This window comes from Haemorhous mexicanus, chromosome 21 (assembly GCF_027477595.1).
Source record: "Haemorhous mexicanus isolate bHaeMex1 chromosome 21, bHaeMex1.pri, whole genome shotgun sequence".
NCBI classification, from domain to species: domain Eukaryota; kingdom Metazoa; phylum Chordata; class Aves; order Passeriformes; family Fringillidae; genus Haemorhous; species Haemorhous mexicanus.
Genome location: NC_082361.1, coordinates 7192825 through 7264913, shown reverse-complemented (window position 1 = coordinate 7264913; position 72089 = coordinate 7192825).

Genomic DNA, 72089 nt, shown 5'->3' with positions numbered 1-72089 from the left:
CAAAGTTGTGTTCTTCCTGAGTCTGTTAAACTGAGACCCACCCTTGTGGTTGGAGTCAAATAAAGGACTGAAAGCAAATAGTTGTCAAATATATTTTTATGAGAATTCTGTGCTCTCTCATTAAATCATTTATTAATGACTCCTGGAGAAAAAAATTTAAAAAGAAAGAAAAATATCACCAGATGAGTTATTTAACAGAACCCCACAAATTCAGCATGTAACACGTTCATCAGAATCTATTCAAGCAGCTTCAATGCTTGGATAAACCACTGTTTTTTAATCTAATTTCCCAGGCAGGAAGACTGCCAAAAAAGTGCAAATGATGCTGTAAGAATGAAGGGAAGCTTTTTGTGGCCAAATACCTCAATGATGTTTACACAAACACTCAGAATCTCACTCCCTAAAAGTCACATTTCAGTGTGTCATTTGGACACAGGATTTATTTTTTAAATGCCTATTTTAGAGTGGGGGGGGGGGAGTTAAGGGTGTATTTGTCCACAGGACTGAACATATCACTGTGGATTCATTACAGACGGGTGGATTGGAGGCAGCAGCTCCTCTGTGCTCAGCTATTGAAAGTGAAATGGGATAATTGCCACAGTTACAACGAGACTGATCAAGCTGAGAGAAACAAGTTTCAAATTGTACCAATCAGCCCTAATCCGAAGGAGTTATTAACAGAGCTCTACCCTGGTGAGCCCGCATCTGCTAACTTGAGATAATGATTTGTATCACCCTTTATGAAAGTTCCAATTTATTCTAATTCAATAAGGGAAAGGCAGCCAGCACCGATGGAGCTGAGGACAGGGATTCAGCGGGAGCCCCTCGGCCACTCTGCTCCTCCCAGGCAGGGCCAGCAGCTCCTGGTGCCATCCACTGGGGGACAAAAGGAGAAAAATAAAAATCCAGCTTGGAGTATTTTTTTTTAAATATGTGACATAGACCTGCAAGGTGCTTACAAAGATCAGAGTGAAGGTTTAGCTTTCAAACCCCTTGAATAAGAAAAGCAGTGAGGATGTGGTACAGGAAGGACAAGGAGAAATGGCTTCAGGTTGAAAGGGGATACATTTAAAATAAAAATAAAATAAAATAAAAAATAACAATAAAAATAAAAAAATTAAAATAAAAATAAAAATTAAAAATAAAAATAAAAATAAAAATACAGCTTGGAATATTTTTTTAATTTTGAATATGTGACATAGACCTGCAAGATGCTTAAAAAGATCAGAGTGATGGTTTAGCCTTCAAACCCCTTGAACAAGACAAGCAGTGAGAATGTGGTACAGGAAGGACAAGGGGAAATGGCTTCAGGCTGAAAGGGGATACATTTAAAATAAAAATATAAAATAAAAATAAAAATCCAGCTTGGAGTATTTTTTTTTTAATATGTGACATATTAAAAGGACAAGAGGAAATGGCTTCAGGCTGAAAGGGGATACATTTAGATTGAATATGAGGCAGAAATTCTTCTCTGTAAGGTGGTGAGGTGCTGGCCAGAGAAGCTGTGGCTGTCTCATCCCTGGAAGTGTCCACAGCCAGGCTGGATGGAGCTTTCAGCAGCCTGGGATAGTGGAAGGTGTCCCTGTCCTATGGCAGGGGTGGGATGAGATGGTTTTTGAGGTCCCTTCCAGCCCAAACCACCCTATGATTCTGTGAAGGGCAAACAATGCCCCTTTCAGGACAAAAGAAACAATCCAGAAAGCTGGGACCAGGGAGATTTCCCCAGGTGCTCAGACACAAAAACCTGCTGCTCCCATAGCCGTGGGCTCATCTGGCATCAACACCACATTTTTGTGGACACGAGGCTGGTTTGGCCATAGTGGAGATGGCCATTGGGGCAGGAGGCTGGAGTAGCTCAAGGACACAAGCCAGGCACCCATGAGAAGTCATTCCCTTGAAATAATAAATAGGATTTCCTGGGTTTTTAATGATGGTGACACCATAGCTCCACCTCTCCCAAAATACAACTCAATCATCCATGGTTTCCTGGAGAAATCCTTATCACAGCCCAATCCAGAGCTGCCAGGAGGCTGCTCCAGCTCATACAAGACAAATGTCCTCACTGCCTCCCCTCTGTCCCTTCCAGGTGCACACACACACACACAGAATGATTCCCTCAGGGATTTAAAGGGGTTTGACATTAGGACACAGCCATTCCCACTCTCTGCTGGGCCCTGCACTAAGAGAACAAAAGCATCAGGATTTCTGCATATTGTTCTTCTCCTGAGGGAAAGCTTTATGTTATTTGCTGTGTTTGCACAGTTCCAGTACCTGAGATGTTTGCTTGGCTTTCTTTTATTCAAACACATTTGTTCCAGTTGTGTTTCTGACCTATTTTACTCTTACTCTGTGAACACTCACTGAGTGATAGTTTTTGCCTTTGTTTCAAGTAAATGCCAAGAAAGTACAAGTACCACAAGCACTTCAGTGACTGCTCTTGCAAAGTTTCATGGTCTAAAGGGCTTTTCTCCTCCTTCTGAACTTTTAATTATGCCTTAATATTTGACAGACTTCTAATTGTAAAATGTTTGGTTATCTGCTCAGAGCAGGAACGCCACCTGAGAATTGAGATGGTCAGTGGTGCTTTTTTGGGAGTGACAGAGCTGGACACAGAGATGATCAAAGGCAGGCTGGAACAGGAGATTTATTTGCTGACCTAGGAGTTACTATGCAGCCTTACTCTCCTAAACTGCTCGAAGAACAACGTTTCAATGGGAGAAATTGCTGATACCCATTTGTAGGCCAACCCCAAAGAGTTACTGCTCCCTTCTCCTTCAGAAAATACATTATTAGTCATAATTTCGTATATAAGCTCCAGATTTTCCAGGTTTTACTGCTTTATACTAAATATATATATGTATTTTATGGCTACAGCATCTGCCTTGCACCTCCCTGAGGTTACTGCCTTGACACCAGGGGAGTTCATTAGCTGCTGAGCGGGGAATGTGCTGCCTTTCAGAAGCAATGCAAGTTTTCAGTGTGTCTTCTGAGCAACCTGTTAAAATATTGACAGAAGACTATTTTAACTTGAAGTTAAAACCAAAAACCATCAGTCTTCCTTTTCTTTCCTTTTTTTCCTTTTCTCCTTGTTGAGGACTTTAAACAATACCTGAGTGAGTCCTCAGCTGCCACTGTGGCTTACCCTGTTTGTGTCAGGCTGTGTGGGAGCATGACATGCTACCCCAGAGCTGGCACCTCTTAAATTCACACATAGAGTCAGTCCTAAATTTCCAGCTGAGCCTGGTTTTCTGCTAACTTCCACATTGTGTAGCCTGAAAAAATAGGGTAGCAAAGTTTCAACAAAAGGAAAAAAAATTGAATGTAGCAATGGAGAGGGAAAAGAGTCACTGTCAAGCATTAATGACACGTTCCTTGCAGTGTGAATGAGACAAGGATTGGATTGGGTCAGGGGGAGGAGGGAGGCATGAACAGCTCTGAGTGTGGCTGAGTCTTCAGAGGCACAGGCTGAAAAGGAAAAATAAGTGAAGAAAATTGGCATTTCTTCACAAAGAATATAAGAAAGTTATTTGTTTTAAGACCAGTTTCTACTAAGGACAAAAATAGTATCCTGAAGGGTCTCCTGAGATAGGGATCTCAATCCCTGGGCTAGCCCAGAGCAGCACTGATTGCTCCACACTCAGGTGGGGCTGATGTATGGCCAGACCCCTACCTTGGCATTTCTCATCCGCTGCACAGACTTGGGTCATGCAAAGCAGTGAGTGTGGAGCTGGATTCTCCTCCTTTTGTCACAGCGGTTCATTGCTAATTCAAGGTCATTGGTTCTTCAATAAGGAGATCCATTTCTGCCAGCCATTTCCAGAGCCCAGCAGAATCCTTCCTTCCTCCAGGTTCTCCATGAAGTGAGAATGATATTAGGACCTTGTGCTGCACAGTCTCAGAGTTGAAATTTCCTATGAAAATGTGTAAACCACGTTCCTCTTTCTCAGGGCACCCTGAGTTTTGTCCTAATCACAATTAATCAGTGCATGGAAAACTGAAGAACACCCACAATATTTTAAGTATTCATCTGCTGGGGAAAGATGGAAGATTTCTTACCAGCTACTAGGAGGAAATGTCCAGCTCACTTAATTGCCAGCAATCCTTTAAAAGCACAGCTTGCATTTGCTCTGCTATAACCACCTGGCTGGCTGAGAGGATTCTGAGGTCAACAATATCACCACAAGTCTCATTTAATCTCCCTAAGACTTACTGCAGCCTGGAACTAGTCCAGAGGAACCCACCAGGGCAGAAATCCATTTCAGCCCTGTGATTAACCCACTGAGCCAAATATTCCCTGCTCCTCTAGAGGATGAAGGCCCACAGCAGTGACCCCAAAGCCACCAATTCTGTCCATGGTGCATCTGATTTTCCTCTGTGCAGATGGTTTTTATGAATTCACTGACACAGGGATGAAGGCACCCAGAGCCCTGAGGGTGATTTATGGAGCTCACGTGAGGCCTCTCTGAGTCAAAGCAGATGGGTGTTTGCTGGAAGCAGCTGCTCCTGTGCAGCTATGGGGATTTTTGAAGGAACTTTGGATGAGTTAGAGACAGGACCTCTATGTTTTTAGATGATGTAATTTATGGTTCTTATCTTCTACATAGGCAGGAAGGGTGAGTTCAGCTCACATCTTTACCCCATGGTTCAAAAGGTCACAAGACCCCTAGTTACAAAACTTTTAAGGTTTCATTGACCAATAAATCACTGGCAACAAGGATATTTATGGTTTTGACCCAATCCTTAAATATTTTGTCTTATGAACTCATGCTACAGTGTAAGTTTCTTGGCCAATCCTGTTATGGCACACAAACCCACAGTGCTGCATTCTAAACTCCTTGTCTGCCTCTGTGACTACTTTTATTTTTTCTATATCTTAAACTCTAAAACTCTAAACCTACCTCCACTTAACTTAATGTGTCTCTGCTTTAAACTACAAATCCACATTCTCACATCTAGCACCTAAGTTTGGAAGTCTTTTCCATGGTCTCAGATCAAATCCTGTGTTTAATTCTAAGCTTTGGCTTACAGGCCCAGAGTTGTGAGAATTCCCTGCGTTTTGGATTCCAACCAGCCAGGCTCTGCAGGGGGATGGAGGGGGCTGAGCTGGTGGCATCAGGCTCCAAGGGACTGTCCCCCCACCACGCCCTGCTCCAGGTGAGGCTGTGTGTGCTCCCTTCCCCATGTCACTGGTGTCACACATTCAATCTGTGGCAATAAGGGAGATATGAAACCAGGAACTATTAAATATTTATCAAGATCATCAGCTCGACCTTTAGTTTTACTGCTGTCTGCACACCTGAGAGGAGTTGTGGGGGCTGGCTGCAAAGAGGGGCTGTGGAAGCAGCTGTGCCATGGCCCAGCTCTTGCTTTTACCTCCTCATCTTCCTCCTCTTCCTCTCATCTTCCCTCCTTCCTCTGGCTGTGCCGGGAATGAGCCCAAGGCTCTGATGACAAAAGCCTGGAGTGGCTGCTGTGGTTGGCAGCAGCAAAGCTGAGGGAGATTTCATCTTTACTGTCCAATTTAGCCAAAGCACATCACAAGCCATCCAACAGGGCACCACTTCCCAAGCTCCTTCTGTCTTAAGGAGACAGCACAAGAGCTGAGCAAGACTGAGGAAAGATCCAGCCCCATCCTGCTGTGTATTCCCCTCCTTTTCTCCTGTTACCCTCACTGTAGTAAGGATCTCCTGTGTAAGCACCCTCCTTCTCCCATCCTCACCCCACAGAAACTTCCAAAATGGGGATGGACTTCTTCACCTCCAGATTGAGGATGAAAATGGAGAGGAGATGGTCAGGAGGAGGAAAAAAGAGATTTCAAATGACCCTCGGTTTCTGTTTGACCGTCACAGCTAATTGAATTGCCTTCAGTCAGTGCCAGGGTTTGATGGCTGCCGTAAGAACAGGGCTGGCAGAGTAACAGGGGATGACAGCTGCTTTCTGCAGCTGGTTCCAAACCAAGGAGCAGGTCAATGAGCATGGATGAACTGGGGCTTGAAAGCAAAGAAGTGCATGCGCACTCTCCTCCCAGCACAGGCTGACACATGGGAGGAATTGCCATTTCTCTCTTTTTTCCCAATTCAGCACAAAATATCTGGACAAATGTCACTGCGTTGTGGAAGCTGTTGATTTTTTGAGCATTTTTTTTGCCCCTTTTTCCTGTCTATAATTTTCCTAAGCCTATTTTTCTGCCCAGTGACTAGGATGGAATCAGTAATCGAAAAGCAGCACTGCTGAAATCAATTGAAAAAGTCATTAAGCAGCTGTGGTGTAAAAAAACCTCCCCTGCCCTGAACTTTGGAGCTGGTCCCATTCAACCAGTTCTCCTCCTCAGCCTGGTCCAGATGCCCAGCTGGGACAGCATGTCCTGCAGATCCACCAGCTGCAGCCAGGAGCAGGGGAAGCAGTGGCCTGGTAAATTTAGATTTCTTGAATCTGCCACCAGGCTGGCACATTGATAAACATACCTGGTTTTAGCAAAGGTTTGGAACCTGTTAGTTGCTCCGTGGTGCTGAACCACGAATCATGCTGTGACTCAACCTGAGCCACCTCCCTGTGATGAGGTGTTGCTATAAAACACAAAATAACACGACGTGGACATGCTGCTGTTCTCAAGGTAAAGAGGGAAGTTTAATTTCTGACTCCAACATTTACAGATTTCCAAAAGTGACAGTGGATTGGAGGATGACAGTGCCACCTCTCCAATGACACTGGACAAACCAACAGCCCATCAAATTTCTCCTCCTCCATAAAAGAATGCAAAACAATCAGTTATTTACAGAAAGTGTGTGAAAAGGTTCATTACAAGAATGTAAACATCAGAAGGCTTTGAAAAACTTTAAAAAACAGGGTGACAATGCTGGTGGTGAGCAGCCCTGGGGACATCAAGGTCCCTCCATCCCTCTTCATCCCGGGGGCCACTTGGTGGTTCCCAGCACAAATCCCACCTGGATTGATGGCTGGCCCAGCTGCTGTGTCAATACAAACAGAAGCTGGGGCCACCAGGCTGTCCCCAACAGCCAGACCTCCCTTCAGAGGCCACCAAGCTGTGGGTGATTCAGTGCCCCAGGGCAGAGGTGCCCTGGGTGTGCTCAGGTGAGGGAAAAGGAGAGCAGAGCACTGTGCATGTGCTCTGTATGTCGAGAACTCCTCACTCAAGCACCTCAAAATGAGCCTGTGCTGTGAGCTCAGGGAGGGAGTGAAGGAAATAAAGTACCCTTAGTGGTTGGATTTCTGAATAGGAATAATAAAAAGAAAAATCTTGTCCAGCTCTGAATGCTGAAAAAGTTGGGCTATTTTTTTAATCTGGCCACAGATATTTTGATATGTTATGTGAGGACTATAAAACATCTCACTATGACAGGCTGTTCCTCTCTAAGCTGATGCTCAAATACTTTATGGAAAACAAAGGCATAAAACACAGGGAACTGATATCTAAAGAAAGAGAATGACCTAACTTGTCAGTGAAAGTTATCATGGCTTTTTTCAACAATGAGCATTTTTTTCTAGCTTTCATTAAAAATGGAACAAGAGCAAACCCACTCTTAAAGGAGACAGCTCCCTTTTTGGACTTTTTTCTTTTTTTAAAATGGGGTATACCACACATTATTTCTGATGGAGCCAATCTAATTCTCAAATGGAAAAAATTAGCATGACAAGAAGTGACTTCTCTATAAATAGAGCAATTATCAGGAGAAAAATAAGGTCAAAATGTATTTACTACTAATTCAAAATCTTAGTGAGCCACTGAACCAGCGATTTGCTATAACATGGAAATGTCCTGGGGGGATGAGTTGAGAAGCACAGCTCTACATGCAGCTGCCTGCAACTTTATGAAGTCAAAGTATTTGAAAATGCTGTTTTTCAAGGCTGTGGGCACAGGGCCAGCTGTCTTTCTGGCATGTAAATCATATCTATCACTTTAAACTTTACAACCCAATGGTACCCCTTTCATCAGGGTAATTAATTAATGAGAGGACAGAGACTGGGCAACAGAAGATACTGATATAAACTGAAGGATGTCTCAGCCTCCTGTTTAAGCACTCATTACTTTTATTGTCACATGGAGAGTAACAAGCTGGCTGGATTTTTGGACAGCACTAACACATCTCTCACTAACAAATTTCCACCTGGTCCAATGGGGTAAAAGGACAAATCCAAGGAACCACATTTCACTCATACTCATCATAACCTACTCTTTCTATGGGTTCAAGAACTGTGGTTACTCACTCTGTTGGGTTTTGTAAATAATGGAGATTGATCCCAACATAGGGCAGATTTCTATCATGACAGGCACTGGGAAGGGTTAAGCTATACCTGGGTTTGTGTCCATGCAAGCACTAGTGAAAAGTTAAGGAGATGAGCAAGAATAGTCTATAGTCAGCCAGACACTCGCTCTGCTTCCCTCTGAGAGTGAAAAGAGGTTTTACACCCGACACGGAGTTTTTGGAGGTGCCCTGAAATTTTCTAGAGCATATTTAGCAACAAATGGTATCTGGGAAAGGTTTAAGATGGTGGGAATAGTATGTTCCTTCTCCTGAATAAAAGGATGAATTGTCCTTTTTATCCCCACTGGCAACAGCGGGTTCCTTGTGGTGAGAGAAAACCAACCCTGAGCATCTCGTGGGGCTCAGCAAAGGCACTCCCCTGTCCAAAGGGAGTGTATCCACGGCTTCTGGGAATCCCTGGGACCAGAGGGTCCCCAAACCTCCAGGTGTGAGCAGGGCCTCTCGTTGTGCTCAGCATGAGGAGGCTGCAGTTCCACCACAGTGTTCACGTGGGGGAAGGCACTTTTTCCTCTCTCTGTCCTCCCTGTCACCGTGCCAGGTCACAGACTGTGCATAGCCCCAGTAATTAAGCCAGATAAATAAAATCACATTGCTCATAATTACTGTGGACAATTTTGTATAATTAGATGTTAAGTGTGGTATCCACTCTCCTTTATGGCCCTAGATAAGTACCTGCACCTTGACTTAGAAGAAGCCTGGTAGGAAATATAACTGCTTAGTTACTCTCTGTGTAATTAACTACCATTAAAGCCACTAATTAGATCATAAGTTTTAAATAAGATGCCCTAATAATCTTTGGTACACAGTGAACTGATTTGCCAGGGCAATGCCTTCCAAAAGTAAAAAAGAAAAACAAATCTTTTGGCAGCTCTCAGGGTTATTTTTCTCTATATCTGAATCTGCAGGTTCCAGGTGCAGAAGGTAAATTTGGTTGAGAAGCAGAGCTGGTGGTTCTTATTGCACTGGAAAACCCAGATTTGGGGAAGAAAGGCAAAGCAGCGAGTGGAAGACCCAAAACACCCAGCAGGTGATCTGCAAATAGATGCAAGTGTGTGCACATGCAGGGGACATCCTTTTTTCCAGGAAGGAATTAATTTTGTAGTGATGATCATGTTCTTCATCTGTCTGTTATGTTTTTCTTGGTGACACTGCACTATAGAGGAAATTTGGAGGGGGACAGTGAAGTAAAATGTCTCTTCATTCTGGTGTGTTTTAGGCACTCTCTGAATTGCTTAGCCAGCAAACTTTCTGATCTGCCTGCTCTAGGAACAGAGACCAGTGTGCACAGCAAAGAGAGTATAATCCAGCAAACACCTGCATCTGAACCATGATTATATAAAAGTTTTGCCTAGTTGAAGAACAAATATTCCATATGGCTTAGCAGTCAAAGCTCTCTGACTTTGCATTTCATGAGTTTCTGCTGTTTGAGCAAAGGTGAGGTAAAGCCAAGGTAATTCGTGGGGTGAGGACCTGCACAGAGATTTCCTGGTGTAAATTCCAGCTATACAGACCCACTAAATATTCTCCCTAAGCTTTTCATCCATTCTAATTGGGAGAGAAATGTATGCCAGCCTGGCACTCCACTGTTAGCTCAAGGTTTAAATTCAATCCCATCTTGAATTTTGAAGAATGACAACTGAGAAAGCTAAAGCAGCAGGCTGAGAAGGCGAGGGAGGGCAGAACAGAGAAGCAGGAATGAAGGAAAGGCTCAGAAATAGCAAGCACATCAAGCCTGCAGCCTGTTTGCTGTTTCCCAGGGTCAGGTGAAGCTGGAAAATCCTCAGAGTGGGACTGAGTAAGGGCTCTGAAAAATTAAAACCCAGGGCACAGTAGAGTTAAGAGAAACTGAGATACAGAGCCAACTCTAAATCGTTTCTGTGCTTGTAGGACCAACCCTCTGCCTGGCCAGAGGTGAGAAGAAGAGTGTAGCCTCTGTCCCGCGGCCGCGGGGCTGTGCGGGTGCCCGGCTGGGTGCCCCCGGCCCGGCCGAGGATGGCCACACGCAGAGCCACTCCCGGATTCCCTGCGGAACCCTGGCAGTGGTTACCGTCTGCGGCGTGGGTGGCGCAGGCGGGATCTTCGGCTATGAGGTACCAAAGCAAAGGAAGGAGGAGGGACGCCTGTATAAGTACCAAGAATCTTTTAATCTCCCCCGGTGGCTTCACGGACAGGCGACAAAGACAGGGTTCCGGGGGATGCTCATAAAGGGAGTGGGTGTGATAGGAGGAGACACAAAGCTTATCAATAGCAAGGACCCAGGGAGGAGCGTGGGTTACAGCTAAGCCACTGAGGATCACACAGGGGAGGGGAAAAACCCCAGGGGCAAATCATACATCAAATTAAGGAATGACTGACACAGAGAATTCTGGAGGTAAGGGGGGTGGTTACCGTGACAGGCAGGGGAGGGGGGGCAGCTCCAATAGGGAGAAACCATTGTGAGGGAAGTACATGGGGGGAACCGAGGACCGAACCATTATTGAGTTACAAAAGGAATAACTGATTCTAAAAGCACACAATGCCACAGAGGAGCTGTGTTTGACACCAGCAGTTTCCCCACGGCAGACACAGAGAGCTGCTCAGCCTCTGTCCCTGCCACTCACAAGTTGGGCTTTTCCAAAATCCTTCAACGAGCCAAAATGTTGCAGACCTCGGAGTGCTGACCCTTTCCCCAGGCCGGTGCCCTCTCCTACCCCCCAGTGAGGGCCCAAGGAGAGGCGCTCCTCTGCTCTCAGAAAATCATGGAAATCACTTTCCCCTCCCGTCACATCCAAGCAGAGCTGAAGTCCATTTTTCACAGGGCTACAGGAGATTTCACTCCTGCCACAACCCAAAGTTTCTCTGAATAAGGGAAATATGAGGAAAATTTTTTGATCCCTTTGCAAATATAACAGTGTCAATGCATGAACCTTCAGGTTTTGAAAGAGGCAAACATTTGAATGTAAATCTATCTTTCTTTTCCTTCCAGGTTTGCCAATGGTGCTGGGCTTGCTTGGACCTAATCTGTTCATACTGAATTAAAAGAAGTAATTCAGCTTTCAGAAAGGTCTGAAGATCCATTTCTGAGAATCCTGAGTGTCTGAGCCATGGTTGTATTTAATGTTTCTTTCCTCTGCACACCTTTGGCTCCCAGGAACACTTTGGAAGGTCAAAGGAAATTTTAAGGAGTCCCTTGCCTCTGTTGCTGCACCCAGAAATAAAAATATGTATAGAAATACCGAGATAGTCCCTAAATAGCAATACTTGGTCCCATGCCTCCAAGGACCCGACAGATTTTGGCGTTTCCTCTGGAGTGGGGAAGCTTGTCCCCTTGATTAGCTGTCTACAGATGTCTGAGATGGTGCTGTTCTTTTATTCTTAAGGCAGCTCCATCAAAGTCAAATAAAAATGAATTTTGCCTACTCCAGAGTGGAACAATCTTCCTCACCACTCCTAATTTTGCTTAGAAATCTTTGAGTGTTGGAAAAAAAAGAAAAAAAGGACCCAAGCTCATCTGGCTGCTCTGTTTTTCTTCTCTCTTGCCCTGCTCCTTTTCTCTCTCAGCCTTCCTCCTACAATTTTATCCTGCCAACATCTCTCCTTCACCTGCTGCCTGAGCACAGGGAGGGCAGAACCAAGCAGAGGTACACATAGGTAGCAAAAAAAAAAAAAAAGAAAAATCACTTTTGGTACAACCCAAAGTCTCACAAGTTATTTGCTACACCTTTAATTCCCTAAATTAATCAAGAGAAAAAATAATCTTGTGTTTTTATCCTCTGGCACTGCCCAGCCAATCAAGCCCAGCAGCTTCATGTCTCATAGAAAGCTAAAATAATGCAAGGCATGAAGTTGTCTTTGTGAATAACCAACAGGTGCCTGTGCCAAGCACAAAGAGCAGCAGCAGCAACTCCAACCTCTCCTGCAGGACCCTGAATTGCTTCTAGGAAAGCTTTTGACACCCTCTCTCCAGGCTGTTGCCTCCTAGACTTTCAATATAGGATTAAATTTGAAATGTGCAATAAGTTGGCTTTAAAAAAAAACCATTCTCTACAATTAACAGCAATCAGTTGGGCCTTTTCTGAATTGCTGCAGCTCCTCTTAATTTGGGTATAGGCTTTAGGACCTTTTGAATATACACTTTTCCAATATTCCCCATGTGCTAATAATAGGCTTCACATTATTAGCAGAGTGTATGGATGGGATGTTCAGTGAAAGGAGCTTTTACAGGGACAGACGTCAGGAAGAAGCCTCAGAAATAATATTAACTTTTGGAAAACTACCTAATAAAGCATTTACTTAAAATAGATAAGGCAGAGTTTTCTGGAAACTTGACTTGTAACACAGAGGCTGAACCTCTGTCTCTCTTTTGAATAAAGCTTGATATTTAACAAAAATGTGCCACTTTGCAGAATTCCTGTAGGAAACCTCCTTTTTAAATTTGGTAATGAATGAGATGAAAATCAGAATTAAGAAAGTTGAGGTGTTGTGGGTTTTTGTTTGGTGGGGTTTTTTGTGGGATTTTTTTTCCTTTGGATTGAGGGTTTTTTTGGTCTGCTTTTGAGGGCTTTTTTTGGGGCAGTGTTGTTTTCGTTTGTTTAGTGGGGGTTTTTGGGGTTTTTTTTAGGTATTTGGCTTTTATTTTGAGGTTTTGGCTGGGATTGTTTTGTTTTATTTTGGGGGGAGGTTGAAGGTTTTTCAGTTTTGTCTGGGTTATTTTTGTTTCGTGGATGTTTTGTTTGCTTTTTTTTTTATTTTAGGTATTTGTTTTGTTTGCTTGTTTTCTGGAAACCACACAGAACAAAACTGTATTGGAAGCAGATTCATCCCTGGCCCCAGAGCAGTTCTCCCTCTACATGTCATCCTCAGCAGCCCAGACCATCACTTTTTTCACCCCTTCCCTTCCTGCCCATCTCACATCAGAGCTGGTTGCACATTTTGGGAATTAAAATGATCCCTTTGAAATTGCCTTAAAAGACTCCACAGAGCTCAAATATGTGGCAGCAGCTCTCTGCCCACAGAGAGAAACAACTTTCCCAGGCATTGTCCTGGGGAGAAGTCTGTGAGAAGATGGGAGAAGAGAGATTAGTTTATCAAAGGGTGGTTTCTTAATTAGCCAATGATGATGGTGTTTGGATTGAACAACTAATTAGGTCCAGGTGTATCATAACTGTCTATAAAAGCAACAGGTTTCTTAATAATACTAGATATAATAATGAAGAAATCAATCACCTTCTGTAAATAATAAAATCACTAAGAATTATTGATTAATAATTAATATTAATTATTATTAATAATAATTATTTATCTGGGGACCCAGAGGGATGACACAAATAGGTGTGGGACCAAGCTCCATTGCCTCCTGCTGTCACCAAGGCAATCACTCAGCAGGAATGAAGGGAGGTGATCCCTGCACCTCTGGTTTATAACTCTTGCAGGAACAGGCAGAGCAATTACACACAGCTCATCCCACTGAAAGGCTGGGCACTGAACCCTCTGCAGAGCACTGGAGTCTGAATATCCTCCAACAATTCCTCCTCTGCTATTAAATGTCCACTCTGCCCATCCCCGAGCAAGAGAAAGATGGGGATTGCACTGGCAAGATAACGGTGTGGAGTTGTCAGAACCCAGGACATCCCTCTGGCTGCCTTGCAGGGCTCCAGCCCCTGCCCAGGGGGCTCAGAGACCTTGGCACAGAGCCCAAGACCCCTGTGCCTTTGATTTAGCCCTTGGAAAAAACAATTACCAACCTTCATATGAAGACTTACAAACCACGAAAGTTTAAGTAGAATGAGTGAATTTATCATGGGGTGAAAAATAGATTTTTTGGGAGTTTTAGCATGGGGCTTCAGGAGGCAAGATGAAGGAATTTGGGCATGTCCAGCCTTTCTCCTTCTTCTTCTCGGCCTCCATCTTCTGCTGTGATGTTGGCATTTTTAGATTGGTTTAGAGTAGAAGCTCACTGTCTGACACAGGTGATAGGTATTGGGAAGTTATGGTAAATATTGCACTCGTAGTTTTTGGTATAAAAAGATAACACTGCCCTGGGGCAGGCAGAGTGCCTCTGTCTGACCTGCTGAGCGGACTTCGGCAGGCCAGAGAAAGAATTTTATAGATAAGAAACAATAAACAACCTTGAGAACGAGAACTGAAGAGCTCTGACACCTTCTTCGATCTCCAGGCTGGGAAAAGAGACTTCCTAACACATCTGGGGGTCACTGTGAGCAGCAGAGATCCGAGATGGATCTCCCGGGCAGGATCAGGATGGGGATCGCCCGGGCAGGATCAGGATGGGGATTGCACGGGCAGGATCAGGATGGGGATTGTAGGGGCAGGATCAGGATGGGGATTGCAGGGGTAGGATCAGGATGGGGATTGCAGGGGCAGGATCAGGATGGGGATCACCCGGGCGGGATCAGGATGGGTATTGCAGGGGCAGGATCAGGATGGGGATCGCCCGGGCAGGATCAGGATGGGGATTGTAGGGGCAGGATCAGGATGGGGATTGCAGGGGTAGGATCAGGATGGGGATTGCAGGGGCAGGATCAGGATGGGGATCACCCGGGCAGGATCAGGATGGGGATCGCCCGGGCAGGATCAGGATGGGTATTGCAGGGGTAGGATCAGGATGGGGATCGCACGGGCAGGATCAGGATGGGGATTGCAGGGGTAGGATCAGGATGGGGATCGCACGGGCAGGATCAGGATGGGGATTGCAGGGGTAGGATCAGGATGGGGATCGCCCGGGCAGGATCAGGATGGGGATCGCCCGGGAGGGATCAGGATGGGGATTGCAGGGGTAGGATCAGGATGGGGATCGCACGGGCAGGATCAGGATGGGGATTGCAGGGGTAGGATCAGGATGGGGATCGCCCGGGCAGGATCAGGATGGGGATCGCCCGGGAGGGATCAGGATGGGGATTGCAGGGGTAGGATCAGGATGGGGATCGCCCGGGCGGGATCAGGATGGGGATTGCAGGGGCAGGATCAGGATGGGGATCGCCCGGGCAGGATCAGGATGGGGATTGCAGGGGCAGGATCAGGATGGGGATCGCCCGGGCAGGATCAGGATGGGGATCGCAGGGGTAGGATCAGGATGGGGATCGCAGGGGTAGGATCAGGATGGGGATTGCACGGGCGGGATCAGGATGGGGATCGTAGGGGCAGGATCAGGATGGGGATCGCCCGGGCAGGATCAGGATGGGGATCGCCCGGGCGGGATCAGGATGGGGATCGCCCGGGCAGGATCAGGATGGGGATTGCAGGGGCAGGATCAGGATGGGGATCGCAGGGGTAGGATCAGGATGGGGATCGCAGGGGTAGGATCAGGATGGGGATTGCACGGGCGGGATCAGGATGGGGATCGCACGGGAGGGATCAGGATGGGGATTGCCCGGGCGGGATCAGGATGGGGATCGTAGGGGCAGGATCAGGATGGGGATTGCACGGGCGGGATCAGGATGGGGATTGCAGGGGTAGGATCAGGATGGGGATCGCACGGGCAGGATCAGGATGGGGATCGCCCGGGCAGGATCAGGATGGGGATCGCACGGGCAGGATCAGGATGGGGATCGCCCGGGCAGGATCAGGATGGGGATCGCCCGGGCAGGATCAGGATGGGGATCGCACGGGCGGGATCAGGATGGGGATTGCAGGGGTAGGCTCAGGATGGGGATTGCACGGGCAGGATCAGGATGGGGATCGCCCGGGCGGGATCAGGATGGGGATCGCACGGGCAGGATCAGGATGGGGATTGCAGGGGCAGGATCAGGATGGGGATTGCAGGGGTAGGATCAGGATGGGGATCGCCCGGGCAGGATCAGGATGGGGATCGCAGGGGCAGCCCGCCCTTCTGCTAGCCGGGCTGTCAGCTCCACAGCGCTCCTGCTCGCTGGAGCAGCCCCAGTAATTACAGAGGAAGGGTAATTGAAATAAGGGGAAAGTAACACTTGAAAAGGAAGCAAATGATTCAGAACATGCAGAGCCATCCACCCACATCAGCAGGGTCGGGAGGTCTTCCAAGCTTGGAAGCAGAAATGCTTTTGTCTGAAGGAAAGAAAAAGAAACTCTAATAGGATGCATTTATAATCTGGAACTTTTTTTTTCCTTAAAGCAACCCCTCTCACTTTGTAAAATGAGAAGCAAGGGATGTATCTGAGAGAGAAAAAGCCTCAACCAGCAGTTACAGGCAACACTGGACAACAAGGAAGGGACCAGGAGAGGTGTCTGGTGCAGAGCCACTCCAAAGGGTCTGTTTCTGCCCAGTCCTGCTGCCTTTTAAACAGACACTTAATCCTACTCTTTCTCCCTCCAACCAAAAAAAAAAAAACTCAAGAAAATATCTTTCCTTCTGCCTCCACTATAACAAGCGAGAGCTTCCTCTGAAACCTATTCCTTCAGGATTTTCAGTCCAGGTGTTGCAGCTCCTCTGCCCCAGGTCTGCAGAATAAGCAGGAGCCTCAGAAGCTGTAAATTGACATTGCTCCACTGATCTCAACAGAGCCAAACCCATTTGCACTTGCAGATGATCTGGATCACTGTTTTATAGACCCATTTTCCCCTCTGCTGCTTTATAATCACACCCATGCCAGAAGTGTTGTAGACTCCTTGTCTCTCTTGCAAAGATTTCAGAGTACCAAGACCCCTCCATTCATGTGACACTAAAAATAGGGAGAGAAACTGGAAAGGTCCCGGTTAACCAGATGAATTTGGCCAAGCTGGAGGGCAGCAAAGACCTCCCAGGCCACAGCATGGCATGTGCTTCAAAAAACACAGGAATATTCTCAAATTTATCTGAAATAATTTGAACACTATGTTTACATTTGCTGGACCTTCTGTTATCAGCTACAGATTGAACCAGAAGAATCAGCTATCAGTCTGATTTGCTGCATTTTGGCATTTTGAACCCAGTTTTCCCATTCATCCCATCAGAGAACAATAAGTAAGAGTTCAAAAACCTCTGAAATCAAAAACTCTTATGAGACAAATCCAGAACACATAAACTGGGAATTAAAAATCTGCTTTTCCATGATTTTGGCCTGCTTAGTTCAGCCATTTCCTCTTGAACATGGGTTTCCCAGCCAGCTGGGATGGATGAGATCAGTGTCCATGCTTACCTGGACAGGATTACCTCCCTCTTCAAGGGACTCCATATTTGGGACAATTTCCTGCCACAGAGAAATGCAGAACTTGGGAGAAAATTTCCTTCTAAGGTAACACTTGTAAAAAAGCACTGATGTAAGTTTGGGTCAACCAGCTCATTTAGTGCCTTCTGAAGTATTTTATGTACACCAGAAAACTTCTGGCTTTCTGATCACGCCTTTTTCATAGTCTGATAGTTTTTGTTTTTAGAAAGAACAGATATTCTGGTAACATTTTTTTCTTTTTCTCACTTCAGCAATTTTAAATACATCTTGTCACAGGCCAAATATTTTTCCCATCATTCCACTTTAATAATTTGACAGATCTGTGGGGAATGTTGCCCTCAAGTTAGATTATTTGTCCCAGGAGTTAGAAATAAAACTAGAAAGTACCTTCAAATTGTTGATTTTTTCTGCCCAATTTTTTTCCCAGCTGGCACTACTTCTGCTCATCAGCCCTTTAAATCCAGGAGGGATGGGCAGCAGTGCCTTTAGAGAAGCAGGGAGTAGCAGGTTTTTTTCACCTGGTCTTTTTATGTTAGTGGTTTTTAGCATTTATTTTCTTTAGGGTTCTATTTTCTATAAGCAATGAATTTTAAGACTTTCTTGAAGTTCTTTCTGTATCTTTTAAGGAGCGTTAGATTGCCTATTATTCAGTTTATTTCTCTAATATGAAACTTTTTTTTTTTTCTATCAGGTTTTACCCTGGAACTAGGAGGTGTTTTATGTAGGCTTTGTTTTGTTGAGACCTGAAAAGTGCAGGATTTGCTGGAAGAGGGTGCTAGGGAGCAGGGAGCTGGGATAAGCAAGCCATAGTTGCTCATATTTGTTTCCCTTAGGGGATGTATTAAGATGAGCAGTGAGGTTTATTAGTGCCTGAACAGGTCACTGCTATTAATGACTGCAGACCAAGGACTTCTAGTCCCCATTCTGAGCCCATCACTAGCAAGGCTGGTTCTTTCCTGATATTTAGGATACTTTTACCAGCTGTTCCAAATTCTGAGGGTCATTGATTTTGGGACTACAAGCCCTTCCCAGAGAGCAGCTCCTCCTCCTCAGGGGGGATCCCTTACTCTGCTTCCTGAAGGGAGGGAGGTGAAGGGTCCCAGGGATGTGCCTTAGGGCTGGGGTTTATTTCCCTTCTGGGGTTCTTCAAGGGAGGTCAGGGCAGTTCTGAGATGGGTGGCACCAAGAGCTGATGTCTAAGAAAACTCTCTCCAAGCTGCAAATGAAGAGAGGAGGCGGCTGTGGCACAATTCTGCCAAATTATATTGATAATATGTAGTAATTATGTAGCACTTCACACGAGCAGAGCACTTTACAAACATTAACTAATTTACAGCATTTACAGAAAACAGATGTGCTTTTTCTGGGAAAACAGAGGGAAACGCTGGCTGTGCTGGCAGAGGGGAGCAGTGGCCAGGCTGAAGGCTCTGCTTTGTGAAGGAGCTGGGTGCTGCTGCAGGGCTCATGGAGCACCTTTGCATCTGCCTGGACCTCCTGCTGGACCAGGAAAGGGAAAATATCTTCCTTTTCTGTAGTTACTGAGAATGAAGGGTGGTTTCATTCTGCTAGGTGATCTTTTAATGAGCAAGAAGAACACGGGCTGCAGTTGAAGGCTAGGAAACTGCTCTGCTGTGGTGACCCTCAGCCTGTGATAACCACGGAGCAAGGCAGCTGAAGGAGCACACCCTGTCCCTGGGGAGCTACAGACAGGTAGGATTGCTTTGCTGAGCCTAAGGCTGTATTCTGATCTTTGAGTCTTGATTTTTGTCCTCATTCTTGGTTTTGTTGAACACCCTGTGTGTACCTGCCCAGCCTTCTGTGCTTGGAACACCAGCAGCTCCTCTGACATGGTGCCTTTTATTAAACCACTATTAATGCAGCTATAAACGACACGATGCCAGGTGTCCAGAGAGGCACAATAAGGATGTGACTTTGTCCCTTCACCTTTTGTAGCCTGTTTGGTCACCAAGGTGAGAGGCATCTATAGGGAATCATCTTAGAAGGTGCTGGAAGGAAAACCCTGCCAGCCATGGGTATGTGTGCACAAATAGCAGAAGTTCCTGTGATAATTTCCTTTTCATTTTCTTGTGATCAGCCACTGTTTGCTTTGCCTCCTACTTTCTTTGCAGGGTAATTAAAAGAAAGATGTTTACATGGATAAGTGTTTTGCAATCAATGCCATCCATATTAACCTTATAAATTAGCCTTTTATGTGGTACTGTATCAAAGGGCTCTTGAAGTCTGGTTGAATTATGCTTTATTTCCTTGCCCAGTCCCTTGTCATTGTCACCTCCTCAAAGAAATTAATCAAGTTTGTTAGGCATGACCTCCCGTTAGTAAATCCAGGACAACTCTCTAAAGTCTGTACTTGCCAAGGTGCTCTGATGTCCCTGAGCAGGGAATGTGGACTTGTGCACAAATACAGAGATTTTAAAGCTGTGTTTAAGGGGTGAAGAGGGGTAAAGCTCGTGGGACTGGAGGGCAGGATCTGGCTACAGGATGAGGGGTGTCTTGAGGCAGGAGGGCAATCCTTGTAGCACCATGGGTGTGAGTAAAAGAGCATCAAAGATGGTCACAAAAAGCTGTGGGATTCTCCAGCAGTGCTGCAGCCTGGTGTTGAACTGGGAGAGCAGAGGGAAAATGGGAACTGTGATGCTCCAGGGCTGGGTTGTGCCATGGAATACAGGAGGGAGGTGGCAGAGCCAGGGGATTTGGTGGTGCTGTGGTGGAAAAGCTGAGCCCTGGAGCTGAGATGAGGGAGCTGGAGGGGATGGGCAGTGCAGCAGGGCAGGCTGGAAGGCTCCAGGGTGGCATAGAGCTGGGATAAGGGTTGGGAGTGCTGTGTTCTGGCAGTGCTGGAAGGCTCCAGGGTGGCATAGAGCTGGGATAAGGGTTGGGAGTGGTGGGTTCTGGCAGTGCTGGAAGGCTCCAGGGTGGCATAGAGCTGGGATAAGGGTTGGGAGTGGTGGGTTCTGGCAGTGCTGGAAGGCTCCAGGGTGGCACAGAGCTGGGATAAGGGTTTGGAGTGGTGGGTTCTGGCAATGCTGGAAGGCTCCAGGGTGGCATAGAGCTGGGATAAGGGTTGGGAGTGGTGGGTTCTGGCAGTGCTGGAAGGCTCCAGAGTGGCATAGAGCTGGGATAAGGGTTGGGAGTGGTGGGTTCTGGCAGTGCTGGAAGGCTCCAGGGTGGCATAGAGCTGGGATGAGGGTTGGGAGTGCTGGGTTCTGGCAGTGCTGGAAGGCTCCAGGGTGGCATAGAGCTGGGATGAGGGTTGGGAGTGCTGGGTTCTGGCAGTGCTGGAAGGCTCCAGGGTGGCATAGAGCTGGGATGAGGGTTGGGAGTGCTGGGTTCTGGCAGTGCTGGAAGGCTCCAGGGTGGCATAGAGCTGGGATAAGGGTTGGGAGTGCTGGGTTCTGGCAGTGCTGGAAGGCTCCAGGGTGGCATAGAGCTGGGATAAGGGTTGGGAGGTTGGGAGTGCTGTGTTCTGGCAGTGCTGCAGTGCAGAGGAGCTGTGCAGAGCCGGGGGAGGGAGTGCAGGGAGGGAGCCTCGTGGAATGATGCGGTGCAGAGCAAGGAAGAGGGAGAGCTGTGGTGCAGATCCTAGAGCTCAGGTAGGATTTGGGGAAAGAGCAAGGACTGCATGGATGCTGAAAGGCTGGAGCACAACAGATCTGGGCATTCTCTTGCTACTACCTAGCACAGCAGGAGGGAAAGAATGTTTTTTAGGGAGACACAAAAATAATTTATTTCATAAACTAGTCTTTATGTTTTATTTTTAAAAATAATTGGGGTTTTTCCAAGCCTTTTTTCCTTTCCTGCGAGGGTGAAATTTGATGTGACATGTGACTCTTGTGTCATCAAATGACTCCAGGATCTGGGGATTTAGGAGAAAGATGAATGATGGGATCTGCAGATGTGATCTTAGGAAGCACAGCCACAGTGACAGCAGGAGCAGGGCCGTGTTCCTTTGATACTTGAATGACTGCTTCCTTTAATTTCAGTTTTCACTTTCATTTTGTGTTTTGCTCAAGAAACTTCTCTTTTTTTTGCTTAAAACTGCTTTCACCCACTCTTGCATAGGATTCTTCCATCTCAGTGTGGTGTGATAATGGCTTTACTGGACAAGGAAATGTTCAGTGTTGCTACAGAAATACAGGAGATCCTTATCAAGCAGATTCTTTTCCAACTACATATCTATATATTTTGCTTCTTGTGTATTCTATTGGTGTTGATGCTTGGGTGGAATTTCAGCAGAACTTGAAGTCAGCCTACTTGAAGTCGGGAGAACATGATTATTCTTTTTTACTTGATTTCTGCTTCCTTTCAAATAGCTACAGCGACTTTCTGCTTTAAAGACTATGGGGTTACAAACTCCAGTTTAGGAGAAAGGCTCTACTTGAGGGACAGGAACAGATTTTGAAGCACAAGTGTGTTGCTTCCTCCTATAGCACTTGTCACAAATTAAGACATTCACTGAACAAAAAATGCTGAGCCTTGGAAGTTACTCAGATTTTAAACTTAGAAGAGAGATGTGTTTAAAAATACCACAGGAGATCTGTGTGAGTCGTGTGGTGGGCAGGAGCTCTGCTGAGGGTGCAGAAAGACAAGAACTGCTGATGGGGCTGGGACTGTGGGCATCAGTTCCAGGGTGACACCTAAACACTGAAAGGACTGTTGCCTTTTCCACATGCCCAAATTGATTTCAATCCATCCCAGATATCTTATCTTGCACTGAAATTCTCCTCTAAATTTTTCCTGGATGCGCCTAGACTCCCTCACTATGTTTCTGGATAGGAAATGGCATTTCTCCTAATTAATTCCAATGTTTTAAAGTTCTAGTTGCTGCTGGCTGAGACAGTTTCACAAGGAACCAGCACAGGAAATCAGCACTATTCTAACACCACCCTTAGAAGCAAACCCAGTGTTGACTGAGAGCAGGTCTGCACAACCAGCTGGGAAAAGTGCTGCTGTCTGCTGTCACCTCCCAGAAATTACAGCTGGAGCTGTTATTACTCTCTGGCACAACATCCCAGCTTGTCAGGGGGACCCCTCCCCTGGAGCCCCGGGGCTGTTCTGCAGGGAATGATCCTGGACTCTTCCAACAGCTTGGAGTGTGAATTGCTGCCATCTCACTCAACCCCTCCTGAAAGGGGAGGAGGAAATGCTCTGCTCTTGAGCTGAAGAAAAAGCAGGGAGGTTGATCCCTCAGTTGATTATTCCCCAGTTTAAACATTACCCAGGTCTTTGCTCTATTCTGCTGCCTGCTTTCCCTCTTCTGTCCTCACCAGGATTAGCAGATAAGAAAATGGCGTGCTCAGTGAAAACTGAGAGGTTTTGTTGGTAGATCTTTTCATCTATCAAAGTCCAGGCTGCAGCCTTTTTTAAATTGACTCTGCTACTTTTCTTCTTTCATAAATTACTCTAAAAAAATAGAGACAAAAGCCTGCTAACTGTGTTAGTTCCCAGAAAAATCCCTCTTCTGTTTAATATACAACTCTAGAAAGACATTTAAAAGTGAGATGCAGCCATGTGTGAATGCCTGCATATATAGAGCCATGTCACACCAAAGAATTTCAGCTGCTCACATGCTGACTTTGCTGCAGATTCCAGGGTTTTTTGGTTTCTTCCCCCAAAGATGTTGTTTCACTTTGTGCAGGTTTTTGTGGCCAGCCCTTCAGAGACAAAGCTCTTCACTCACCCTCACTGACTGCATCATCCAGGGGGATGTTGGTACCCAAATCTAATACCTCTTCCCAGTTATTTAGGCTTGTTTGGGCACAGGAGGTTTGCAGACATGTTGTTGCCACATCCTCAGCCTTGTGGTTTGGGAACGTTGCTCTAATGACCAAAATTCTGATTTTCTTTTTATATTTATCTACTGCCATTTCCTAGGAGCTTTTCCTAGGTCTTGGGAGCTCTGCAGAAGAAGGGGTGTTTCTGCTTGTTCTACCCACATGCACACATCTTCAAAGCCCTGTTGCAATGGAAATTTCATTGAGCACTCATGGTCATGGCACTGGAAGTGTGTGATTGTGGCTGTGCTTCAGGTCCTATTCCAAGTGTGGTGGCAGGAATTCAGCTGGTAGCTCATAGGGAAAGCCCAGAGGCAGCCTCTAGTCAGAGCAAGAGCAGTCTGGAGGTTCATTGATAAAAAACCTTACACCTTCTGAATGTTTAGGAAGCACTCTGACCTCCACAATATCACCCAAACTGGTAATGCCATGCCACGGAATTGTGTTTTCTTGCTATTTCCTCTCTGCCTTTCCCCACTATTAAGTCACTGCTGCTGTCAAACATCCACAGGGAGATGGGAGCACTAAATAACTCATCTCTCTGCTGGAACAGGTGGTGATTCACAAGTTCTTTAAAACTTGAAGTTACTATTTCTGTTTTGCCTTTCTCTGTCAGAGGATTTTTTACACCTGGCATGTTCCTATTAAGAATCTTCATTCACTGTCATGAGGCACCATGTCAAGTGGCACCACCTCTTAATCTTTTGCTTTAACACATTAAGTGTCTTTAACTGCTCTGAAAAGAGATCTTTAAGTGAGTACTTTGACCTCACTGTGCCTCCATTTCTGCTGGGCTCTAATGTGGTGCAGAATGTCAGTGGCAAAGCACCAGGAGCCCATGATGTGAGGCTGAGAACCCCAATGAGTGGAACAGGAAAAAACAAAAAGGCCAAGCCAAAGTATTTTAAATTCTTGATTTCTAATGTCTCGTGGAGTATATAGGAAACGATAATGAGAGGGAAGGAGAAAAAGAATTTCTGGTGCAAAAAACACGCTAAAGTATTTGCAGTAACTGGCAGGACTGGTCCCAGGATATGGTTTGGTTGACACTCAGCTGTTCCTGAGAGCAGTGCCTTCAGCTGAGATGTATTAACTTAGAAATTTCTGAAAAACAGAGGAAAGGGAGCAGAGCCTGAACCAAAACTTTCCAGCTGGAGCAGTTGTTTCTAATGGTCACCAGCTTTGTCCCAGCACTTCAACCCCCCCTCCCAAGCAGCAGTGAGAGGACTTTGCCAAGTTTGCTGTTGTTTTGTCACCTGGGGGAGGCACAGCCCTACTCAGCTCCCCCATTGCAGTAGAAAGGAGCAATGTTTGGGCTCACTCTTGACTTTGTTCTGATTTGGGACTACAGAGTATAAGGAATAAAATAGGCAAAAGGACATCAAATATCCAAGATGTCCAAAGGAGTGTGGAGTGCTCATTACAAAGCAAGAGATGAGAAGAAAAAATTCATTCATCTTTTGTCTTTAAGGAAAAATGAGAGAGTTGAGTGTGTGTTCCCTCAAATTTGCTTCGATGAAACCTCACTGTTTGAGGGAGCAAGACAGGTTTAACCTGCAGCAGACACACAAGGACAGACTGGCATTTGACCTGACTGAAAAGTTGGTGCCTGACTCTGAACTCTTGTAGAATTTCCTGGTGAATTCTCCATAAACAGGCTGAGATTTCCCTCTTCCCAAAGTATTTTTATCCTTCAGAGCTGCTCTGTGCCCTGGAGGCAGCAGCCCAGGCTCCTGGCTGCCAACCTTCCCTCTGTGCCCACGTCACAAGATTGGTCCCCTTCGTCACACAGTGCTACCTCACTCCTGCCCCACAACCACGGGGGAGTAATGCCTGCATGCCATGGATCTTGTCACAAATCCTGATTGTATTTTATGTTCCAGTGCATTCAGTTTGCAAGGGCAAGCCCCCCTTCTCTTGGCACTTTGCACCAGGCAGCCTTCCCTTACAGAAGTGGATTTTCCAACAGGAATGAACACTTGAAAAACCAAAGTTGTTCTCTGTTACCTGCAGTGCAAGATTTTTTTTATTTTTCTTGCTTTTTTGCCCAGTCCAAGGTCTGGGCAAGGATCAACAGAAAATATTTATCATGCAGTTTTTCAGAATATTTCCTTTCATTAAACACTGAAAAAATTGTAAAGGTGAGCATCAGAGGGGGAACTCATCTGTGTTACCAATGAGGAAGACTCATCCTTTCCAGCTGTCATGAAGTTTCCAAAGTTGCTTATGTCGGCTTTGGTTTCATTGTCAGACGACTTAGTTCCAGTTGAGCTCTTCCATTTAAGCTGTTAAACAAATGAAAAGTTAAATTGTCACTTTTAAATAGAGTCCGCACATAATCACATTTGAAACGGTCCTCTGTGGTAGGAGCAGGAGTTGTGTGCATTATGATATTGAATTTTAAATAATATATTACACAAAATAGCTTCCAATTTGATTTGGGAGGGATATATTTTCATGAATTATTGAGTATTTGATTATTGTAGAAAGCCTTTGCTGTTATGCACTGAAACTGTCACTCTCCCAGGCCTATGATAGATGAGTTTGGTTATCAATATTTAAAGTTCCGGTCAGCCTGTGCGCCTGGCTGCTGATACTGGTGACACAGAATAATCAGTAGTAATGTATATGTGCCTCCTGTCTCTTGTTTGCCAGGCAGAGCTGGAGCAAATTGAGTGCAGAAGATTCCCAAGTGATTTGTGGACGGGTTTGTCATTCTGAGCAGAAGCCCCTTTGACACCACTGCATGGAAATGAGGTGGAGAGAAGTTTGCTGGGCTCTTGGAGTGGAGGTGAGCAGAGCCCAGCAGATAGGGGCCTTTCTTTTCTGGGGTGATAAGAGCTGAGCAGCATTTACAGATAGCAGTGTTTAATGTGAAAAAGAGAAGCTGGCAAGCATCAAGGGAGAAAAATTTTACTGTCATCTACCAAAATATTCTGAGTTGCTGAATATGAGCCCAAACTTCCTGGAGGGTTGTTAACCCCAGGGACACTTTAGGGTCTTTTTCAAGTAGGACTGGGACTTTTTAAGGTCTTTGAAAACCTCATGTATTTTTGTGGAGAAGCAGCCTGTGTGCACAGGACCTTTATTTTTATTGGTGTGTCCAATAAAAGCATTTTGTGAGGGGGATTGCAGGCACAAATACCCCTATTGCACTTCTTAAGGATTGTGCAAACCAAATATTCCACAGGAATGAAGAGGTTCATCATGTGCTGCTTGAAAAGCAAAGCCTGGTACTGAGTGACCTCTGTCCCTTGCTCTAGATGGTGTGGAGATGACAATAACTCCAAACAGGTTAATTAAATCCAAATTGCCTGGCTCCAGTGCGAATGCTGCATGAGAAATCCACACGCAGAGGTTTGCAGTGTCGGGCTGTGGTTGCAGGCAGGAGAGAACCAAAATAAAAGAAGCACTGTTGCAGTTAATGTGCTGACTTGTACCTGTCTAATTAAGGCTGGATGTGCCAGTGGGTAACAACAAAGCAGATGACAAATATTGTGGTAACTGTCACTCTGTGCAGTCCCTGTAAGAATTGAAGAGCACTGTGGTTTGGCTACCTGCTTTGCAAAAGGGGTATTTAGCTTTAATTCAGTGATTTAGCTGAGATCAGAGGCCAGAGGAAAACACAACAGTTTAATTTCTGTAGCTCTTATGTAAGAATGGCTGACAGTTCTGTTTTCAAAAGGGAAGAGAGAAGTAGGATAAAGGAGAAGTTGCTGCTACACAAGTGTTTAGAAAGGTGAAAAGGGCAATACAGTTTGTTTCTTAGAGCAGAATGCAATGCTCATATTATGGGCCAGAGGAAGCCAAAAAAGACCCCTGGCATGTCCTTGTGTTACTCCTGTATTTAGTAGGTGTTATTAATTACAATGAACAGCAAACTGCAGCACACAAACCCACCCATGCCGAGCTCTTGGGGAGAAGCTGTTAAACACAGCCTAATCCAGCTGGTCATCACTGCCCCTTGGCCCTGAAAGGCAGCACAGGTGTCACAAACCACACCAAAATCACCAAGGCACTTCAGCTCCCAGGGGCCTTTTTGAGTGACCTCTTTGATTCTCCAGTTCCATCCAGGGGCAGGAGGCAGGGCAGAGCAGGCTGTGCTCTTTCATTTGTGGGTGAGCAGAGAGCTGGGGCAGCAAGGCAGAGGCAGGATGGTCTAGAGGAGAGGAATGGCTCAGGAGGGCAAAGATTAATTTTGTTATGGCCCCATTTCCCCCTTCTTTCTTCTCATTTCTATTTCAACAGTCTCATCTTCTCTCCTGGAGAAAGGAATATCTTTGGGTAAAGCTGTAAAACCATTATCATTTCTGCTGTCTCTCTCCAGAGATGTTTTCCCTCTCTCCACTCATTGCAGTGACATTCACAAAAGTTAAATGTTTCAGGTTAGGGGATTTAATGAATCAGAAAAGCTTGGTGTGGTCAGAAAAGATTCTCAGGGCATGCTGTACCACAGATGTTTCTCTATAACTGCACACCTCCCTAATCCAGATCCTCCCCTTACCTCCCCCTCCTTCCTTGCTACTATGAGATGGATTTGTTCTGTGTCTGGGGTCAGTTCTGGCTCTATTTGGTCCATTTGCATAAGGCTGCAGTAAGGGAAGAATGAGCTGACAGGGAGGTGTTCCTTTTGTTGCTCTTAGTCTCATAATTTAACTCAGAGCTGTGCTTGGCCTTTGGGCATGGCAGGTTTCCAGCTGATGTGCTGTAATAACATGGACACAGGTTTTATATTTAAAAATTCACAGAGGCTGAATAATTACAGTGTCCTGCCCAGTAGTGGGGTTGGTGACATGTCCTGAAGAGCCAGAGCCTCACTGACCTGAGATGTTTTAGAGACCAGGGAAGGGCAAAGAGGCTTTGAGCTTTTGTTTCCTATTAAATCTGTGCACTCAGAAGAGGCCAGGTTGTGCCCCCAGGTGACTAGCAGGTGCACCATAAAATCTGGAATTTCTCAGTTTCCTTGCTCATATCCCTTATCTTCAGCAGAGTTTTAAATAAGACCGCCTGCATTTATAACCTGCTGTGGTTCCTGCCTGCCTTCATCAATAATGTATTTCTCACCCCTTCTCCTGACTTTGGGGAAATGTGAGATTTTCCTCTTGAATACAGAGATTGGACTCATCTCTGGTTCCTAGACAAGTTCTGGAACAGCTTTTATCTTTACTTCATTACAAGTGTTGTCATTCATGCCTGAGAAATGACAAAGCCATCCCTTTCCCTTCAGCAATGCCTGGCCTCTGCTGTCAGAGTTTGCCCTGAGCAAATCAGCAGCCTCTGGGAGGGGCTACTTTTCTCCCATGTTTCTCTAAATATTTTTAAGAAAATTCTTCCTCCCCTGCTGCACTTTCCTGGATGTACTGGGATTGGGCTGAAGCTTTACTTGAAAGTTCCAAGAACATCTGAGGAGAATCTTAGTCCTGAAATCATGTGCAAGGATAAGTTAGAGTCCCTATAGCAGCTGGGGTCACTCTTAGCCCTCCCAATTATCAACACTGAGGTCAAAAGTTCATCCCGTGGTGTACTTTGGAAGAAGAATTCCTGAAGTCCTGTCAGGAACATAAATCCAGTAAGAATTTGAATCCTTACACCTACTGTACTGCAAAATGCTGTTTTGTCTTGGAGTATGGGAGGACTTGGGCAGGAACTGTGCAAATAATGTTGTCTAGTATTGTTCTAATCACTCATGTGCACTCAGTTTAGTGCAGTAGCTATAAATATTTCAGCCCTGTTCCTCTCACCTGGGTTCATTAAGCACTTAAAGGCTCACAAGTGAGGCAGCAGTGAAGGAAGCAGACCCCAATCATGCTCTGCAGAGCACCAGAACTTCTGTGCTGCACCACAGCCTTCATCAAACACTGCCTTGGCTGTGCAGATGGCAGGGGCTGAGCAGTGTTTAGGACACCTTAACTCCACTTCTGTGCTTTAATAGATCTTGTTTTAGTGAGAAATTTCTTGCTGCATTAAGAGGAATTTTGGTTGTTCCTTTTGTCTTGACCCAGCTGACACGTGGGCAGCCTTAACCACAGTTTAAACCAGGGCTTCTGGGCTGCCTGGCTGGTACCCAGCTCTGTGCCCATGTGATAACTCCAGAGACTGAAACACAGAAATGCCAGCTGTGTTTCAATGTTCAAGGGCCATTTTCTAGCAATTAAGGGAGAGAACTGAAGGCTTGAGGCTTTTCCTAGAAGATATTAACCCCAGCTGCCCTTTGGCTGTTTGGGGAGCAGGCTGCTTCCCACACACAGCTGCAGAGGACAGGTGTGGCAAAACAATTGAAAGAAATATCTCTAAAAACATGGAGTTTTTCCCTTCATTTGTGGATGTTTGGAGTGGTGTTCCTTATGCAGGTTGCAGCCTAGGTGTTGTTATGGACCCATTCTGGTGGAGAAATTTCCTCGGGTGGTCTGGAGGGTGAGGCTGTGGTGGATGAGTCATTCTGGTTATGATGGTGGTGGTTGCAATGAAGGATAAACCTCACTGTGGCTAAACCATGGCCATAAATCCTGTCTGTGCTGCAGGGATCTCACGGGCTCTTCTCCAGGGAAGAGTCTCCTGGGGAACCGCCTCAGACAGATCAGGAGCAGCCCAGATTTCTCTGTTTGAGATGGGACAGTCTACTGATGGCACAAAGTGAGGAGGGTTTTATTTGCTGGGAAAGTGCTGACTGGGCCATCAATCAGCCCTCATACAAGCTGGAGTTATTAATAAAATACCTGGTAATCTAACACCTGCTCTCAATCTTCTTTTCGGAGGGCATAAAAAGCCACAAGATCAGCCTCAGCAGTTTTGTGCATGTCCTGGACTTGTTAAATCTCTCTCACTTCCTTTAGCTCACTTCCAGAAATCTTAAGCATCAATGCTTTATGCTCTGCCTTGTAAATGAAGCCTGTTATTATCATTGAGATAGTGGTTTTATGGCATAAATAATGAGCTGAAACAGGGGAAGAGGCGTTGTGTGGAATTACTGCCTGAACTGAGATGGAAATAATCAATATGTCCTCACTTAAAAATCTCATCTGCATGTCTGCTCCATCTCCCTGCCTGTCTCACTCCCAATTCATTGCACAGGAGGACCCATAAAACATGCTGGTGTCATTGATCTGGTTTATTCATAGCTGGAGATAGAAATGCAGCATTCAATATTGATGGAAGGCCTTCCCCTTCCTGCCCCATCCTGATGGAAGCATCCTGCACCCCAGCATGGCTGCAGGGTAGAGGTGGGGTTGAAGATTCAGGGTTCATGTCTGCTGTTTGGAACCTGGGTCACCATGTTTGGTCCTATCACATGTGGTAGAGAAAAAGCAAAAAGACCTTTTTTTAAGTTACTTAATCTTATCCATCTCTAATTTTATTGAGAAGTTTGCAGTGGGACCTGGGTTTGGGGTTTGAGTAGTTTGGTCTGGAAACATTTAAGAATTAACACAAAGCAGGACAATAATGGCTTAAATTGGGTATTTGTAGCACCCATAGAGAAAATTGGACTCATGATATATTGAACATATTAAAAAACACCATGGACATTGTAGTGGCAGAGAAAGAGTTTATCAAATAGCAGGTTTGGACACGAGCAAGTGGAATAAAAACTAGCACTGAAAATATTCCATTGGGAGGGAGAAACTCTTGTGTCTCTCCACACTTGCATCTCCCTCTCTCTGTGACAGAAGGTTCTGGTTCTATTTCTATAAGAGCACCTAATTCTCTTGAAGAAATGTGTCTGATTTGAAGTTCAGCTGGATGAAAAGAATTATTTGGGATTTGCCTCTAATGGATTTAGGGACAAGTGTAATTAAAAGGTGAGCACCTGAGCTCTTCCATTTCTTCTGCAGTCAAAATGACTGATCCACCTGCAGCACTGCTTCTTGTCTCTATAGGTTCTTTAGCAAAGAAATTGCCAATTATTTGCTGAGGAGAAAATATTCCTTAGAAAGCAGTTTTCTTTTTTTTGCTATCTCATCTGTGACCTAGTTAAAGCCTGCCTATTGATCTTGGAGGTGGAGAGCAAAGAAAATCATCTATTGGATCTTTTGCCTCTGAGGGGAAAGAAATTTGGTTAGTAAGCAGAGCTCTGGAAGAGTTTCCACTCTTGTTTGCTTTGTCATGCTATTTTCTGTCCTCAGCTCAAGTCAGTAGAACTACTGAATGGCAGAGAGTCTTTTTACTCTTGTAATCTAATATTTATCCAGAGGAAAACATGGTCTTGCAGTGTATAAGATTTTCAATCTCTATTTTGCCCTTTGCAGCCAGTTTTGAGTTGCTGCAAAACCTGAATCTGTCCAGCCATAACAGTTTTACAGATGGAGCAAACAGAAAAGGAGATCAAGGGAAAAGAGCTGAGGAAAAGCCAGGTATCTCTTAATGATAGAGGGGCTGGAAATGGTTCAAGTTGCTCTTCCCTCTGAGAGGGAACAAGACCTGAAAATAGTACAGGGAGCTGAAGACTTGAGTCAGATTTGCAGGACTGAGCTGGCTGCCAACAGGCTCTCCAGGCAAAGCCTGATTCCCCTGGCACACAGCACCACCAGGACCTGGCTTCTTCCCAGCCACACCAAAGCCTACCCTGACCTGCCCCACAGAGCTGTTCCTAGGCTCAGATTTCCTGGGTCACTGCAGAGAAGCAAGCCAGGCCCTCTGGCAGATTGGAAAACCAGCTCTCAGACACAAATAGAGTTCAATAATTGCTCAGCCAATTGTTGTTTTCTTTAATTTACTGTGGCCAGTACACAGAGAGGATTTTAAGAGTTTTTCTCTAAATGTCTGCCTTATTGGGAGCCAAAACCTCAGCCTCATGGTAGATCTTAAGCTGGAATAAAGCAAGGGATACAGCTCAGCTGCTTTCATGGAGAGCGTGGCATGGGGAGCTGATAAAACACTTTGGTACCCAGACAAGCTCTTGTTTCTTGGATCTCAAAATATTTCCTTGTTTAATCTCATCTCCTTCAAGCTCCACTGAGTTTGATTTCTACTGAACTTTAAAATTAAGTGGAAAACCAAGGGTAAGAACTGAGAATTTTCCCATCTCCATTGTGTGAGAGCTTGAATACAGCGAGACAAGAGGAAGGTACCAGGGAGAAGGGGAGGGAATAACTGGGAATCACAAAGTTTGTTCTTTCTCTGTTTTTGTTAGTGCTTGTCACAGTAAATCAGTGCCCTTGCTAGATCTGCTGGAGGGCAGCCCCCTTGGCTGGAGCCTTCCCCTGCTCCCTGCAGAGTGCTCAGGATCTATTAAGGAGCTGAAGGACATGTTTGAAGGGAAGTTCCATCCTTTAACATGTTTAATATTGTTGAGAGTCTTAGACAAAAGCCAAGTTGGGAATCTTGCTGCTTTGTGGAGCTTTCTGAGCAGTTCTCTCCCTTATTCCCTAATTTAGATTAAATTAACCTGTCATCCAGAAGGGGCCCACTGCCAGCTGGGACTTAATCGCAGATCAGGTGTGTGTGTATTGGGTTTCTGAGGAGTTTTAGCACAGGTGAGCTGTGCCTAGGCATCAGCTTTAGTCTACCTAAGACTGGCTTTGCATTCCAGCCTGGCACACAGCCTGCTCTGTTTCCTAAACCTGGCAGGATGTGCTCCAATCCAAGACTGCTCCATAGGAGTGATGAAACAGTTAATTTCAATTTTTTTTGATGTTACAATTAACAAAAAAATTTTTTTTTATTGTACCTGATCCTGTATTGAGAGTTTTGGGGGTTTTTTACCATTCTTTGAAATATTTAGAACAACAGAACTCTGGAATGGTTTGGGTTGGAAGGGACCTTAATGATAATTTTGTTCCATGTTCAGGGACACCTTTCACCATCCCAGGTTGCTCCAAGCCCTGTCCAACCTGCCTTGAACACTGCCAGGAATGTGGCAGCCACAGCTTTTCTTGACAAACTGTGCCAGGTCCTCACCACTCTCACAGGAAAGAATTTCTTTGTATATTTGGAGAAATGAATGCTGGCAGAGACACTGTTAGGTACCAGAGTGAATAGGACAATTAATCCTGTGGATTTTAGCCTTTCTTTTATGAACCAGTCTGAGGAAATAACTTTGAAAACAAATCTTTTTTGAATTATTTCCCTATTTCCCTGAGTTAATTTTTAGTATTAAGAGAACTGCCTATTATAAGTGTTTGAGCACTAGGTGGGCTTGTAGAGATATTTTAAGGATAATCCTTTGGGTTATATTTTGCTTTCATGAAGCTATCATAACCCCTGTAAATGTCAGTGGAAATTAAGTATTTATATTAATGGAGGCTCTCCCCTCCCTTCTTCCTTCTTAAAGGTGGGATTTTTGCATCAGTGATTCAAAAGCAAGATTGAATTTCATAAACATTTCCTCTGAAGGAGCTTGTGCTTTTCTGAGATCTGCTGGCAAGCAGCAATTGTTTAGAGGGGCTCCTTAGAATCTAATTTACAGTGAAACAAACTCAAATAATATGGAAAAATAAAATTAAAAAGTGCATCAATTAACATACAAAAGTAGAACTACAAAGCATTCAGCTTTAACAACTCCTCAGAGGGTACAGCAGCCCATGGAAGGAAAACAGCCCTGCAAAGTGAGCAGGGGAAATCAATGGGAAAATAAACTCGGGGTCCTCTTAGCCAAAACCAAAGATTTTAGAGTGAACTTTGAAGGTGAGGTGCAAAACCAAGCAAATCATCTTTGGAAAATAGGCTGTGCCTAAAAAATATAGCCTGGGTTGGCTGGACAGGATGTTGTATGGAAGGTCTGGGGCTGTCCCTGGGGATCAGCACAATGTTGTGAAGTCACAGCTGAGTGTAGGTCCTGCTGTGCTCTGCATCTTCAAGGTGTCAGCCTTGCACTGAGCGAGCCAGAAGCTGGAGCTTTATAGGTTTTCTGAAAGCCAGCATGAGACAGACATTGCTATTGCCCCACTGCCCAGAGCACAGACTGGGCCTCAGAATTACAGAGTGGCTCAGGCTGGAGGGGACCTCAGTGGGGTCATCTGCTCCAACCCTCCTGCTCCAGCAGGGCCATCCCTGAGATCCTGGCACCTGTGTCCAGGTGGGTATGCCATACCTCCAGTGGGGGAGACTCCACAGTGTCTCTGTGATCCATCCAGGGCTCGGTCACTGCGCAGGGAAGAAGTTCTGCCTCCTGTTCTGGTGGAGCTGAAGGACATGTTTGAAGGGAAGTTCCATCCTTTAACATGTTTAATGTTGTTGAGAGTCTTAGACAAAAGCCAAGTTGGGAATCTTGCTGCTTTGTGGAGCTTTCTGAGCAGTTCTCTCCCTTATTCCCTAATTTAGATTAAATTAACCTGTCATCCAGAAGGGGCCCACTGCCAGCTGGGACTTGCTGGGCATCAGCTCCTGCCTATTCCTCTTGACCAGTTCCTGGGCCCCATGGAGCTGAGCCTGGTCCCTGCTCTGAGCCCTCCCTGCAGACATGGATGAAATCCCCTCTCAGCCATCTCTCTCAGCCTCACCTCTCCCCAGCCCTCAACTAGAAGCTGTCACTCACCCGAGCCTGTGCCTTTCCATGGGGCACAAAGCAGGGACCTTGTGTTCTCCTGCAACCTTAGAAAAGCAAAAAAACTTCAAGTTTGGGGTGTATGCCCTCAGGAAAGCTGGCAATAGGTGGCGTGGGCCATGGCTGTAAAGTAGAGGGGTGACATTGGTCTCTGGATGTTGTGGAAGTGTGGGATACCTGTGGAGGTGCTGTCATCCTCATATGAACTCAGCTGGCTGCACCACCTTATTCCAAACTGAGCTGAATCCACCTCTGGGTGGATCAGCCAATTAGCTAAAAATCCTCTGCTGGATTCAGGAGGATTACAAGCATGGGAGCACAGGAGGGTTGGCTTTGCAAAGTCTGGGGGGAAGGCAAGGGGGGAAGGATTCCTCCAGCGTGTAGCCAAGCCCCAAAGGAAGTACACTGGTGCTTGTCTGAATGTTAAGGGCTTGATTAAGCACTTTGCTGAATCAAAGCTTTAGATCATTCCTGTAGGCAGGGATTGTGACTGTATTTTTATCTCTTGCACAATGCATTAATCCATTCATGTGTTTTTTAAATTGCAGCAGAATGTTTTATTGCTGTTTTGGTATTAGAGCATAGATTCTAGGGATCTTGAAAAGTCTTGGATGGCAGCAATAACGTCACTGTGTAGTGCATACAACTCATAAAGAAGTGATAATTAAGGTTTATGCCACCTTTATATTTTGTGTGGACTTCACTGACCATTTTGGACAACTAATGACCCAATGCACCTTTTTTAAAGTTCTGGGAACATTTACTCAATGTCAGATTTCATCTTGGAACATCTGTTTTATTCATTTCTCTTTCTTCTATTAGTATTTTGACCCAAATCCCTCTTTGCTTTTCCTTTTTGCTGTATGGAAAGCACAGTAATGGTGTTCCTCCTTTGCTCACAGGTGCCTGCAATTCAATGAATGACTGAATGGTCTTTGTAGGAATGGTTTGCAGTAGGCTTTAGGATCTGTCTGCTTGAGAATCACTGTGTATTATGTGCTGTTATTAATATTGCTCATCATGCTGAAATAGTTACCTTTTCCAGATGAATCACCACTGGCATAGCATTATTCAGGATATTGAAGCTACCAGAAAATAGTGTTTTTCTAGGAGTAATATTCCCTCAGCACATTAGTTAGTAAATGTCACACACAAATTGCTCATGATTTCCCTTAGATCAAAGGAATATTTCATAACAGGTGCAATATGCTTTTTTGCCTTCAAAAGAGAATGTGAGAGTCAGCATGTGATACATCCTATGGAAAAGCTGTCTGGGATAAATCAGATTATTTTGAGGGATGTGTAAAAGGAAGGACAGTTTCTATTTGAGATCAGGCATGTTGTCCATGGTATTGAAAGATGAAATATTCTGCTCTGCTGAAGGGCAGCTGAATGCAGTGACTGCAGACGTTCTTGCTGGCAAGTCAGGAAAATGACTTTCCATCCTCTTCACACCCAGTCACACAACAACACAGAACTGATGATGCTGTCGTGTCATTCATTCCCTTTTCTGTCCTTCCACCCCATCAGCAGGCAGTGCTAAATTGCTCACCCCACAGCATTGTGGAGTGCAACTGAAATGCACTCCACAATGAAATGGGAGAATAAATAAGGATTTTGTGGGTTGCATAGTGGGACTTGAGGTGTGCACTGCTGTGGAAAGGGTCTTTAGATCCTCTAAATCTGAGGATTCATGGGATGGTTCTAGCATTCATGTTTCCATGTGAAAACCTGGAATGCTTCAACCAGAGGGCAGGAAAGGAAGAAGATGCTGTTTGGGTCAAGCTATGGGATGTTTGGGCTTGGAGCAAGGCTGGCTATTCCTATGAATAAAGGGAAGGTTCAGGAGTGAATTTCAGCAGCTGAAGAACATGATGTTAAATTTCTGCACCTGATACAACCTGGCCTGGGAGCCAGCAGCACATCCACCCTGAGCACATGTTTGCTCTGGATGAGATTCTGGGTGTTTCAGGGGTTTGGGGGTTATTGCTGCCAAAAAAGTGTGGATCCAGAGTGAATGGCAGTGTCTGCAACCCAACTGCAAACCCAGTTTGTGTGCTGATGATGAGCAAAGGGCAGTGAAAAAGGAGCAGATCTGATCCTTCTCTGGGCTTCACAGGTGGGGAAACCTCAGTGCTCAAACTGAGAGTGGCTCAAAGCTGCCTGCTGAAGGCATGACAGGGTGGAATGGAGCCAGCAGCTCCTGAGACCCAGATCAGCTCCTTCCTCCCACAGCAAAAATCTTCTCCTACGCCAGTCCTGGAGTTATTAACACCTGTTTCCAAGCTGAAAGAGGCTTTCTGAAATCGGAGCATAAAAATAATCTTTCTCCTTCTACTCAAGCTGAATGCAAACCCCTGTGGATGAAGGGTAACGGAGAATTAGGGAAAGCAGAATATTCCTTTCTACTTAATCCTAGCAAAAATACATCCTTCTTAAAGCCATCCAACAAACAGAAAACCTGTGCTGCCATAGATCTTGTTGCTAAGAAGGAGTCTATCCCAGCAATCTGTCTGCCTGCCTTTCTTGCTGTGCTGGTACTTTTCTGAAAGTGTTGAGTCTGCATTTTTATTCCTCCTCACACTCTTTACCCAGAGTAAATGCTGCCAGACTCTATCAGGTCTCTGGACATCTTTCCTATAGAATTTGCAATTTTGGCTGGGGGGAGAGGGGTGGGTACTTATCTGCTTCAGTTTAAACACTACAAAACAAAACAATTCTCTCCAAGAAAGCCTCAGAGATCATCTGAATTTACATAGCTTAGGTGGGGAAAAAATAACTTCACTGTCATTGAGATTGCATGTTCTTTCTTCACACTTAGGTTTGTTGTCAAGGGAGCATTTACCAGCCTGAATTGCAGGTGGAGCAGAGAAACATCATCTGAAAGACTGGCAGAGAGGAAATGAGCATAATTTCTTGTGTCTCAGTGTCTTCCCCACCCCCTTCCTTATATCTTAGCTTTGATTGTGAGATCCTGACAATGGGGCTGTTTATAGGGACCGTTTTAGCATTTTAAAAAGTCTCAATCCTGAGCAGGACCTAGGAGGTAAGGCTATTATATGTTGTAACAAAGTACCAATTAGGCAGCTCGTAGATAACAAAATTTCCATTTTCTCTTCCTGCTTTTCTCCAGCTGTGACAAACAGCAAAAAGGAGATCCTAAAAATAAAGTTGAAGTTGATTTCTCAGCAGACAGAAGTGCTGTGCACCATGTGAAATATTCCTGAGTGTTTGGTGTAAATAATGATTTATGTTCCCCCAGTACCATGGCACCACTGAAACTCCTGAACTTGGTCAGCTGTGTTGCCTCATTCTAAATCAAAACATAAGACCTTAATATTTTCCTAGAAAGAGGAAAGGCACTGTCCTTTATTTAATGGTAACTTCAGTAAAGTTGCTTTCCTTGAAGAGCAAATGTTCTTGGGCACATCATTGTTAGAGCACAGTGTGCTTTTACAGCAGGCACAGCCTGTTTGTCCTTTGCATTTAGCTCTCACTTGGCTGGTATCAGTTAAGGAGGAAATTCATAAAGGTCAGTTCACAGAATCCCAGGTTGGTTTGGGTTGGAAGAAACCTTGAAGATCACTTCATTCCAACCCCCTGCTGTGGGCACGGACACCTTCCACTCTACCAGGTTGCTCAGACCCCCTTCCAACCTGGCCAATAAGACAGGCAGTGGCCTATTATTCACACTGCCCCAAAATTGTGAAACTGTGAGTGCTTTCCAGCTAGGACAACTTGTGTCTTACCTCACTGTAATTGTTGGGGCTTTTATTTTAGCCAAGGGTAAGTTCTGTCTCATCTTAACATGCAAGACCTTCATGGCACAGTCCTGGAAATTAGCCCATATTCCCATCCCCTTCAATCTGGAAAAAAGTTCCCCATGCCACCTTGGGTCTTTTATCAACTTATCTATAAATCCAAATAAAATAGAAATATCCAAATAATATTTTCCTGCCTGCTAGTGGGCAGGTGGCACAATCTTAAGGCGATTAAAGGCTTTCCCTCCTCTTTAGAAATAGTAATTTCCTTCTATTTTTAGAGGTGGAGGCTGTCTCTGTGTGCCTCTACCCGGAGAGTTGTCCTTTACCCAACGTATGCAAATAACAGCCAGCATTAACAGGAAAACAGAACCAAACCTCTTAAGTCCTGCCACAGCAGTGACCAAGACCTGTGATGATATGTTGTCCCCTCCTGACAGGAGGGTGTGGCAGCAGCTCTCTGGCCACAGAGAGCAACAGGCACAACTCTCCCAGGCATTGTGCTGGGCAAGGCTGTGAGAAGCTCAGAGAGAAGAATGAGAAACAATTCTTATTTTAACCTGCTGCACCTGTTGTTGTGAGCATCTGGAATGTTCTATGGAGGTTTGTTTACCAAGGGGAGATTTCTTAATTGTCAGTGGTGATGGTGTTTTAATTGAAGGACAACTTAGGAAAAACTGCATTGAACTGTCTGTAAGGGCAATGGTTTCTTAATAAGTGTAGTAAAATAAAGTGATGGATCAGCCTTCTGGAATCACGGAGTTAGTGCTGATTATTACCCAGCCAGGGACACCTGCTATGACAAAGGGAGTCTTGGGGACATGCAGGGCACCTGGAGCATCCCTGGTGTGCCAGCCCTTCAGCTGGAGTCCCAGGAAATGGGCAGCCCTCGTAGTCATGCGGCTCACGCCACATCCCTGTCTGGGAGTCCCTCATTTAGCGATTGATGGGCCATGTCAGCGAAATTTAGTGTCTTAATACTGCTGGTCAAGGACCATCAGCATCTTCAAAACCCCCGTTGTCCTTGGTAGGGAATGGAAGCAGAACTGGCCTGGAGTCAGCTCTCTGGGCAGCTGAGGGACAGCTGAAGGCAGAGCTGATATACACCCTTGGAGATAAAATTATTTCCCTGCTGGAACAAAACAGCTTTAAAGGCAGCATTAAAACCAGCAGCAAGAGAGAATGGGCTCTGTAAGATCCAGTTCATGGGGCTGTGCTCTGCCCCGAAGGCAGCAGAGCTGGGGTTGTTGCAGGACAGGCACAGGAGCAGGTGGCTTCTCTCCAGCTGGACTGTCCCCAGACCCTGCTCCCTGGCCAGCCATCCCTGCTGGACAATCACTGCATGCTCAAGGACAGGAGATGAATGCTGAAGTGTTCCACACCTGCACTTTGGGGTAAAATATTCATGGTTTTATACTTTCCATGAACCCTCTTTTCAAAGCAAAGAGGTGATGCCTGATTTCTAAATCATCTACGTTCAAGACTTTCACCACTTCTCTAAATATAGCAGAGCTATTCACTGTAATTCAGAGGTTCATCCACCAGGAAGAATGCTGGAGGTTGACTTTCTGTTGGTGAAAAGGGACATTACCAGAAAGAACTGCCTAAAAATCCATGTTAAAAAAGAATAGTAGCTCAAATGAGATATTTGTAAGCAAAAAGTAAGGACAAAGTGGACTGGAGCTTGCCTGAGTGTATGGCTTCTGAGGAGTACTGCAGGGAAAATGAGATTTGATTCTTTTTTTGAAGGTTTTGTGGGAAGGATTCATCCATTTCTTCTCACAGGGAGTGTGCACACCCTGAAGTCTCTGCTGGTGCAGTCAGGTCCTTCAGTCCCTCCTGCCAGGTTCCCAAGGATATTTATTTCTTTGAGGGCTTTTTTCTGTTCAGATGCTGAGTAAGTTCTGCACAGGATGTAGCAGAGTGGAGATTCATATGTGATTGTTCTTTCTGACTTCTAATAAAGAAAATACAATTATTGTCATTATTTACAGCAGTAATATCCTATGATGAAACCTTTCTCTGTCTGATCCCACTTCCAGCTCCTCTGCTCCTGTGCCCCTGCTGCTCTTCACAGAAGGCCCCAGAAGGAATTGCTTTGCAGGTTTTTAGAGATGTTTTTCTCCTGTTGAAGCTTGCTGCTCTTCTCTTGTCTTTTTGCAGGGACTCCAGGCCAAGGACATGCAGTGAAACTGTTTTCCAGTTTCTTAAGTGGGGGGACAGGGAGAAAATAAACAGCTCTGGCTTTGAAATTCTTCATGCAGCAAGAAGCGTTTTTTTTTTTTTTTCTTTTTCTTTTTTTTTTAAGTTTTCTTCCAATAAGTAATTTTCAAGGAAAGGAGTGAGGAGTATTTTATCTTGCTGATAGGAGAATATTAAAAACACAGGAGGATGCCGTGAGAATGTGAAACCTTCATTGCTCTGAACCCAAAGAGAGGCAAGAGATAAAGTGCCACTGCCTTTGTCCTATTAGCTGCTCCTGTGTTCTCTACTGTGCCAGTCTGCTGAGGTGTTTAATGACTTCTCACATCACCATGGGGGCACTGAGACAAGAGAAGCATTCATTTCCAGTCTTCTCTCTTTCTCCTCCTTTTTTCCACTCCTTTGCCTCAGCCTCTGATGTGACACATTCTTCCAGGGTGCCCCAGTTCCTATGTCACCCTTCCATTTGTGGTTTATTTGTTTCAGCAACATCTCTGGGGCAACGGTGCAGGTAGGGAATAGGCAAGACAAGGAAGTGGCTTGGGAAGCCAATTTGGAAGCAAAGGGAAAGGTGCAGGTAGGAGTAGCAAGCAGAAGGAATTTCATGGCAAGAGAAAGGAAAGCATCAGGTGTTACTGCAGCAGACATCCTGGCAGTGCCTCCCCAGCTCCTGGGGGTTTCTCCAGTCCTGCTCCAGTCCCTGCTCCTGGTGAGCTGCCTGGATTTGCTGGTGAGAGCCCCGGGCTGGCTGAGCTGCTCTGCAGTTTACAAACAGCTCTGCATTGCAAAGTTCAGCAGGATTTATAACGTGACAGCTCCGTGTGAGTCACCAGAGCTGGGGACTGACCTCGCAGACCTCACCCCCTCAATCCAAGAGCTGCCACAGCCTGAGGTAAAAGGCCACGTCTCTGAGATGGAGGAGAGCCATGAAATACCCATGGCCCCTCTCTCTGGTGTGGAGGACAGGGCTGGCTGTCCCCTCAGGGCAGCGGGAGATGTGGGGGCTCCATCCTTGCAGAACAATTACAGCCACGTATTGCAGAAACAGGTGACCCCCAGCTGGGGAATAATGTGCTCTGACTCCATGATTTCAGAAGGCTGAGCAATTGCTTTATTAAGCTATTCTATATTACACTAATACTTTACTAAATTACATACTAAAAATACACTATACTATATTAAAAAGATACTGCACTAAAGAGATACAAAATAAAACCCTTGTCTGTCTGAGGCAGCCAGGACACAGCTTGGACCCACCTGGCCAATCAATCCAAACAACCATCACCAGTGTCCAATAACCAACTCCCTTTGGGTAAACCATCTCCATAACACATTCCACACGTGCAAAACAACAGGCACAGCAAGAAGAGATAAGAATTGTTTTCTCTTCTTCTCTGAGTTTCTCCCTGCCTTTCCCTAGGAGAAATCCTTGAGAAACTTGTGCCTGAAGGGAGCTGTGGCCACAGCCACGTTGCTCATGGCCCATTCCCTGCCTCTTGCAGGGCAGAGCAGTGACCAGGAGGGAGGAGCAGGGCAATGAAGCATTCCAGAGTGAAGCTGGAGGCCAGGTGCAGGAGTGGCACTGAGGGAAGTTCTGTGATGGATGTGGTGGTGGCTGGAGCTAAAAGCCCAGGGATGTTAGTTGTCTCAGCAGTGGGAGCTCCAGAGCACCTTCCCTGCAGCACCCAGGAGCAGAGGCTCTACAGCAGCTAAAAGTGGCTTTAGGGGCCTTCTCACTGCTGACTGTTCAGTGAATCCAGGCAAGAATGTGAACCCACTGCTGTCACCCCCTTGTTTTGGGGTTGCGGGTCAGGCTTTGAAGGCAAATGCTGAGAAGGTTTTACTACAAAAGCCACTTTCCCCCCCCCCTCATCCTGCCCCAAAAATACAGTGCTGGAGGCATGGAGACACTGCTTGGTAGTCAAGCAGTAGCAGTCTGTAGCCTTTAAGGTGTGTGGGTGCTCCTTGTTTTCTGCTTTTGGATTCTGTCAGTGTCCCTGCACCTAATGGAGAGACTGAGGATGGGAGGGGATGGGAAGTGAAGAACTCCTCTGGTTTTGCTCTCTGGGAAAAAAAAAAAAAAAAAAAAGAGCTTTCTGTTGCCTCTCTCCACAACCAAAATATAGAGGTTTGAACCTTTGCTTTCATTCTAATGATGTGGGAAGATGGAGAATTGGTTTGTGGCTGAGCTTTGCCCTTTTATTGCCCAGGGCTGAGCCATCTCCAGAGCTTTGAACATCTCTGCATTCCTGATGGCATCTGACAGGTCACAGATGTCTGATCAGTCTACCAAGCTTAGGATTGTAGAAATCCCATGCCGAATTTGATGGACCAGAACTCCCCAATGGGAAAATCAATAAAGTCTGCAAGAATCAAGAATTAAGGGGGATTCCTCAAGGATGCCCATCCCAGGGCACAGAATCTCACAGAGGTGTGGATATTCCCAGCCTGCATTAGAGCACTCTCACTGTAACCAAAGCTTACAAAACTATGGATTTGACTCAGTTTTCTTTTAAGCAGAGCTCAGATCATGGCCAATAGCAAAGATATTTTTGGTGTCTTCCACTCTGGATCCTGAGAAAATAGTATGTGGTCCAAAAATTTTTGTTTTGTCAAAACCAAAATACTTTGCTGAAAGGAGTCTGTTTCAATGATAGTTCCAGCTGGGAATAGTTGAAACAAATCATTTAGATTTTGTTTTGATGCCACTCCTCTGTTTTGATGAAATAAATGTCAACTGCATTTATTATGACTGTTCACACTGTAATAAATATAAATGTCTACGGCCAGTGTTCTGTAATATATTATGCTGCTTCAATGTAACCAAAATGGACCATTTCCCTATTAAAATGTAATGTTGCAACACAATTGAAATAAAATATTTTAAGCAACAAATCATCTCTAAAAATTGAATTCAATAAGAAATATAAAAATTTCAACTTCTTTCCCTGAGTCAGATATAAAAAGACAGACAATTTTCTGTATAATTTGTTCTCCCACCCAAGTAATTTTGGTTTGGAAAAAGAGGTGAGAAATAATCTGCTTGAAAATTCTGAAATAATTTAATCAACAGATTAGAAACTGATGGAACTTGTGCTTCTGTAAAGTTATGTGGTAGGGTAAGGCCACAAATGCTTGTGTGAATATAGGAGTGGATAGAAATATTATCACTTTAAATAACTGACATTTGCTGAACCCCTTCTGTGCTAAATGTCTCATGGCTCCAGTGTTTAAAACCTCAGGAGATGAGGCAAAGGAAAGCTGGAGCTGCCCAGCAAGGTGCAGGTGTGTTTGTGACAGGCTTAGCCAACATATTGCCATTGAGAAATAAATTTATTGCAGGGATTGATTAGGGATGAGTTTGCTCCACCCTTCTAGGTGGCAGCAGTGTGTGTAGCACTGATGTCCCATCAGCTTTGCAGCAGGTCAAAAGTTGTCCTCACATCACCCAAGTTCTTGTGGTGTACCTTGGCCACGACATCTGCATGTGTGGTTAGAGGTTGCTCTCTTAAATGGAACAGGGTTTGTGAGTTGATTTCAAAAGATGTTTTTAAATATTCTGAATTTTTATTGCAGGATGACAACAACAGTGCAAGCCCTTTTTAATGAATAACCTCAGCACCCTGTGGAATATAGAGGTTTCTAAGAATTACAGAGTTGTTTGGGTTGGAAGGGGTCTTTAAAATCATCTTGTTTGACCCCACTGCCATGGGCAGGGATGCCTTCCACTATCCCAGGTTGCTCTAAGGCCTGTCCAACCTGGCCTTGGACACTTCCAGAACACTTGCACAGCTTCTTTAGGTGAGAGAGGAAAGAAAAAAAACATTAATCCTCCCATGGCTGCATAAAAACACAAGTTCTGTGTGAGCGTGCTGGCTGAGCCAGTGGTATTCAAACACAAGTGTATTTTGTCAAGTAAATTGCTTCAAGGCCCTGAGTCAAAACAGGAGTTATTTATGCACACATAAAATTAATCCTCAAATGATTAGCTAGGGAATGCATGTCCTGCAAGTAATCGCTGGTATTTTAATAATGAGAAGCTAAGTCAGGAGAAATTCTGCTTTTAGTTATTCTGCTAGAGAATGTGGCTGCTAGTAATGAAATAATTCAGTGAGTTATACATTTGCTTTATTTATGGATGTACTCTTTACTTATACATATTTTTATTACTTAATATTTAAAATGCACTAAGGGAATGGAAGATGCAGCAGCAGAACCCTGGTGCTGCTTCAATCCTGTGCCAGGATTCTGTGGAGAAACAGCAACAGGAGGGCTCAGAGTCCCCAAGTTACTGTACCTGCCCTGTGGTCACCTCAGGGATGTCTGGGTGGGAATGATGGTGAAGTTTCAGATCCCACAGGAACCAGGAAAGGAACAGAACACAGCCCAAAACAAAGCTTCTTGTCTGGGCTGACAGTGACACATCCCTGCTGCAACACTGCCAACCCTGAGCACACAAAAATCATGGTGTAAAACATCAGAATCATGGAATGTACCAAAAAAAATATAACAGCATATGGAAGATTGCTTTTATTTGGCACAGCACGCCTTGGTAAATGTAGGAGCTGCATTTTTAAACCTTTCCCCTTCCTCTTACTGAAGTGAGGAGGGTTAGAACTGTGCTGTTATTTTTGCATAAGAGACAGACAGAAGATTCTTTAATGCTTTGGTTTAAAAATACCAGGTTATTCCCCAACATTTGGCACAGGAAGAACTTTTTGCTCACATTTGCACCCCGATGTCCCCTAGTGTGTTTGTACAACTAAAGGGTTGGCCTCAGTAGATTTTTTTTTTTTTTTTTTTTTTTTTTTGAGATACAAGGCAGTATAATCTATCTGCAAGAACTGAGAAGAAAACAGATGATTTCTCTTTTTCCTTTTTTCATTACCAGGTTTACAGTCTGGTCTCTGTGTGAAAATAAATGGGTGAGGCCAATAGTCCGAAAGTGCCAGTGAATGATGCAATGATGTGTCTTAAAGCAGTAATATTTCATGGCAAATCATCTTGCTTTAAAACAGAGACAAGATGCTTCTGTTTTTCTCCAAACTACATCTGTTTTCTTTTTTTTTTTTTTTTTTTTTACCCTTCTCTTCCAGAAACCTGGTTCAAACCCAGCCCATGGTTTGAGCTCATTCTGGAAAGTGATTTTAGCCTTGGTAGTGTGAGTTGGGTGGTTGCAGTTTTCTTGCTTGATGGAAAGTCATTTCTGGAAGAGAAGAGCAAAAACTTGGAGTTTTGGATCCCAAACATCCTTGTAGTGGTAGATTCAGCCTCAAGAGCTGGTGATTGAAGGCAGAGCTGAGCTCTCTGATGCACAGGACACCAGGCCTGGCTGCTGTGAGAGGAGCCAAGCAGTTGGATGGCATGGCATGAAGACAGTCCAATATTTTCTAGCTAAGAAGATCCTGAGAACCGTGCCATTTGGGATTGGCAGGGAAACCACAAATATCATAGCTGGGTTTCCTTCCTTTCCTTCTTCCTCCTTTTTTTTCAAATATGAAATACAAAAGAATTTTTTCAGCAGCTTATGGAAACACCTATAAGTTTGTTTTTGTTTTTGTTTTTGTTTTTGTTTTTGTGGGTTTTTTTTTTATTTCTCTTCAATAAATAATTTGATTTTGAGACAATTGCTTTAGAAAATTATCAAACCTTAAAGAATTGGAAGGATAAAAATCAGCAATAATATTTTGTTCTGTATTTTTCAAAATAAATGAAAAAAAAACCACAATAAATATTTTTAGAAAAAGTTGCTTAAATAGTTTTTAGTAGGGAAATAAGAGGTCAAACTCTTTCAAATTCTGCTGACGGGCTCCTCAGTGACTCGTGCAGGGGAATGCATTTTGATCTGTGGACTCAGAAAGGTGGCAGAGGGTGCCTTTACTGAAGTTTGCTTTCTTCCAGCTGCAATTCTCACAGGGGTTAAACCAGAGACAAATCTCCCAGTTCGAGCCCAGCTGACTGAAGTGCACTGCAGGGTCAGGTGTTGGCCACTGCCCGTGGCACAAACCCACCCTGAGCTGCCAGCAGGGAGATCCTGTGGCTGTTCCCTGGCTCAAGATGGGATTGAATTGCTCCAAACCCTCTCCTTTATTGTTATTGCTTTTGCCTGGACTGCGGGAGGTGGGTTAGGAGAGAGCCATAAATGTGTGGCTGCAGTTGGGAAGGAGGGGCAGGCAGGGGGTGGCACAGCCCCTTCACAGAGCTGTTGGCTGTGGGGGGATTTAGCCCTGCAATGAAGTGCAATTCATGGATGCAATAATGAGTAAATATGACTGGCAAGCTCCTCACTCAGAAATATTGGTGCTTTTATTGCTCTTTTCCTCACCTTCCTGGGTGTTTGCTCCATTGATTGCTCTGTTCCAGGGGTCCTTCACCATCCTGCCCATGCCCAGAAAATTTCCACGCCACCTTTCTGTGCCTTTCTGCTTGCTTGTCATCATCCAACTTGTGAAGGGAATGAAGAAAACCAACCCAGCCCTGCTCTGCACGAGCACTGGGGGCTTTATTGTCTCCTGCTTCCCCTAACTCTGCTCATTAGCCTGAATTTTTGCAGCGTGTTAGGTAGCCTGGGCAGAGGGCATTGATCTTTCTGCTGCCAGGCAGTGGAGAAGGGGGAGAAGCAGAGAGGCATGGACTGGCCTGCAGTAGTGACTCAGCTGGAATTGCTTGGCAGGGCTGCTTATGAGCTTTGGAGAGGTGATTGCAAGGCACGTTTTCCAAAGAAATTTGCAGGAGGGCTTCCTTTCAGCCTGGGAGACCTGCGGCTGTGCTGATTGTTGTGGGTTTTGGGTCAGAGCTTTTGCAAATCTGTCTCGTCTCTAAATAGTCCAAAGGGTTTATTTTGCCTCCCTGCTCCAGCCAGAAGGGGTCTGGGTATTTGTGTGTGCATGTGTGTGGTTTTATCTCCAGCCCTGCAGTGGTTGTCAAAGCTGAGAGAATGGTAAAGGCAAGTGCTTAAAAGGTGTTGGGATTTTTAATGCCCCTCTGGTTAAAAGAGAAAGAAGCAAAAGTAAAATAGAAAAAAAAAAAATAGGAACAAAAAGAGAATAGAAGAAAATGCTCTGTGTACAAGGGAAAGAGAAAATGTAAAGAAAATGGATGTTTAAAATGAAGTGCCCCAAAAGAGTACCTCTGGAGACAGGAAAGTGTCTACACCACAAGCCTCTCTTCTTCCTTTCTTTGTGTCTTTACAGAGATGTCTCATTGGTAGCTGATGGACTGATGGTCCATTATCCTTATTTACACTCTGGCAGAAACAAGTCAGGGTCACTCCCACTGTTACCCCCATCAAAGGCCCTTAGACCAACCACAGCAGTACAAGGATGTGGGGCTACAGAAGGCTGGCTTGAGAAGTGGCACTGCCACCATAACACACCCCCAAAGTGTCTGGAAGGCCTCTTTAGTGGCTCCTTCCTGTGACTCAGTGCTGCTGCCTCCAAAAGCCAGTGCAGCCCGTAAGATTTATGATTTGAACAAGCTTGAGGTCCCCATGCCCTCGAGCAGGGGTAGGAGAAGGGCCATCCCCCTCTGGCCCACAGATCCTCACTTTGTCCCCCCCACCCCTTGGCTCTGTTTGTTTCTTTCTGACCCACCAAGCAGGCTCAAAGGCAGTGTTTTGGCCAGGATCTCATCCCATCCTTCCCTTCCTTTGGCTTTATCTGATGAGCCAATGCTGGGGAAGAGAGCCTCCAGCAATGCTGTCATTTCTCTCTGGTTTAGTGTCTCCTACAAGCACTGCAGAGCTCCTTTGCCATCAAAGGACTTTTTACCACAGGGAAATCCCTCTGAGACCACTTTGGATGGGGTTAAGTCTCCTCTGCACTGCAAAGAGCACTGCCAAGTGACCAGATGGCACTGGAAAATCAGGCCACCAAATATTAGTCCAAAAGCCCATCTCCTCCTCCCCTTCAATTCCTTATTTGGCTGCTGGCACGGGGAAGATTCCATGTTCCCAGAGCTGGAGGCTTGTCAGCATCCTCCCTGCTCACCCACCCACCCCCATCCACCCCCACCCTGACCAAGCTGCTCACACTGCAGATGTGATGTGTCTCCAGCCACAGAGTCCCCATTACTGAAGGATTTGTCTTCAAGCAGGGTTATACATTTTTTCCCCCCCTTTTCTTCAGTACACCTTGTATTTAATTTGGCAGAAAGCTCTCTTGAAGCTGCTTTACCTTTCCTACATTATTATTCAATTGTTTTTCCCCTGATGAAAAGCCTGGCAGTCTGCTGCTCGGTGACAGATGTGCTAGCTTTGGTTGAATCACCACCACTAGGCTTATTATGGGTTTTACTAATGTTTGCTGTTTTACACTGTAACAGGTAGGGTGATTCACTCAGTCAAGGCAAACACACAGACACACATATGCACACACCATTTAGAGACACCCACACACACACACAGAGGTGAATCAGCCTAAAATGATCCTTCCTTTCTGCGTCTCTTTGACAAAATATTCCTGAATCCCCTGCCTGTGTGTTGGTTCCTCACTCAGCAGCCACCCACCAGGAGTTATCACTGCCCTGAGGGGCTGGGCTGCAGGGGCTCTGAATTTTAGTTACCAGCACAAAAATTATCCTGACTAGTCACAGGCAGCTGTGACTGGTGGTTAGGTCACCTGTGTGGAAGATTAATGGAATGCTTCCTCAGTTAATACAGGCTGCAGGAATTCATATTATTCAATCCAGAAGTCCTGAGGCTGGTTTTAGCAAAGGGCTTATCCAGCAGTCCCATGCCTGCCGTGGGCAGCAGGGATTTGTGGCTGCTGAGGATAACTGTGTGGGGTTAGAGGGGTGTGAGCCTGTTTGAAAAGAGCAGATCCCTGTCCCTTGAAGTGTAAACCCAAAGTCTCTGTAAATGTCAGTGTCTTAGCAGCCCAGAAATGCCCCCTGCCCTGGGCTGAGCCCAGCGTGGGCAGCAGGGCAGGGGGGATTGTGCCCCTGTGCTCAGGTGAGAGCCCACCTGCAGAGCTGCCCCAGCCCTGGCCCAGCCCAGGGAGGAGCTGGAGCTGCTGCAGAGATCCAGAGGAGGCACCAGGGGGATCAGAGGGATGGAGCAGCTCTGGGATTGTTCAGCCTGGAGAAGAGAAGGCCTGGGGTGACATATTTGCAGCCTTCCAGTAACCAAAGGGAACCAACAGGAAAGATGGAGAGAGACTGGTTACAAGAGTCTGGAGTGCCAGGACAAGGGGAATGGCTTCCCACTGTCAGAGGGCCGGGATGGATGGGATATTGGGAAGAAATCCTTCCCTGTGAGGCTGGAGAGGCCCTGGCACAGGGTGCCCAGAGCAGCTGGGGCTGCCCCTGGATCCCTGGCAGTGCCCAAGGCCAGGCTGGACAGGGCTGGGAGCAGCCTGGGACAGTGGAAGTTGTCCCTGCCATGGCAGGGGGTGGAATGAGATGGTTTTTAAGGTTGTTCCAACCCAAACCATTCTGTGATATGCCAAGGCCTCTGGGAAAGTGATGGTGCCTGAATATAGAACCCCAGCATCACTCCAAGTTTCCAATTCTGCCATGTGATGAGTGTGCAGGTTACAACCCAGCTCAGTGCTCCAGAGAACTGCCTTTTCTGTAATGATTTTCTCTGCCTTTTTTATAGTGATTCTCTCAACTTGCAATGCCAGGGAGCCTGAAGTGTTTGCAGATTTAATTCTACACATCCATACACTGAAACCTCCAGTGTTGTCCTGAATTATGTAAATCTCCAGAGGCTGCAAAACTGGGCCAGGAGTCTCCCAAGAATTGTTTTTCTTGAGGGTCTGCACCCTCCAAACTGCTTTGTCTGTCAGCTTTAAGGGTGGAATTAGCCATGTTCTGTGCAGCAACAGAAAAAAAAAATGTTTAAACGAGGAAAACTTTGGATTCATATTTAGTGAGATATTAAGGTACAATATGAGGCAGTTTATATACAAACTGCCTGGTCTCTTTAATTAAAACTCACAGGGACTAGTTGTAAAATAATGAATGTCCCACTCTGCAGTACTGAAACTTTCTCTAATGAATTCTTTGCCTTGTGTGCCTCTGTTCCCACCTGACATCCTGTATTCATTCACAAGGTGTTCCTCTTAATGAAAACAAGGTCATTCTTTCAGCATTTGATGGCCAAGAAAGGAAAAGGTGATGTAGCTGCAGCCTTACAGAGTGTGTTATGTTTTTTTTCCTTCCTTCCATAATTGCAAAAAGCTTCCATTGATGTCGACAGGACTTAGGCTTGAATAGGAAGAGGAGAATAGTTGCCAGATGGGACACCAGGACAAATTGGAGTTTAGTCCAGATATTCAGTTCCTTCCATCGATTTTCCACTTTTGTCTGTCAGTGCCTTATGGGACAACAATCCCAGTTTGTATGAAGGAAGCATTTGTTCTTCTCTGCTTACAGGCTGGTGTCTAACACTTATTAGGTGGTAATATTAATGTCACATTCACAGAATAATTTGAGTCCTGCACCTTGCAGGGCTGCTCTCTGTACAGAAACTTGATAGCAGAAGGTGTGAGCCCTGTCAAATAGAACAGCCAAAGCAAAAGGAGAGGAAAGAAATTTTTATAAACTTCTCTCACAGGCAGGGAGCTGGGGAAGGAAGGCAAAGTACTTTTCCATGCTTTTCATGTGGCAGTCACAGAGCCTAAATCCCTGTCCCCCTTGTGCCTGAGGGTACAGCCTGCACTGACTGGAGAAAGAGGGGTATAATTAACCCAGCAGTTTCCTGTCACCTCCTTCCTCAGGGTCATTTCCTCCAGCACTTGGTGCAGAGCCATGCTTTGAAGCAGCACTGTGCAAACTCTTCACACCGTGGGGTTTCCTGATCTCCTGCCTGCCTCTGGCCCCTGTGAAGCTCCTGAGCATCCCCCCAGGCTGCTGCCCTGCTGGGTGTGTGTTCCTATCCCAGCACCCCAAAGTGTAAAAGGTCATTCTTGTTGCGGTGTGAAGCTATATCCTGTCCCTCAGGTGTGCCAACTTCTCCTGCCCCTGCCCCTGTCCCCTTTCCCCCTTCCTAATTGCTGTCTGTCAAGCTCCCCATTCCAGCAAGGGCGTTGTGTGATTGGCAGAAGTTCAAAAGATGCTTCTCAGACCTGGGGTCATTGGCCTGTCCAGGTGTCATTGTCCCCTGAGACCCTCCCCCTCCCACCTGGTTGGTGGCTCACCTATCCTCTCCCTCCCCCCTCCCTGTGGGCTGAAAAGACACAGAGACCATGCAGTTGGGATTCTGTTGGAGCTGTTACTGAGATTCAGAGCTCTGTCACCCTGGAATAAACTCTGGATTTAACCCTCTGCTCTCTTTCCTCTTCACCATCGCCTTGAACTTTTCCACCAGAGGTAAACTGAGTTTCTGCCATGCCTGGACTCCTTCCAAGTGCCTACTGCAACTTCCAGCCAGCCAAAGGTGTCTCTGAGGTGAAACATCCACAGCTGCTGCCTTTGGTCCAGAGCATTGGGGCCAGACGAGCCCAGGCACGTTCCACCCAGCAATATTGGGGTTTTATTCCAATAGCTCTCACCTTCCCCCCACAAGGCACAACCCCCAGTGTGGTTCTCCAGTCAAACAGGAAAGGATGGCACCTGAAAGGAGCCCACAGGAAAGGTGGAGAGGGATTATCTACAAGGGCCTGGAGTGACAGGACAAGGGGGAACTGTCACAGACGTATTTTATGAAAAATCCTTTTGCCAGGATCTTTTCTCCTGGGAAGCTGGGAAGCTTCAGCTTCTTCACGTTTTGCTGCTTTGGAATGTGATTTGGAGAATTGTTTACCCAGCATGTGAATTGTTTTTACTTGATGACCAATGAGAACCACCTGTGTGGAGGCTGTGAGCAGGCACAAGATTTTATTATCATTCCTTTCTTTGGTAGCCTTCAAATGAAATCCTTTCTTCTATTCTTTTATATTTATCATTTTCTTTTAATATATATATAAAATACATATAAAATATAATATATATAATATATATAAAATATAATATATATCATAAAAAATCAGCCTTCTGAAACATGGAGTCAAGATTCTCATCTCTTCCCTCATCCTAGGACCCCTGCCACCACCACCACTGCAGGGAATGGCTTCAAACTGAAAGAGAGTAGGATTGGAGTGGGTATTAGGAAAAATATCTACCCTGGGAGGGTGGGGAGGCTCTCACAGAGAAGCTGTGGATGCCTGGAAGTGTCCAAGGCCAGGCTGGACAGGGGCTGGGATGGTGGGAGGCGTCCCTGGCCATGGCAGGGGGTGGGATGAGCTGGGTTTTGGTGCTGTTCCAACCCAACCAGTGCATGGTGGCATGGTGAGAGCCCCATGTTCTTTGTTCCAGATGCCATCTACCAAAGTGTGGGTGAGGCTGTGGCACGGAGCTCCCACCCTGCCACCCCACCTCGAGTCTCCCCACTGAGCACTAAGGAGCTGAAGTAGAAGGAGTTTCCTGTTTGTGAAAGCCAAGGCAAGTTTTTTCCTACTTCCTTGGAAACCTGTGCTTGGAACATAGTATTTTTTAGCATAAATCCACAGAGCTCCCTGATCTGTTTCTAAGAAAAGTAAACATCCAAGCACATGTGGTAGCTGCAGGAAGAGCTGGCCTGAACTGTTTTCCCCAGAAGTACCCTGGAAAATAACTTTGAGCAGCACATGATATTGAAGATTGGAGGGGGAAGAGGGAAATCAGTCTGCTCACTGATAGCTGGCAAAAAAAAATGAAAAATAATAATAAAAAATATCATTACGAATTATTTCTTGACTTCTATGGGATGAATACAAACACTGGCACCTCTGGGAAGCCCCAACATGTAGCCCCTGCCCACTGTAACAAATCTGGGAGCTAATCTGTCCAGGAGGTGAGTGTCACTGCCAGGGGGACACATCAGACTGCAGCTCTTAGTGACATCCACCTTCTGGGGACACTAAGCCAATTTACCTAATTCCAAAGAAATTTCAGTAATAAAAGTAAAGGTGGCGAGCAGAGCAGAGGCTGGGGAAGGATTAAAGGCATTTGCATTAATAAATAGAGATGTTATCATGGAGAATTAATGTTCTTTGATCTGGATCTTGGCAGCATTAGGAGATGCCAGGGACAGTGCCTCATTATCTCTCAGAGGTTATGGGGTCAGCCTGGGACAAGGGAAGTGATTTATGCAGTGTCTCTGTCAGAGGGATGAGAATATGTATGAAATAATAAGACTTGCAGAGACCATTAGTGAAAATCTCCCTGGATCCCAAGGTCTCACATTGCACTGGATTCCCTCTGTGCATCATTCAAGAACTTTCCTCCTCAGCTGTGTGTCCTGTCTCTCTCTCTCTTACCATTTTTATATCTCAAATTAGGAATGTCCCTTCCCCTTCCAGGCTCTGATGGGCAAATGTAATTTTAAGTGGGTGGTTAATCCAAAAGAAAAAGCAGAATTCCTTAATTTGAAAATTCTCCCCCTTCTTCTCACTCCTTAGGAGATACTGGTTTGGGAGGTGACATGTGAATGAAAAGGACAAATGAAGAGGTGGGTGTTGAGTGGTTCTGGTACTAATTAAACCATCAAGGACAAATGAATGGGTGTGTGGACCTCTCCTGTGTGTGTGGGAATTGAGAATCCTGCAGGTGGACGTGGCAGGGAGAGTCCAACCTGCCACACCTTGGCTTTTACTAACAGAGTAATCTAAGCTCCTCACTGAAAACAGCTTTTGGGCAGGATGAGCAAAATCTGCTTCAATTCCTATCTTGCAGGGAAAAAAAATAAAATATGACTTTTAAAAGCTTGTTTCCCAAAGAAAATGAAACTTACTTGAAAGCATTGTTTGGCCATGTTCTTCTCCTGATTATTGTTTGAAAGAGTCCCATTTAAAACAAAAAAGGACAGGAAGATTGACTCCTAAAAGCTATTGATTTCTTTATTCATTTTCTACAAAGAAACAAGTGAGAAGAAGGGAGATATCTCTAAATAAATAAATTTACTGAAGGAGAGGCTGAGAGTGAGCTCAGAGCCACAGAAGCCACAGGAAGGAGAGGAAAAAGCCTCTTTACAAGGGAGCTCTTGTGTGCCACAGGTTTCCCAGGAGGGCTCAGAGCTAAGGGTGCTCATTAGAGAAACACTGCAATAATCTGCATTTCTGGGCTCCAGAGACCCCAGTGAGCCCCAGCCCACCCCAACCCTCCCTGCTCTGCCTTACAGCAAGAACCACGATGGATTTCATGCACCACCATCAGGAATTAAGCATTTCATTCTCATCTGTATTCTAAGGGAACTGGGCTCTGCACTGCTCCAGCTGCTTTGGAGCCTTCTCATCTTCCCTACTCTCTCCTCTACAACTTGAGACTTGTCAATAACTCTTCCTATGCAGGATCAGGGTAACAGGTAAAGTCAAAATTAAATTGGTGTGTGAGAGAAATGGACCAAAGAATCTGGATCAAATCAGATTAAATCCTCTCTTTGCACCTTATCATATTTTGTTCTGGTTTTTTTTCTCTCCACCTCTTCCCTACATTGCAGGAGAAATTACTAAAACCACCTGAACTTTTCATTTTTAAAAATACCCTTCTCTGTGCTTCCATCCCATTCAGTGGCATTTGCCTGTCAAAATGTGTAATTGAAAAGTTGCTGTCCAGCCTCATAAAAGTTACCATTTCTGTTAGCAACTATATTTGGGGCTGTCTCGAGCCTTATTTATGGACTCCTTGATTTTTCAAATGGAATGCTGTCAAATTGAGTGGTATTTTTAAAGTCAGTGAAGAAAAAATCAGAAAGGAAAATAAGAATGGAGGCTCTTATAAAGTTAAAAAGGCAGAAACCAAGCACGGGACTGCATAGGAGGCAGGGGAAAATCCAGCAGAAGTTTTTGTGACAATATAATTAATGTCCAACTCACTTTGGCCTGGCCATTTTTTGTGTGGGTGGGGGTAGGGGGGTTGGCATTGCCTTGGTTTGTGCATCAGTCTGGTTCAGAGGAGATGGAAACACAGTGCCTGAGTGAAGGAAATGACACTCTTTGTACCTGTCCTCAGCAAGGCTTTGTGCAGGAATGCACAAGGATCAGTAAAAATGTGTGTAATGAGCAGCCTCTCTCACAGGAAGACAACAACTGTGTTACCCCAAAAAAGATAAACTGGGTGACTTTTAATCCTCCTGAGGCTGAAGGGGAAGGAGTTTCCCCAGCTGGTTCACCCTCCAGTGTGTGCTGGGTGATGGAGCACAGCCTCCCATGTGGGGAAACACCACCCTGGCCATTGCTGCTTCTCTGCAGAGCCCTGAGGAGGCAAACAGGCCTCCAAAGAGCTGCAGGCCTGCTTTCAGACATCCTTTCAACACCTGGGATCTTCAGGAGCTAAGAACTTCTTTTAACACCCAGGATATTTTGTCTGCTGTGTTTATGCATGATGAGCTGGTGCCAAGGACCCAATTATGGTTTTCTTATCTCCCTCCCCTCTTTCTTCTCCACTTCTTCTTCCACCCATTATCAGGGACACCTGGAAACAATGAAGAGTTGTTTGCTTGGTTCCTCCTGCTCCCCCTTATTTTCTGGTGTATTTGATGTTGTGAAAGCAGGGCTGTTAGAGATCCATTAAGCAGTGTTTGTAGCAGAAGGGAAGAGTTCTCTCTGGCTTGAGGAAGATAAGGCACATAAATCAAACTCCCCTTACATCTAAACATTTCTGTAAATAACTGAGGAGGACTACAAACATGGAGCAGCTTTTCCTGCGTGCTGCATGTCCCATCTTGTCACCACTGGAAGCCAGGAGAGCTGAAGAATTGGGATCAGAAGCTTCAGATAAGACTGATAAGCCATTTTCCTGGCTGGAAATAGGTATTTACAATGAGATAATTAATTTGTTTGCCAAGGTATTGTTTATTCAAGGAGCACCCAGCCTTCACCCAGCCAGTGAGGTCATTCTGCTGTAATGATCCATTTGGGAATTGCCTCCTCTGGGTTTAGGAAAGGCCTGTGAGTGCCAACTACCTCAGTCATGGGGCTGCAAAAACCACACACAGCCCTGTCTTTGTTCAGAGAGATTCTGCAGTGCAGGGACAGTCTCCTGCCCTGAGCAATCCTCTTCTTTGTGTTTTCCTCTGTTCTGCAGCAAGTAGGAAACCAGTCAGATCCTTTCCATCCCTGTGGGATGTCCATGCCATTTTCCCACTTCCACATATTCAAAAATTTTTCCCAAGAGATGCTCCAGAGCATTTGTTAATGATGCAGTTCACAGTTCATAGGGGAAGGAACACAGAGTGTATTTTATTTCAGAGCTGTTTCATCCTGGATCCCTTGGCTTAAATGATACTCTTTCCTTTCAGCAATCTTAATATGGGTTGGAAAGACTCCCAGACAAAAAATGTGTGAATTAAAACTCCCCTGGAATGATAAGGAAGGAGAATATTTATTCTCACTCTTGTTCCAGTGTCTCAAAAACCCAGGTCAAGAGGAGGATCCCCTGCTTCTGGAGGAATGAAGAAATGTGGGCAATTGCCCTTGGCAGGCAAAACCTTCCTGATGTGAGCTCAGAGCTGAGGCCTCAGGTGGATAAATGAGTGCCCTGCCAAAGGATAAAGAGTCCCTGGGTTTAATCTGTCCTGGAAGGGTTTTGTGAGCCCTTAACAGATCAAAGGCTCTCACTGAGAGCTCCAGAAATCTTTCTTTTTGGCCTTGTGGTGACGTTGTTTAAGGAACACATTGCTGTTGGGTGACAATCAGGTTTAACCCTGGTTAATTAGGGACAGCACACCTAATCATTATGGAGGCACAGAAAGGCTGGAGGGGAAGGGGCCAGAGCACAATGAAGCCACACTAGCAGGAGTCCTGTGTCTTTTCTGCACCTCCCACTCCATGGCATTGAGGATGACGGGTTGGGACATTCTTCTAGAAATTATTTTGTGTTTCTCTCTCCACATACAGGCCCCAGTGGACTTTTGTGGCCCTCAGCTGATCCCCCTGAGTGAAAAGCAGAGGCCACGTTATCAGAAACTCCACCTTGCCAACTTCTCTGTTTTATTAATAGGGAGGAAAAGATTTTGGAAGGGAGGAGGGAGTTGGAATGATCCTAAAGAAATATTTCAGCAAAAGAAGAAAGAGCTTGAAAAGCTGAACCTGTGCATTAATCCCTTGCCAAAGACAGTTTAATAGCCTTTAGGAGGCAGACACAGGGTGTGTTTCCTCCATGGACACACAGATTTGGCTCTGGAGTTAGAGACACTAACTTAGCATTACAGGGACTGGCTCAGAACTGAGGAGTCCATTCCCCTCTGGAGTGTAATTTCTTAATATATTAAAAACAAAAGACACATAATGTTAAAGATGACTTTAAAAATGTTACTAATAACTCCCTGGGGTCAAGAGATCTTGAAGCTCAGTTATTTCTGACTTTGAGCCAGAACTAGCAGGGTTTTTCACTTTAATATCTCTGGTGTTCGTGGCTGCAATGTGCTGCCTCTATTTTAACAAGAGATTTTGACAATTTTGCCCTCTGAGTCTTACAGAAATCTACTGTCCCGGGGGAGTGTGGCCTTGCAGGCAGTTTATACTTAATTTGTTTTTCTCTTTAAACAGAAACACTTTCTCAGAGAGATTTGCTAGGCAACCACAGCGTAACTGTTCTTTTCTCCAGAACATTTCATCTAGGCCTGCTAGAAAAGCTTTAAAATCCTGTGAAGAGCCACGTTCTGCTGCTGTTCTGTAATTTACATGGTGTAGGTATGTGAAAAATCAAAATTAAGTGTTACATAACAATTTGCAAAGGGAACCAAGGGAAGTTCCAGACATTGTGTTCCTGGGATATTTTCCCTAGTTTTGAGATCATTGAATTGGTCTTGTGCTTTTATTTTTGAGAGTTACATGAATTAGGGTTTTTTTTAAGGTTTCTACCAAAATTGGGGATGCAATCTGTGTGTTTCTTTTCCACTGCACTCCAGCTTCTGATATCAGCTCCAAATTCTCATCCAATTTGCTTCCAAATCCATATCAGATGGAGATGATCCATTTTCTTTTCACAAGAGTTTTGCCTGCTGTTTTAGCATCCATCTCACTAAACATCCCCTCCACTTGTCCAGCACTGCTGAGCTCAAGCCTGGGTGAAACAGCACAATTTTAAACCAGATCTGTCATTTCAATGCAGCTTGTTCCATTTAATGGTCACAAATGATATTCTTTAAAATTAAAGATTGGTCACATCCACCAAAAAAAAAAAAAATCAACCCAACAGATTATGGGTTGGAGAGAAAAATTGTGATAAAAAATATAGGGGATTTACACTTCTTGGTTAATTTATATGGTAAGAAAAGATTATTTTTAGACAACTCCACCGACTTTTTCCTTTTAAAACCTGGTTCTGGACATCCTGTCTCCTGAAAACATTGATGCATGCCCTTAGTGAGTGCTAAAGACGTGGAAATGATAAAAGTTACACCAGACTCTGGGATCAAAGACTTGGTGCCTGATGTTGTTCAGGGCCTGGTCCAGCTGTGAAGGTTCCTATGGGAACCCTTGGTCAGCAAAATCAGGGAGGGTCTTTTTTCTCTAACTGCTTCTTCCAATGGGGACAATGAGCAGAGCAAATTCAGATCATCAGCCCCCCTGCTTCGTGTCTGCCTTCTCCAGAGTGCCCTTGCTAAAGGTCAGGGTTACACCATCCAGCAAGGTCCTGTGAATCCCAACAGCTGCTCCTCCCATGTGAAGGGTATTAATGGGCATAATCCATCAAGTGGGAGACTTGAGGAAATGAGACTGCAGAAATGCACCTTTATGACTTGTGGAAGCTCAGCTGGCTGTTGACAGGGCTGAGGAGACTTAATAAGAGGGGTAGGAAGAAAAAAAAAAGCCCTTTATGAGGAATTAATTTCCTGTCTCCATTATGAAGCACTGGGATGTTCATTTAGCATGCAGGAGGTGGGTGTTAAGATTAGAGCTGGGAAGGAAATGGATATCCAAACGTGCTAAATCTTCCTCAGTGCCACAGCAAGAAGCTCTGAGAACATGCTAATGATCCTTCTTCATTTGAGCCAACCCTAACAATATCTTCCTGGAAGCAGGAGGCCACTGCTTCCCATTAAATCTGTTCTTCCTATGTTTCAAGTCCTCAGAAGAGATGTAAAATATTTCAAGACCCAGAAGAAGAGACATACAAATGTCACTGATGAGAAAACTTTCAAGAAGTCTTTACAAATTTGTCCTCAGAGCTTTGGGATTCACTCTGTGAGATTAAACCGCTCTTTATTTTATTATATTTATATGCCATGCATTTAGTCTTAGGTAAGAAAATGGAGGGGCTGAATGTGTGCTAGAGGACTTCACATCTGCAACCCTCAGAGACTTAAAGAGAGCTCTGCTGATCTGGTCAGCACACCCAAACTCACCTGATCTAGCAACCTTGGCTCCTTTGAGAAATCTTACTCTAAATCTGATTTTAAATATAAAAAGTGCCCTTGTTTTCCTCAGGCAAAAAGAAAACAAGTTTGGGTCATCACATGGAAAGCCATAGGATGTTTAGCACTTTCATTTCTTTCTGAGTGCTGGAAGAAAGACTTATCCAGGTGATATGTGAAACCAGAAAATGACAGCAGAGCTGCCCACAACGTTGATCTTTATGAAGGTTTCCAGCACCCAGATTTCCCCAGCACTTCAGTCACAGTCTCTTTTCTGAATGCAGCAGTACTCAGGGCTCACCTCTGTGTGAAGACAAACATCACCTTCAGTGGCTGTGGAAAGAGCATTTTCAGGGACTTTGAGAGCACTCTCAGTTCTCAGCGGACTGGATGTTTGCTCTTTGTGAAACACTCCCCTCCTCCATGGTCTGTCATCGTTTCTGCTTTGACTTTTTCATGAAGAACTGGAGATCCACCAACTCTGGTATCATCACGCTCCTCCTTGGTCCGTCTTGTCTGTTGATGGTGTTCACTTAGTGGGAGATTTTAGATATTTAGGGTGAAAGCTGTTAGAGAGGGCCACATTTTTTCCAGAGTGCCCTTCTCCAGTACCTGCCACAGTCCCCGCTCTGAGCCACCACCCTGCTGGAGGAACTAACCAAGGACATCCCCTGTTGCAGCTGCTGTAACATCTTGTCACCATCAAAGCCCTGTCCTTCACATCTCATGCAGTACACCTGCTCTGCCTTGTTCCCCTCTTGCACTGACAGACATTGCTTGCAGCATGTGCTGGATGACTAATGAGGCAGTCCCTGATGACTCCCTGTGCTGTTTGCCTACAAGATGCTTTGTTGTGTTTGCAGTCCCTCCTGACTGCTGCTGAAGAGCTGTCTTCTCCCTGGGCTTCTGACTTGAGCTGGGAATCCAATGGCAGTGCAGGTTTCTGCCCATAAGGGATTTCCTTCCCCTCTTCTTCCAGAAATGTGGTGAAAGGAAAATCTGCTTTTTGGTTTGTCTGTCTTGCTTTCAATTTGTTTTCAGTCCCTTTTCTCAGGGGACTCTTCTGCTGCCTTGGGGAAGTTTTGTTCTCTCAAGGATGTCAGATGGTGGCTTGGCCAATGCTCAATGAGGATGAGTGGGACAGATGTGGAGAAATTGGTGCAGCAGCAGGATTGGTGCATGGCCACAGTGCTGGGAGATGAAATAAGGTTCTCTTCCCTTCCCCTCTGTTTCATGGGCAAAAATGACTCAGCTCGACACCACAGAAAAATCTTGGACAAGAGAGGTTTAAAAATGATGGATTATAGGATGCAAGTCACCAGTGACTCAGCTTGTCAGCATTCATCACTGGAACTCTGACCCTTCCTCTTCTCCTCTAGGGTTTTCTAGCCCTAGATCATTGATAGACATTAAAGGGGTAAATGGACAATATTTTCAGACACTGAACACTTCTGGAGAGTGCCCTCCCAGTGTGTACTTGAGCACAGACACTTTTAGAAAGGACCTGCTTCTCATGAAGAACTGAGTGTCTTCTTGTCTGGAAAGTCAGGTCTCATTAAGGGTGCCCATATTGGACATCCTTGAAATACGAAAGATAAGGGAAAAAAAAGATGGTGAGGTCCTGGCTCAGAGTGCCCAGAGGAGTTCTGGCTGCCCCATCCCTGGAAGTGTCCAAGGCCAGGTTGGACAGGGCAACCTGGGGTAGTAGAAGGTGTCCCTGACCATGGCAGAGGGTGGCATCGGATGAGCTTTAAGGTCCCTTCCAACACAAGTCAGTTTATTCCATGATTCTATGAAAAACTAACTCCTGACTCCACTTGGAAAAACACTCTAAGGAACTGCAAGGAACTTTTCAGGATTCTTAGAGAAGTCTGCTGGGTCATACTGATGTGTCTGGTACACATTGACCCAAACAGGCAAACAAAATTTCCCTTTCTCCTTTCAAATATAGTTTGCAAAACTTTCTCTTTCCACCCTGCACTTCCACAATTTGTTTCCTCCCTGACACCAAAATCCACACTTCTGCCTTGCTCTGAACTAGAGAAAAAAGCACAGATATGATTTTCTTTTGATTGAATGCCTGACCCTCTCTCCTCATCTCTTTTTTTTTTTACCCATTGAAGGGGATACATCAAGATAATTTCCCGTTATTAGGCCTGGAGTGTTTTGAATTTGGAATGGCTTCTCACTTAGAAAGAATTGATGCCTATAAATTGTAATGGGCTCACAGTTGCATGCAGTGCCTGGCAGCCCAAACTCCTTTCCAGGGAGCTAATCCCAGAGGCTGAACTCCATTAAAGCCTAGATGGTATCTGTTACTACAGCCCTGCAGTTTGGGTCATTGTGCTGATGTAAGGAGCACAGCTGCCTGGAGACAGATTATGATGTGAAAGGACATCTTTATTCTATTTTAAACTGAAAAAAAATGGATGGGAGACACACTAATCATGATTGATTAAAGATACGAAAAGAACTTTATGAGTTTTTTTGAGTGCTCTGTGTTTCTCATTCTGTTTGTCATTCCTCTGTGTTTGGTAAATAATAAATACATAAACCCAAACCTTGAGGATAATAGCAAAGAGAGAGACTCCTCGTGTTCAGTGGGTTTTGTCATAATGGGCTGAGGACTGTGAGTCTCAGGAGTCAATTCCCAGCCCTGGCACTGATCTGTTATGTAGTCCTGGGACAGCTTTTCCCCTTCTATCTCCTCCAACTCTTATTTCAACCAATCTGTTTAAAATTATAAATACAACAGGGCAGTGCCTTTGCTCTCCTGGTTGTGTGTGCAGACCCAATCACACTGGCAATCCAGTTCCTGCTGGCTTCTCTGGGTGTCATCCAAGCAATGTCTCATTCCCCATCTACTGAGTTTCAGAGCCATGTGCCATTTTACCAAATAAATATTGACCCCTCATTTTCCAGCACTGGTTATTCCAGGGACACTCTCTGAAGCCTTCAACCTCCTTATCTTCCTTCTCACTGCATTATCAGTAATATCCAGGATGGAGAATGGAATAGCACTTTTGTTCTTCATCTCTCTGTATATGGAATGCTCCTGTGTGTTGTGCTCACCTGACTCCCTTTTCTAGGAGAGGCATAAACTGGCCTGGCTCTGCCTGTGGATCCATCTCACCTCTCCTGCCACGGCTGCTCATGTCTGAGGTTGCACTCTGACAGCTCCATGTACTCCTTGGCAAGCTTGAAAAGGAAAGAGTCTTATTAAAAAAAAAAAAAATCACATTAAGCATGGCATGTGTTTCATGCTCCTTTAGCATCTTATCCTGCTCCACAGCATTGTAATTCCCCTGGCTGCTTTTGAATTTCATGTCACACTTTGAAATGTGGTTTGGTACATTCTCTACATGCTCTGTCAGTGGAGTTCTGCCAATAACATCAGCACATGAGCACTGGGAAAGCAGCTCCTGCCTCTGCTTCCCTGGGCGCTGGAGTGTGGGGATGTCACAAATGGGGATATTTGTCACATGGGAAGAAACCCTTCCTCCTGCTGGATCCACACAGGAGCCTCTTTCAGCAAGGCAGGGTTTTATTAACCAGGTCAGTCATCTGAAATTGTGTCCTGAGCAAGAAGCATCCACAGGACATGGCTACAAAGGGATGCCTGAGGGTGTTAGTTTGAATTAACTTCTAAAGCAAACAAGTCAAAACTTCTTGTAACGGTCTTAAACATTCCTGCATGAATTATATAGACTTAAACTTGAATAAGGTTTGACAAATCCACTTTGAACCTTCATTCAAAGAAATGTTCAGGAGTCTCTTCCATGGAGACACAAAAGCCCTGGCTGTCCTTACACTAAGCCAAATCAACAACTGGGAATCAATCATCTTTGCTGGGAAAAAAGAGAATGAAGGACTGTGGAAAGTAACCTTTGAAAACCCTGAATTATTGGTGGGGTTGGAGTTGTCCACTGAGAGACAATGTCAAGACACAGGGACAACAAGAATCTTTGGGAAAAGATGAGAAGGAAGGGGTGAAAATCTCTTTATTATTAGTGAAAATTGAGGGTGACATAGATCTTGTATGAGAGTAATAATGTCTATTGACTTCAGCTCCTCTTGAATCAAGGGTGGTTTTTCTGCTTGTTGTCTCACAGCAGCCTCATTTATCCTCTTTTCCCTTGCTCCTCTTGAAATTTATTCATTGTTTATAGATGTGTCCAGTGTACCAACATGCTGCCTTTAAATTGATCATTTGGGTTTAGAGGAGCTAAATTCTGCTTTTCCCTGGGACTTAAGTTTATGTTTGATTTGAGGGCAATGCAAAGGTGAGATTTCAGACCAAACTTTCTGATGTGCGTTGATTCTTTAAGCCAAAAAACAGCAATCAGAAATTTCAGTTTTGCCTAGAAAGGCAGCAGACACTCTTCCAAAGAGGGAGTGAATGGATTTTTAAACTGTGAGGTTTTAGTTTAGCCACAGCCATCCTTCAGGGCAACATCACAGCTGCAGATGCAGTTTAGATACTTTGAGGTGTTTGCAAAGATTAATTAGCTGCCTAAATGGGAACTGAGCTCTGATGAAAATCTGGCCCTTGTGGGCACTGAGCCTCGGGCTCGGTGTGCTTTTGAAAAATCTCACCCCAGAGGACTCAGTGGATGCACTTTCCTGACCTGAGCTCATGCATAGAGAAGAACCTCAGAGTTATTTCAGTGCTTCCAGGAGTTCAGCTTCATTCTTTAAAGTGAACAACCTAACACTTCCCAAGTTTGCTGGGAAGTGGTGAAAATCCCCAGAGGGTTCCCTTTTTTGGAGAGAGTTCATCCGAGGTAACACCTCTGGGTAGGCAGCAGACTGTGTGGGTGGAGATGTGGATTTTAATAACTACTGAGCAGGATCTGAGCTACACCTAACACCTCCCTTTCGGTGCCACCCTCCCTCCCCTGCCCACCTCGTCCCTCCACAGCCACCCAGCCCTCTCCTGTCCTCAGGCAGTGGTGGGATCCAGGTCCCCTCCCTGCCCATCTCCCACCTTGCTGCTCTTCCCTTCCCTTTGCTGGAGCTGCTATTTTGCTGCTGCTGACTGAGTGTGTTTTGCAAACTTGCAATTTCACGCTGCATTTGTTGCCACGGCAACATAAGGGGGAGTTCAAAGTAGGGGAAAAGAGACAAAAAAACTCCCCAAAAACTCTTGGATCTGCCCCTTATTTTTCGCCTTGCCCCTACAAACTTGGCAATGCAGCTACATCAGCAGTGGGGTCTGCCAGGAATCTTTTTACCCCCAGGGACCTCAGAGAGTGGAAATCCAAATCTCTTGTCCTGCCCTCTTCCTCCTCCCTTAGAGCTGCCTTCTCCCATCTCTCTTTTTCTGGGTAGCCAAGAGTCTGGAGCCTCCAGCAGCATCCCTGGACATTGCTGCTCTCAGTGGCAGCTCTTCCAGTGAGTCCTGCTGTCTTTGCAAGGCATGGTCAGGCATTTGGCAAGATACACACGGCTCCGAGAGCACGATGGCAACGCTCAGTGGCAGCACAGTTTCACCTTTATCTTTCATCCCAGCAGCAGATCTGTCAGCACAGATGATGGAGCGCTGGTTTCAGCTGGCTCCCCTCCCTCCACCCCCTCCTCTTCCCTGTGACTGCAGCCCTTAAATGAAAACTTTATAGCTAAGAGCTGCTGACACTTCTTCATGGAGAAGATACATGGGGTGGCTGGTGGCTAATGAGTGTCAGTACTCCAAAGGATAATCTCTGCTTCTCTCTGATACAATTTAACATCGTATTTCCCTAATTTGAGGCTGATTTAGTCACTGGGGTATTTGGATGCCTCTTCTATGGTGCCGATAGTTAATTAAACAGATGTTGCAGAGGGAATCATTAATTTTAGTGCTGCAGATGGGAGCAGAATGACTTTGGGAAGTTAATGTTTCAGCAAAACAATAGGCTTCTGTCATCAGTTGCTATAAACCGAGTAAATTAAGAGAACAAGTAGAGTAAAGGAGATAGCTTTGAAGGAATATCAATTATTCATTTTAGAATTGTACTTTCCCCCCCATAAATCATCACAGGAAGAGGGAAGGGACAAAATCTGCAAAATCTGGGAAGAGGGAAAGAGAGGAATCCCCAAGTCAGCAGGCAGAGAGTTTAACCCTGCTCCCACGGGAGCACTGCAGGGCCCGGCAGGAGCAGAGAGAGCCGAGGGCTGGGGCTGCAGCACCTGGGACAGCACCTGCCTCTGAGCCCTCCCTATGAACCAAGGCTTGGCACTCAGGACAGATGCCCACCCCCATGTTCAAAAAGCAAGTGAGCACAAACACTTTCCTTTTTGGAAGGCTTTTTGCACTCCAGGCTGGGTGTCCCATACCTGTGGATGAGGTTTGGCTGGCAGGATTTTTGGGGTGTGGTGAGAGTTTCTAATGGCAAGTTGATATGTTTTCATACCTTCCAAAAACCTCAGGGGCCAGTGTAAAAAGCCCCTAAAACTCCTAAATAAACTTGTAGGACTGCATCTGTGTATCAGGTATGGGTGTTCTGACCCAGAAGTGGAAACAGTTTAAAAACTCGAGGTTTTTACAAGTTTCTTACTGGCATTAGATGTCAGTAATTTCTGCTGAACAGAATTTCCTATTTTTGAACTAAAATGAACAGAGGTAAAATCCAGCCACCTTTGCTCCAAAAAAAGGCAGTGGCAGAAGAGGATCAGGGAACAAATGAAGTCCATCCATCGTGCTGGAGTGAAAGCACTACTGACTGCTTGAGTGCCTCATAATATGAAAATTACATTTCTTTTTTCAGACAAATGAGTCATTTGACCACTGTAACTTCTCCATGAACACATCTCTGGCCATTTATATTATATTTCTCTTTCTCATATTTGCATGTTTTCTTCCTTATTACCAGCTACTCCTTTCTCCAAAAACAATAATCACTGGTTATTCTCATTTATTTGGTAAGGCCAAACAATTTCAGTGCCCAGAAGGTAATTATGGACTTGGCAGTTCTGATTAATAAATCTTTCAAGAAGCATGCTGCCTTTTGTCCATCCAGAGATTCATTGAGAAAATATGAAAAAATAGAAATACACAAAATGAAAAAGAATTCAATTCTTCTCGTCAGTGAAGGCCTGAGGTCAATCTCAGACGTGCAAAGTGAAGTTCACCATTGGATCTATTTCTTTAGCACTCACTTTGCACTCACATTTTATTTTAATGGATACTGTTTATGTTTTATTCTTTCTGGCTTTACAGTGCCATATACTAATGAAGCTCCAACTTCAAAATCAAAATATCCCAAATTAATTAAAGGAGGTCATTTCTGTCCTCAAACTGCAGCACTGTGCAGCCTTGTCCTGCATAACAACTGAACAAGGTTTTTGCATCAAACATCCACCAAACTGGCCAAGCACTGGCTGTGTTCAGCTGGCTAAGAAGAGGTGTCCAGTACATTTTGGGAAACATCAAGCACCCCAGATAGCAGTAGGGATACCATGCAGGTATTAGGATGTAGTAGGGTCCCTCAGATAGTGCTGCTGATCTTATTTTCAGCCAGCTGAATTGATCCCCTTAGGCCTTGCAGAGAAATCTCTGCTGTGTGGATGTCACTAGGCACTGAAGTCACTCAGAACCAAGGAGAATAAATCCAACCCTTCCCAAGGTGTCCTGCTGAAGGACATGGAGGAGCTGTGATTTCTGCCTGGCAGAGTCTGAGGGTTCTGAGAATGCAGGATCCTGTTGCAAAATACTACACTGAATTGAAGGACTTTGGCTGCTTCCTTTAGGAAATATAATTCTCATTAAAGGCATGAAATTGAGCTACTTGGAGACCTCAGTTTTGCTCTGCTGAACAATCTGAACCTAAGATTTCAGCAGCAGCAGCAGCTCCTCGGTCTGTGTGCTTGTCTCAACACTGTGCCATGGGGATTTGCTCCTCTGAGAGGGATTGCTGTGTTTGTTCACTGGCAGCCCTCCAATTCCAGATCCCTGGCATGGAACTACAGCACAGAATTCTCCAGAGATCTGCATCCCAACCATGAAAGTGCCTTTGTTTCCCTCTCCCCCAGGACGGGGCACCAAGCACCTACCACACAAGTGTTAATGGGCTACCCCAATCCTGCTCAATTAAGGAAAAGGATGTCTTGAAGGGGACTCGATCCCACCAGAGCTGTGGGAAAGGATGTTCACAGAGCACTCTGTCAAGTCTCTTCATCTCCCATAGGATCACAGAATCACAGACTGAGCTAGGTTGGAAAGATCTTTGAGATCATCAATCCAACCTATGACACAACACCTCCTCATCACCTAAACCATAGCACTGAGTGCTATGTCCAGGCTTTTTTTAAACACATCCAGGGACAGTGACTCCACCACCTCTCTGGTCAGATCATTCCAATGCCAAATGACCCTTTCAGTGAATAATTTTTTCCTGATGTCTAACCTAAACTTCCCCTGGTGCAGCTCAAGACTGTGTCCTCTCATTCTGTCAGTTGTTGCCTGGGAGAAGAGCCCGACCCCCACATGGCTACAACCAGCTTCCAGGGAGCTGTAGAGAGTGATAAGGGATTCTAAAGTTTCCCCAGGCACAAGGGCACCCCCAAGGCAGGGTGGCTCAGCAGCATTCCCCTCTGCTCATGTCCTTGTGGTGGTGTCACAGTGCCACTCCTGTGACTCCCGAGTCACACGGTGACTCCTGTGCCACAGGACTCTGCAAGGAGCACCCTGGCCTCTCCCCTTGGGCACCCTGGCCTCTCCCCTTGGGCACACCCAAGGCAGGGTGGCTCAGCAGCATTCCCCTCTGCTCTTGTCCTTGTGGGTGGTGTCACAGTGCCACTTCATGTCAAGCTTCCCTGGAGCCACCAAGAGCATCTGGTGCCACAGGACTCCCCAAGGAGCGCCCCAGCCTCTCCCCTTCAGGGAGCCTCAACACCCTGCCAGTTATTTTCTGCACACAGCATCACCTGCCAGTGGTGTCTGCCCCTGTGAGAGGTGATTGATTCCCTTCCCCTTTCCAGCCCTAATTAAAAGCACACCATATTAAACCTGAATGCACTGGAAACAATTAGCTCCCTCTTTTGTCTCCTCGTTGGAGCTGGCAGCGCGAGGCAGCCAGGTGTCACGTTCCACAAATCTCCATCAAGTGATTTCTCTGGAAGGAAATGAAGTTTGAAGAACTCCTCTGCTGCTCCTGATGCTTTGGCTCTGACCTTCTCCTGCTCCCAGCTTATCTCCATGGAGATGCTCATTTTGCAGAATGGCTCCATCCTCTGCCAGCAGCCGCTCGTGGAGGCAGGAGGCAGGGCCTGGGCAGGGGAGCCAGGCTGTTCCAAGGATTCAATCCCATCCTTTTCCACACTCCAGCACTTTAAAATGGACTGTGGTATTGATCATCCTGCAGGAAAGGTGTGGCCTGGTCACTCTGACCTTATCCAAACCCCAAAAGGGAGAATTTTAGCTGGAGTTAGAAGCTCCCACTCTACCACAGCAGTGACCAGCCTCAAGGACAGGTCTGCACTTTGTTTTGGGAAAGCCTGACCAGATCCAGGCTCTTGCCAGAGCTGGCAGAAAGAGGGGGGTGTCTGTTCCATCCTAAACCCAGGAGGATAATTTGTGTCTGCAGGAGAAATGTGCTGTGGGAGCACAGCATCCCTGCTGGCATTTGGGACACAGGGCTGCCTCCACTGCTGGAGCTGGTCATGATGGAGGTAAAAAATAATGCTAGGGAAAGGGGGAAAAGTGGGGGGAAAAAAAAACAATAGGTTACATCTGCAGAAGTGTCTAGAAAATGGGAAGTCCAGTACAAAAATCCTGCTCCAAATCTCATATAGACTTTATCTGACCTGAGAGCCACAAACATCTCCTGTGGGGGCTGAGGGGGATCCACACCCTCCACATGGAAAGGAAGCATTAGCTGGACTAAACTCAGTGCTCTCAGGAAAAGCACTTGTTAGGAAATTTCAACAAACCATTTTTCATTGGAAAATGCTAATTCTTTGAAACAGGCTTTTTGTGAGAATAAAAGGGCAATTTTTCCTCATTTTAGCAACTCTAAATATTGCGGCAGCTTTAAGTGAGAAGAGAAACTAAGAAAAAACCTGCTTGAAAGTTGGCTTTTTATCCCCTTGTTTCAGGTTGTAACTTTATTATGATGAAAACCAAAAGAAAATCAAAACAAATGTTGTTGAAGAAAAAGGACACTATTAAGACTGCTGTAAAAATGAAATCCATTGATCTGACTAGAGGTATTTTTCCCCAGTGTTTGTTTCTACCATTTTTATTTTAACTTCAGGTACTTGAGAGAGGAAAGGGATGGAGAGATCCCAGGAGAAGGGGAGAAGGCTCAGCTGAGCCTGTGGGCCAGGCTTTGTGTCTGCAGCAGCAGCTGTGGTGAATGACAAATTACAGCTTCTCAGGACTTTGGGTACCACAGGCAGGATGCATTTAGGGGCCAAACCTCCCTGGAGTGCCTGGGACCAGCTGCTGGGAGGGAGTGGGGTCAGCAGGGCCCAGGGCTTGTTCCCAGCTCAGCTGTGAGGTGTCATGAAACCTGGGAGGAGGGAGAAGGTGGTGCCTGAGACTTTGCCTAAGTTTCCCCTGAATTTCAATGCCAGCTCAAGTGCCAGAACACTTGCCAGCCAGCTGGCACCTGCTGAAGCTCTTCCACCTTCACCCGGGCTCCAAGGGGTGCAGTGAAGCTGTTTGCAGGCAAGTGTCTCTTCCTTCTGTCCTCAGGGATTTCACAGCCCTGCAGTTCTGCTCTGGAGTGAGCTGAGTGCTCCAGGGCTCTTGCATCTCCTTTTTCTTGGCAAGGGCAAGTCTGAGCATTGACACCAGGCCCCCTCCTCTCTGCAGAAACCTCTCTCTTTTTCCTCAGCACCACTTCTGCTTCCCCCTGCCTTGCTTATGCTGTCACATCAGCCATCCCTCAGGGAGTTACAGCACTGTCTCATCTCTCCATCACTCCTGTGCTGTCGTTGGTGGGAGCAACAAGGACTTTCCTTGTTTATTTGTTCTGCAAAGTTTATTTAGAGATGGATTTATTGTTGCTGTTGGTATTTTTACCAAGACTTCTCGAAGAAAGTAAGTTGGAGTTGGAAATATGCACAGCAAGGGGGAAACTTCATTTCCCATGAACTCAGCCCTTGGTGGAGGTAAAACAATGAGCAGCAAGATGAAAAAGCAGAATGTGTTTGAATTTTTAGGACACAGCTTCTCTGAGAAGAGGCTGTAAGGTGAAGTGAGGCACACCCTCAGCCCTTTTGTTGCCACTCACATCTGTCAGTCCATCTCCAAGACTGGTTCTCCCTTCCCAGTGGGACCAGTGAGAAGGGCTCTCGTTCAGTACAAGCCAAAATCAGATGTATTGCTCTTGTGCCAGGACCTGTAAGCCTGGCCTGTTGCAAATCAGCTCTAGTTCTTATGATTTATGTTTTTCTGGCAATTTTTGATCCCACATAAAGCTGAGTATATGGCTGCCATCTTCAATCCCCTCTGAAGAAGAAGTTGTCTCCTTTTTAATTAGCTTTTCATGTCAGGACAACAGGGGCTGGCAATAAAACCAGAGGAGAGATCTTCCTCAGTGAAAATGATGGAGTGAGCTGAAAGAGAGGAGAGGGATGGGGAGTGAGGGGAAGGAGGGCATAAGAAGCAGGAAGATCCTCGTGAGGAGGCAGAAAAACACAGAGTTCCAGCTCTGACACTGAGGAAAAGCTGGCTGCAGACCCAGCAGAGGGGACAAGCCAGCCCTTGCTAAAGGTCTCTTTGCAGGGTGATAATTTGGAAGATCAGAGCCTGGCAATGGAGCCTGGGTGGGAGCAGGAACATGCCTTCCTTCCCCTCCAGAGAGCAGAGGGAGCCATAAAACAACATATGGAGCTGCAGCAGGGTTTGCCAGCACCTTCTGGCTCCTGAGGGTCAGAACCAGTGTAAAGGACAGAGTGAGGCACTGAGCTGTTTTCTTTTTAAATCCACAAGAAGTGAACTGAGCCATGTGGTTTGGAACTTGGAGCTGAAACACCAGTGCTAAAACAGGAGACCTGTGAGCAGGACCAAAGAATGGGAATTTTGGGTCAAGTTTAGAGAATCCAAAGGCCTCTTGAGCAATCACACTTGGGAGTGAGGGCCAGAGCTTTGTGCAAGGCTCTCTCTTTTTGTTTAAAAAAAGGCCTCTTCCCTGGTGGAAGTGCTCCC